Source organism: Abramis brama (assembly GCF_963993115.1).
Source record: "Abramis brama genome assembly, chromosome: 4".
Taxonomy (NCBI): domain Eukaryota; kingdom Metazoa; phylum Chordata; class Actinopteri; order Cypriniformes; family Leuciscidae; genus Abramis; species Abramis brama.
In genome coordinates this window covers 4,683,968-4,756,056 of record NC_139966.1, presented here as the reverse complement: position 1 = coordinate 4,756,056, position 72,089 = coordinate 4,683,968, and the positions used below count along the sequence as shown (strand labels likewise).

The window sequence follows — 72,089 nt, the reverse complement described above, 5'->3', positions numbered from 1 at the left end:
TGTGTGTGTGTGTGTGTGTGTGTGTGTGTGTGTGTATATATGTGTGTCTATGAGTGTGTATGTCTCTGATTGTGTGTGAGTGTCTATGCGTGTCTCTGAGTGTGTATAGGAGGTGGTGACAAGCTGGTCTTTATCCGGGCTTGGGACCGGCACTGACATTACACTGCTTTGTGTAATGTCAGAGGCTGGGTTAAAAATATATATTTTTCTTTTTTTGTAATTTAGTTTTTTTTTGTTTTTTTTGCATGATCGAACAGTTGCGTTAGAAAAAAGGAAAAATTAAGTAAAATACTTTCAAAAAACAACAAAAAAATCTTGACCAGCATGATCGAACAGTTGCGTTAGAAAAAAGGAAAAATTAAGTAAAATACTTTCAAAAAACAACAAAAAAAATCTTCACTTTGAAGAAGATGTTTCCTCCAAAACAGGAAAAGTACAATCATTTAAAAAACATAACAAAAAACTTCACTTTGAAGTAGAAAAACTCTGTTGCAAAAACTGAACCATTTGCAACATGAAAAAAAAAGATGTGTCTGAATCAAACATCTTGCATCAGACGCAGCCGTTTCCTTTTTAAGTGCACTGAAGGTGCGTACAGCAACTGAATTTTCTTTGCATCACCTCTTGTATTCTTCATATGCTATGTTGTGGCTCATATCATGGCTCACATTTATGTAGGCAGTCTCGAGGTCTGTCCATCTCACATTTGTGCTGGCAGGAACTGCTGAAGGCTGGATCCTGTCAATCAACTCTTCGTCTGGTTCCTCCTCAAACTCAAAGTCAGCCACTTCAACTCTTTGTTCCTGGGCTACAGGAGGACGTGGATGGGCCGGTCTGGGTGTCACAACTGGAGGCAGGACCAGCTTCGTAGGAACTGACTCATGAAATCGCCAGATTGCAGGAGACTGCACTAAAAGGAGTTGTGAAAGGATGCGCAGCTCTTTCATGTGTCTTTGTGTTACAGGAAGCTGCCGCTCCAACTCACCAAGTTTCTGGAATGAAACAAAGTCCCCATTGTGAATCATTCCAAATGACCCAAGGAAGGCCAGCCCCGTCATGAGGTGATCTTTGGGCAAGCATTTAGGTAGCCTCTCGATACAGGTCTCTAACCAGGGCATCCCATGCTCCCGATACTTATTTAGGTTCCTGGAGTAGGAAAGATCCATCGCTTTTATCTTGGCGCACACGTCTCCAAGGCAAGCTGCTGCTCGCGATGCAGCAGATGGAACTTGAGTTGGATGGTACACTTCAACAAAATACTTGAAGTTCCACCGCACCATCTTGTTTCCATTTTGATCCCAGTACTTGACTTTGGGGAAGAACTTCAGCTTTGCCAAACCCAACTCCAAGCAACGGACTGGATCTAGGCTGAATGACGTCACCATCTGTATGGCCCGTCCAAACGTGTGTGGATAGCCAAATGCGTTGCTCTCGCAGACCTCCCTCGACAATTCTCTAACCACCCGGCAGTCGGTCAAACGGCCGATTGGACGCTCAGGCCCTTTCCACGAGTCCATGGGAATCCGATCATTCCTCTCATATAAGTCAGAAAGAAGGATCCTAACCAGCTCCTCACCCACTACTTGAGGGCCGGCCAGAAGACAATTGGACAATGGAAAGAGGCGCTGAACTCTTAGCCTCTGGAGTTCCTCCTTAATCCAAGAATCCAGGGGAGGAGGACCTTCACCCACACTGGCGGATCCGATTGGACTGAGGCCGAGAACTCCCCTCATGCGGGACAAACTGTTTTAATTAGTTGAACACACACAAAGGGGTGAGGCATACTTCCTTGATTTGACAAAGGGGCCGTCCAAAAAAAAAACATTAAAGGGCAAGTTCCAGCTGGAATGCCTTCCATGAACTTTCAAATCCCCCGAGCCCCTTCTCGTTTTGGAGGAGATCAAAAAGTGTGCCACTGAGGTATGTAGCAATTCGCATTACCACATACCTCAACCCTAATCCATCTTCGTTAACCTTGAAAGGTATCAGCATCGGCATTGTCTCAAACAGATTGTCGAGCATCATCTGGTCAAAAAAACTGTAGGCATCCACGACCTCAGGAAAGCCAGGATACACAAGAAAAACACCCTCCATCCTCGCAAAGGTCCTTGCATTCGTTTTGATGGTCAGATCATCCATGTGGTCAACATACAATTTGGCATCCTTGAGAAGCATCCGCCGATGCTTCTCGATATGTAGATCACATATAGTGATCACCCTACTTACAGGGTGCACAGCGCGGGTGGCCTGGTGACAATGTGGTGTGACTGCGTACAGTTGCAGGAAATTTAGTTTGCAGCTGTCATGCCACACAACCTGCTCCAGAACTTGACTGAGATCACATTGCATGCGGTCGAGGTTCGACTGAAAATTGGCACATACAGTCATGGAGTAGACTGGGAAGAGTGATCCACGGTTTCCAACTACCTCCTGGAGACCACACATGGACCACAAGAGGTCAACAGTGCGTACTGTGAGAAAATGTTGCAGGCAACATATGACACGTTGGTGATGCTATTTTGATGTACCAGTTTGCTAAGATCGAAGCCTCGATCATCCTTCTGACCAAATTTTGTTATGGTCAAAATTATTGCCATATCTATGTCTTCATTGACTGACAATAGAGACTGGTGAAAGAGCCGGAGGATGAATTTCTGGTCGTCATGTAGAATGTTCATCCTGTCCAAGTTTGTGATGTTATTCTTCTGTATTGTGGGTCGCTGCAGATCTTCTGGAGGAAGACTTCTCAGTCTCAATGAAAAGTTACTGAAGAGGGCATTAATAAGGCCAATGGCATGGGCCTTCACGACCAACCCACTCCGGTACAAAGGGTGAGCACTATTTGGGTAAGTGGGTACACAGGTCAGATTAAGGAAGTATCCCCCATCAACAAAGGCCAAGACAGTCCCCACACTTTTTCTTAAAGCACTGACCCCGTCAGCACTGTACTTTTGAAGGTCCAGATGCTTTTTTATCAGGTGCCAGTGGTTGGAGACTTAGGTCCCATCGACTTTACCGACTGTCAAGTAATGAAGTCCAGCTGTTATGTAGCTAACATCAGCTAGCTGAACCACAATGCCATCAATGTCATATGAGTGCAGTGACTCAGAAGCATCATCGACTATGGACGCAAAAATTGGAACCTGGACTGATTCATCCCTTAGAAATTGTTCAGTGTTTCTGAAGCTGAAGTATGATGTCATCAATCCTTTGGTGTTTTCCTTTCTAGCCACATCAAAGGGCTCATTTTCGTCGCTAAAGGACAAATTAAACATGAATTAACAACTAATGTTGTTACACTACACCAGTGATTCTCAACTGGTGGGTCGCGACCCAAAAGTGGGTCGCAGACCTATTTTGGGTGGGTCTCGGTAAGCTGGTCAAAAATAAATAAATAATATTTAATGTGCGTCTCATGTTTGACTGGTCTTTTATTTTGAAAAAAGGTTTATTTTGACAGGCATTCGTCAGAGACGTGCGGTAGTTTACTATGGTAGCCATGGTAACCATCCTGTAATTTACGTTGTTTTGACATTCAGATTCGAGATGGCGAAGCGCAAATATGACCCAGACTATTTAAAAAATGGATTTTCGAACATTGAGGATAAAAAGGGACAGAAACCCCAGTGTGTGCTTTGTAGTGAAGTGCTTGCCAATGAGAGCATGAAACCGTCCAAACTGAAGCGCCATTTAGAAACCAAACATCAAATATCCCACATGGCTGCCATGCTCTGTCTCTGAGTTCTCCAGCTCTCTACAATCTAATACAAATCATTGTAATCACATATTGGACCATTACTTTAAGGTCAGCATTTGGTCAATATATGCATTTAGTCTTCACATTTTGAATATTGGACTTGTGCGGCGAGTGAATTGGACTGTTTTCATCGCTTCAACTGTTTGAGAGGCTTCTGGGCTTGGTGGGCCTGCCTCTTCTATCTCAGTACATCTTGGTAAGATTGTGGAATCATGCCTCCCAAATGTAGTAAACAACCATCAGAGGATGATACAGTTGTAACTATGAGTGTGTTGACCCACATGATGGATCAGAAGAGAGAATTTTACAAGGAAATGTTACAACAACAACAGGAAAACTTCAAGAGCTTCATTCAAATCATTATGGATGGAAATGCGAAAAGGCTGGATGGTGTGATTTAGAGAGGTACAAGAACTAAAAACTAGTCTGCAGTTCACACAAGGTATCATGGATGAGATGAAAGCTAAGAAGAATGACATTGACATAAAAATTTGATCATTTGAGAGCAGCATTTCAAAATCAAAGCAGGAATTGGAGGATCTGTTTGAGAAGCTGGATCATATTGAAAATCAGTTAAGGAGATCTAATCTACTGATTGATGGGATCGCAGAGGAAAAAGGCGAAACAATCAGTGGATTAGAAATGAAGATTCAACAAATGCTGTCTAATAATTTGGGTCTGGATAGTTCTACAATTGAGATGGAAAGGGTCCACCGGATTGGCCAATTCCATGAGGGAAGAAAGCCAAGAAAAATTGTTGTTAAGCTTCTTAGACTTAAAGACCGACAGCGCATCCTTTCCTCCACCAAGAAATTAAAGGGTACAAACATTTATATCAATGAAGACTTTTCTGATTTGGTGCAGCAGAGAAGACGTGTACTGCTGCCAAAACTGAAAGAGGAAAGAGAGAAAGGTGAAAGAGCCAGCTTAAGGTATGATAAGCTTATAATTTGGCCGGCAAATGGACAAAAGCAAGCATCTGAATAAATGCTCTTGAACTTTATTTAGATTTTTATCCTGATGTTTTTTGTTTTGATGTTTAAATCTTTTAATATGACAAATTTACTTTCAAACTTGCCTAAGAAAGGTTTAATTTTAGCTCATTTGAACATTTGTAGTCTCAGAAATAAGGTTCATGAAATTATAAACATCTGTTCCAATGGGATTCATGTATTGGCCTTATCAGAAACACACTTAGACCGCAGTTTTGATAATTGACCCTTCACTAAGCCCCGCCCTCCTTAGTTACTGTTGCTACGCCTGTCAAGCTTTTGCGTCTGGCAGGTCTATTACAGTATGTATGCACTGGTTTCAGACATTCTTAAGGAGATAATTAGTCATTTTTGGCGAACAGGTGAAAATATGAGAGAGCAAGACTGCAGTATGCATTCGAGGGCTATATCCACGACATAATATGCAAACGATTAGAGAATAATTGTATCAAATTTGAAGCTAAAGCCTATAACGTTAGGTCCCAGAGCAAGCAGCAGCAGCCGCGTAACGTTACGCTGACCATTCAAATGGGAAACACACAAATTGAGGAACAGCTATGTGCATGCACAGCAGGGGAAGTGAAATTTGAAAATATTCTAATATTTATAAATCAAACAGCTTATCCATAAGTATTGAGGAATAAACACAAGACATTAGCCTGACCACTTTGCAATGATAACATTCTCCTGCTTATATTTTTAGTGCGCCAGGCTAACGTTACTGCTCACACGTCGTGGGTCATATAAGTGACTAACTTACTGTCATGAACTGATTAAGTTTGCATACCAACCTTTTCCTTGGAGATCTCCGGCAAGCCCCCTGATGTTCCCTCCTTTTACTAACTACCTTTTACTTTTACTAAACACCGGGAGAGTCGCGATCGGATTGGGGTAACGTTAGTTTGGCCGTCGATTAACAAAATGCTGAAATATATTTTTAAGTAACGTTAAAGGTCCCATGACATGAAATTTTCACTTTCTGAGGTTTTTTAACATTAATATGAGTTCCCCTAGCCTGTATATGGTCCCCAAGTTTCTAGAAATTTCAATCGGTGTAAATCAAGCTTTTGCCATCTTTCTCTGCCTTTGAGAAAATGGAGGCTCATACGCGCTGATCTTGAATCTCCTCTTTATGACGTCATAAGGAGGAAATGTTACCTCCTCTGTCTGTGCTTTGCCCGCCCAGAGAATATTTTCCGCCCATGAGAAAATGCGATAGATCTTAGTTTGTCCACGAGAGATATCATGGCTTTTGAGCGAGCGAAGCATAACAATTGCTCAATAATTGGATGTACAAATGAACACCGAAGGGTCAATACAGAGCTGGGCTTGCTGAACGTCTGAAACTAAAGTCTGGATCACTCTCTTTGGCTCAGCTATACACCTCGGACAAGTAAGTCAACTAATGATATATAAGTGTGTTGCTTTACTGTTTATGGTTACCTAGATTGTTACACGTATAATTTGGCTGTAACATTAGCAATGCAGCTATGCAGTTTATGTGTGTGAATACACACACTGTAACACGAGTGTTGTACACTTCTTTGTTATTTTCTCCTGTTGGTTAATATGGCGCGCGCGATATCCGCATTTCAAGATCGCAGAGCTTGATGTAATTTTAATAAGATAAATACAGATGTTACAGATCTCTCATGAAAAGGCAACAGTATGTTAGCGTTAGCTACATGATAATAACTGTAAACCATCCGAATAAAGTACCGTATCCAGACATAATATTTTAAACTAACCATTCGGAAACGTCCTGCTGGAGCCGCTGAGTTGCAACTTCTTCATCCGTTGCTTCTCCATCCGGATCAGATTCTGGGTCAAACTGAAATGCTTGAAAGACTGCACGTCTTTGTGCCATTGCTATATCCAACGTAAACATGCACGCCACGGTACCGTTGCGCAAGATGGTCAAGGCCACACCCACCCTCCACCTTGCGCCGCCTTTCTCCTCCTTATTAGTATTTAAGGCTACAGACACCGAAACGGCCCGTCTGAAGGAAGCTCATTCTGGGACTGGCTTGTAGGGGCTATAATTCTGGACCGAGGCTGAATTTTTGGAAAGAGATTTCAGATACAGTTCTAGGGACCACTAAGGCCTATATCAGTGTTACTCATTGCGCGGCTCGCGAGCCTCATGCGGCTCGCCAAGCTTTAATTTGTGGCTCGCATGGCGGTAAATATAATAGGTTGATATGATAATGCATTCACTAGAGATATTTCATAAAACCATTAATAACAAGTAGGGCTTTAACATAACCCTTTAAAAACTAAAAGTGTCAGCTCTATTACAAATAATTTCGATCGGATTGAAAGGGGTGGTTTATCGAGAGAACGTGAAAAAACTTGATCGACTGAAAACCAAAACTGAAAGGACGACGTATATATGACGCGCCGAACGAGCTGTTCTCCTGATGAATAAAGTGTCACATAAATGAGTGTCCTGTCATTCTATAATTCTCCTTTCACTCAGCATCTGTGAAGTGAAGCAGGACAACGGCTCACCAGTCCTTGTTTCAGATTATCATACAGACGACTGGTTTTGGGCATTTTTACTGCGTGATAAATACAAACAGCACGGCACAACGGTTCATATTCCGATTTGAATCTTTTGACTTATAAACACGCACATCAACCCGATCATGTATCACATCACGATGTTTAGCGTTCATGTAAACTACAATACATTCAGATTCATCAATCGGAATGAATTCAGTCCGACTGAAACAAAAGTTGTGCATGTAAATATCCAGTCTCTGCAGAGATGCCAGTTATATGGCGGTCTTTCCAGCTCTTAATGCTGCATGTGCTCTTGGTTGGTTAGATAGGCCTACAAGATGGGCTAATGTAGAAAAAAAATAATAACTTAAGGTCATTCTGGGATGAATATTTTCTGGAAATCCCTTTTTTTTTCTTTTTTTTCTTTTTTTTTTTCATTAAAGGAAATCATCTTGTCTCAGTTACAAATTTGACTGATAAATCATAAATAATGTTTTTTTTCCACCCTTTTGTATTTATTGCATTGCATATTGTATTGTTCAGGGGTGACAGATTGATAGGCAGACATGGTATTTATGACTGGATGTAACTTTTTATACTTTGCCGTAAAATGGCTCTCCTACTGACTTTGTCCTATCAGTGCGGCTCGCATGAAAAATATAGTGAAGACCACTGGCCTATATTAAAGCCTACAAAAAGTAGCATGTCATGGGACCTTTAAGTTATGTCCGTGAGCCTCCGTCTTGCCTTTAATCACACTGCTTGAACCACGAGCTGGACAATAACTTTATTCTAGAGCTGCTATAAAGCCAGAACACTTCACTTTTAATTTCCTATTATCACTGTAAAGCTGCTTTGGAACAATCTACATTGTTAAAAGCGCTATATAAATGAAGATGACGCCCGGCATTTCTCCCCTTTGGTTTTAGGTTTCGGGAAGGGAATAAAATCCACCACCCCGTCCAAACTTTTAGGATACCGGGCATCAGATTTGCACAATCCTTGTGCACAATGCTTCGGCATGTTTCCCTCGTTCGAAAGCTTGCCAGACCTTCCGCGCCTAGTTACGGTTGCTAAGCCACGATTGGCCTGTGGCGGTTTTCGGGCGTGGCTTAGCGAAGGGTCAATTCACAGCTAGCTGTTGAGGGGTATAGACTATTTAGAAAAGATAGAAATCAAAATGGTGGGGGTGTTGCATTTTATATTAGCGAAAATATTGCAGTCACTCCAAGGGAAGATTTGATGGGCAGCGATATTGAAATGATATGGTTACAGTTAAATATTCAGTTTAACAAACCCATTTTAGTGGGCTGCTGTTACCGACCTCCTAGTTCAAATGTAGATTACTTGGAAAAGATATGTGATAACATTGAGAAGGCATCTGCTCAAACCAAAGATATCTTTCTTTTTGGGGATTTCAACATTGATTGGTTTTCAAAGAAGTGTTATTTACGTAGAAAGATGATTACTATAACTAATGCTTCTAACCTTAAGCAGATTGTTACACAACCCACAAGAATTTCTTTGAATGGTAAATTTAAATCAACATGCATTGACCACATTTTTACAAATGTGAATGAGTTGTGTTCACATGTCATCTCAGTTGGAGTAGGATGCAGTGATCATAATTTAATCATCACAACAAAGAAAACTAAATTGCCTAAATCTGGTGCAAGGATTGTCTATCAAAGGTCTTATAAAACGTTCGATCCTAATGCGTTTGTGGAAGATGTTGATTGGTCCACTTGGTCGGCGGTTTGTGACGAGGAGGATGTTAATGCTTCTTTACGTATTTTTATGGATAGGTTTGTGAAAATAGTTGACAAACATGCACCGATTAGAAAAAGGTTGATAAAAGGCAATAATGCTCCTTGGTTAGATGCCGAGTTAAAATCTATAATGAGGGAAAGGGATAATGCCAAATCTGAAACTCTAAAATCTAAAAGTGATATGAATGAAAGGTATTATTGTAAGTTAAGAAATAAAGTGACAAAGTTAAATAAATTAAAAAAGAAAATATATTTTAGCCAGAAGATTAGTAACTCATCAAATAATAGTAAGCAATTGTGAAAAGTTATAAATGAAATATTGTGTAAAAAAACCAAAGTGTTCTAATATGTACTTGGAAACAGCAGCAGAAATAATTACTAAACCTTTGGATATAGCAAATCATTTGAATGACTTTTTTATAAAGAAAACTGCAAATTTAAGATCTAGTATGTTATCATACCCTAAAGATTCACCTTGTAGTAATGTGAAGAACATTATGTGGAATAAATCTTGTTCATTGACATTTGGTACAGTTAAAGAGGAAATTGTTGAAAAGATGTTGCTCTCTCTCCCAGAGGAAAAAACTGCAGGTATAGAACATTTGGATGGCAAAATTTTTAAAACTGTTGCTAATATCTTGTGCAAGCCTATCAGTCACATTTTTAATAGATCTGTGCTAAGTGGGGTGTTTCCAGAAATTTGGAAGCAGTCTAAAATTATACCTTTAGTGAAAGATGATAGATTAGGTCTCACCGAATCAAATTGTAGACCAATTAACATTCTTCCTATATTGAGCAAAATATTTGAAAAGTTACTTTTTAATCAAATGATGCAGTATTTTGTATCAAATAATTTGCTCTCCAATTCACAGCATGCTTATAAGCCAGGACACTCCACTAACACTGCATTGGTACAAATGGTAGACCAGTGGCTAACTTTTATGGATGACAAAAAGCTTTTTGGTGCTGGATTTCACAGCAGCTTTTGATATTATTGACCATGACATTTTACTGTCTAAGCTTAAGTGCTATGGGTTTTCACATCAGTCCGTGTCCTTGATATGCAGTTATCTCTCTGGTAGAAGTCAGCAGGTATTTTTTAATGGGAGCTTTTCTGATTGTAAACAGTTGTCATGTGGTATTCCTCAGGGCAGCTGTTTGGGTCCATTGTTGTTTTCTGTGTTTGTTAATGACTTGTCACATGCTGTTTCAAGAGCAGATGTTGTACTTTATGCAGGTGATGCTACAATGTTTTATGCATCACCTACAATAACTGACATAAGTTGCACCTTGCAGAATGAACTTAATGCCATTACAAATTGGGTGAAACTTAATAAATTAGCTTTCAATATATCTAAAACTAAATGTATAGTCTTTGGTACTAAACGTATGCTTGCCAAGCCTTGTAACTTAAATCTAATTATTGATACATCTGTGTTAGAGCAGGTGAGTCAGACTAAACTCTTGGGTGTGAAGCTGGATAGTCAGCTCTCTTGGGCTGATCAGATTGACCACATTGTGTCTAAAATGGCCAAAGGCATTGCTTTTACCCGGAGATGTTCAGTATATTGTCCACCCTTAGTTATGAAAACAGTTGTCCAGTCTTTAGTTCTGTCACATCTGGGGTACTGCCCAGTAATTTGGTCCAGTGCTGCAAAGGGACATCTGAAAAAAATTACAAATCGTTCAGAACAGAGCCGCAAAAGTAGCCCTTGGTTGCTCTTTTCGCTCCAGTGTGGATAAAATGCATACCTGTTTGGGCTGGCTAAAGGTGGAGGACAAACTTAATATAAGTCTTCTCTGTTATATGCACAATGCTCTATTTAAAAACAATCCAAAATCTTTTGTAGATAAATTGGTTTTTAGTGGGTATTGTCACGGACATGTTACGCGTCAGGTGAGCTCAGGTGTGTTAGTGGTTCCATCTGCAAGGTCCAATTGTATGACAAGAACAGTTTGTTAGATCGTCATCTGCTTGGAATAAATTGGACTTAAGAACAAGGCATATATCCAACATATGTAATTTTAAAAAGACTCTAAAACAGATGACAATTAATAGTATTACACCAGTTAATTTGTGACTGTTATAGGTATTGACATTTTAAATGCTGTATGTACGTGAATGTGTATATGTGGATAAATGTATATGTGTGATTGTTATATGTATATATATTTGTGTATGTTATATTTGTGTATTTTAACTGTACACACGTTTCAGCACTTTTATGGGCCCCAGGAAGACTAGCAACCACATTGTGGAAGCTAATGGGGATCCAAATAAATAAACAAAATAAACATCGAAAGACAAGCCGGTGGAGTTTTTTCAAAGACGTCTCCAGGAGCTGAGGGCATCACAAATGTGTCTGACAGCGTCTTGCTCCAAACAAGAACAAGCTCTTCGGGCATCTTACCTAGTAGCTCACCGCATTGCAAAGGCCAAGAAACCCCACACAGTAGCCGAAGAGCTCATTTTACCTGCTGCAATGGATATGGTAAGAGAGGTGCTGGATCAGTCAGCGGCGGATAAACTGAAAACCATACCACTTTCCAATGATACCATAGCTCGGCGGATTAAAGACATGTCTGGTAACATAAAACAACAGACCACAGCCCGCATCCAGGCAAGCCCTTACTACGCCTTACAGATGGACGAATCGACAGATATCGCTAACCATGCCATTTTATTGGTTTATGTGAGGCATGTGTGGGACGGTGATTTGCAAGAACAATTTCTCTGCAGCAGAGACCTCCCTACCACTTCAAAAGCAGAGGACATTTTTAACAACCTGGACTTGTATTTGAGCTCACTGGGCCTCAGTTGGGAATATTGTGTGGGAATCACCACTGATGGAGCTGCCTCTATGACCGGGAAACATTCTGGTGTGGTGAAGCGAATTCTGGAGAGGGCACCTAACACGACGTGGAACCACTGCTTTTTGCACCGAGAAGCGCTGGCGGCTAAGAATATGGTACCTTTACTTGATGAAGCTTTAACAAATGTCATCAAAAGTGGTGAACCACATAAAATGGAGTGCAAAAAGTAGCCGTTGCTTTTCACATCTGTGTAAAGACCTGGGCTCTGAGCACATGCAGGTGCTGTATCACTCAGAAGTCCGCTGGCTGTCGAGGGGCAAGGTGCTGTCACGCTTTTACGAACTTAAAACAGAAATCGCCACATTCCTCTCAGAGACTAACTCCCCGTATGCAGAACGGTTTGACAACGAAATGTGGCTCGCACGAGTTGCATATCTTGCTGATATTTTTGAGCACCTCAACACATTAAATGTCTCGATGCAAGGGAGACGACACAATATATTTGAACAGTCAGACAAAATTGCTGCATTCAAGAAAAAGATCTCACTGTGGCTAAATCATTTATCCAAAGACAGACTGGACATGTTTCCCAACTCTTGCCATGAAGCACAGCAGCTGGACAGTGCGGCCAAAAATCACTTGAAACAAACTTTAAGGGCGCATCTCACTAAACTTCAAGCTCGGTTTGACGACTACTTCCGAGAGAAACAAACAACCATGGACTGGATACGCGACCCCTTCGGTATCAATGTGGAAAACATCACGTTGCCAAGCAACGAAGAGCATCAGCTGGTGGACCTGTCATGTGACCTGACGCTGAAAAAGAGATTTGGCGAGGTAAGCCTTTCCCACTTCTGGTGCAGCGATGTGATGACTGAGCACTAGCGGCGCCAGGGTTTTGATTGTAGGTGGGCCCCAAGAAAACTGGATGGGCCAGTTAAAATAACCCCCCACCCCTCCCTTTGCTTCTTATTTATTAAATCCAGGCAATTGGTTGATAAAAAAAAAATATTAAAATTAAGATACAATTTATACAAAACGAAATTCACTTAAAAAATGCTTTCTACAAAACAAAACTTAAGTGGTCAAAATCATGTCTGACCCACTCCAAGTCTCTTGATATTGCGCATCCTATCTTACTCGTGCGGTTCACTTTTCATAATCAACATAAATTAAAAAATAACATAATATTTTAACAATTATGAAACTAAATGAGCTTATTTAATGGCTACAACAGTATAGTAGGCATACAGACTCTCTATTTGTACAAATTGCTGCACATTCATTTTATTCTGAATTTTGCACACTAAGTTGAAAGGCATTTGTTTGTGCATGCATGTAAAACATATCTGCAACATTTATCAAGTTCACTGATAATTATGCGTGCATTTAATAATTATTATCTTAATGAATAATGTAACAAGGATGAAGCATGTAAACTGCATTGTTTGTTTAGAATGGAAAGGATCGCAAATAGATCCGAATGAAGAAACGTACAAAACCATAGTAGAAAATGGGTGGGCACGGACCTAAAATGGGTGAGCCCAGGCCCACCCGGGCCCAATGGTAGCGCCGTGGCTGTGACTGAGTATCCATCCCTCGCCACTTTAGCAGTCAAAACGATCTTACCATTCAGCACGACCTATTTGTGTGAAAGTGGCTTCTCTACCTTGGTCCAGCTTAAGTCAAAGCAGAGAAACAGGTTGGACACTGAGCATGATATGAGAGTAGCTCTGTCTACTGTCACCCCAGACTTTGAAACTCTAATCAAGAGTAATGCACATCCCCAATTGTCTCATTAACTTCCACAAATGACCTGGTTAGGATCTTGGCGATCCGTTCCTTTCAAAGAGCCGTTCAAAAGAACGGTTCTTTTGGCTCTTTTTAAATATTTAGTCAGTTTTAAGAAGCCAGCTTGGGGGCATCTCAGTTTATCCTGGAAATAATCACTGGGAGGAATGATGAGGCGAGATTTGTAGTCAAATAATTAAAACTCAGATATCACACACCAATATCTGAGTTTGAATTATTCTGAAATATTGATTATTACTTCATTTGTCATGTGTGGACTATATTCCATAGGGTTGCACAACATCCCTCTGCTTAGACAGTGACATCACTATTTTGGATTTACCTTTAGTACAAAGTGTGTGTATGTGTAAAGCTACATTGACTTATGTTATTCATACAATACCTACTCACAAATAAACATCAAAAACAAAGCCGGCTGCAATGAATTTCTGTGCAAAACAGCTTTTACTACAAACACTTCCACACAAGAGCATTATCACACAAGAACATTTTGATAGAAAACATAAAATATTTAAAGTTTTAAATATATACTGTAGATAAAATTAAAATAAAATGGAAATGTCTACAGTCTACTATTACTACTGTAAACTTTGCAAATAGGACATCAGCCCCTTCTAATCATGCTGTTAGGCAGTAGCACCCCTGCGCTGGGTGCGCCCCTCCCCCATAACTGTTCTGTCTCGCGGAGGAGCTAATTTGTGTGCATCTGTGTGAAACACGCATAGGAAAAAAAGAACGACAGAAAGAACGGCTCCCCTCCAGCCGCGACTCGGCTCCCATCGTTCATGTTTATGAGCCGTTCAAAAGAATCGGTTCGTTCGCGAACGTCACAACTCTAATCTCATTTGAAAGCTGACACCTGGCAGTTTATTGTAAATGTAGAATTAATTATTGTCATAATGAAAAAAATTGTTATAAATAGCTTCAAAGTTTTGTAAAGTTATTAGAAAATAATTTTTATGAAACATCCTCATGAAAATAAAATTGAAGTTGGCCCTGTATCAATCTAGAAATGCACTACAGCTAAAGCCACATGTCTAAACATTTTATGTTTAAAATCTTAAGATTATAAGTCCAAAACTCTGTATTTAGTTAAATGTTTTTCAAGACCATGTCAAATTACTTTATTTTGATTTGACTCTAAAATGCAACTGATGTTTATTGTCATCTTCTAACCATCTATCCAGTATATTGTCTCTATTGTTTTGTGGTGCAAACGAGCCCCATTCAGTCTCAGTCTCCCCCTGCACACATTCACACCTCTCCAGACTGGTTATGGCTCTAAATATGCATTTCTTTTGTCTGCATTATAGTTACTAACGACTGGCTATTCACATGCTATTCATAGGGTTTCAATCCCTAATTTCTTTTATCAAAGTTCTCACTTACATTTGAAACTGTATCAACTGACCTTCTGGAATAAAGAATCATTTCAATAAGCATTCCTATTTAGAAAAAAAAAAAAAATATATATATATAATAATAACAGTTAGGTGGCAGGTGCACCCAGGGCTAGCTAGCATGTTAGCTTAGCACACCATCAATACACGACAATATATGAGATTAAAACCATGTTTGTGCTCCAAACTTAATTTATTAACGCAAGTGAGTGTTTTAAATAATCTTCTGTGATCTAATTTGGCTTCAGATAAAAAAAAATCAGACAGAAAATATATTATTTTATTGTATACTGCATGATAAAGTCTATATAGATTAGCATTACATTATAAATATAATCTATTATTATGAAAATACCTGGCATGGCTTGAAGAACACAGGCAAATCAAATATCATTGCAATCATGTTTATTGTCTTCAAAACGTCTTTATCTGCATATTACAGCGAGATTTCTGTTAGCTGTGTGTGTTCGAGGCTTCTTGGAATGTCACATGATTATGGCTCTTCTTCATGTTCCATATATGGACTATTATTGTGCATAATAGCGCCCTCAGGCTATTGGTATGAATTAAAAACACATTAAAGTAGAGTACCAAACGCTCATAAAGATTACATCGACGCATTTAGGTATATTTTCAATAAATATTATTCCTGTCTATAGAAATATGATGTAAATCTATGAGAATCTATCAATATTTCTCCAAATCTTTACATTTTTGAGCTAAAGCCCTGAGGGACGTGGTTTTGTGTATCGCTGTCATGACGACAGCACGGGAGTTTTTTTATGAATGAAAGCGTCTGACGCGCATAATTCATATTAAAGGTATCGACTCATTTTTTCATTTCATAACTCCTGACACAAATTAAGAAATAACTGTCGCTATAAGTTTCTCAGAATACAATAGTGGTCAAATACTGAAACTTGAGTCTTATATCTTTTTAATGATGTATAGTTTGTCAAGGTATAACATTAAATCTGATAGTAACTTTGAACCATATATAAAAAAAACCGCTTCAGTGCGCCCGCGCACTGGCAACGATTAACAGGTTAATGACCATGGGAAAATGTGGGTCCCAGGGTGGGACCAGTTGAGAACCCCTGCACTACACTATTACACATCCAAAATGCAACAAAAAACCCACTAAACATTTAATTTTTAATGTTATTCACCCTTTGAAAAATCGCTGATATGTTTAAAGGTGCATTAAGCAAGTCTCTGAGTTTTTGCAGAACTATGCCCCCTTCTGGCGACACGCGAAACTGCAACCAGAGTTGTGTACGCGGTTACGTGGAGTTTGCGTTGGATTTTGGGATGAACTAGAAGCCGGTCTCTTTGAATCCCTCTTCTACTTTTGCCAAAGTCGCTTGAGTTGTCTTCGCTGATGCGGATAATGGCGGCGAATACACAAACCTGCCAGACATAGCCAGGTGAGCGTGAACGCGCATGACGTCACGCTCAGTCGATTCCATCCCGAATCCCTCTTATTTATTTTACTGTACAGTATTATAGAGGCAATCGCAGAGATCATAGAAGGGCTCATTCAGCCCATCAGGCAATTGTTTAAGCATGTATGGGTTAGAAAAACGGGTATTTTTAACATGAAAAGTTGCTTAATGCACCTTTAATTGTAAATTTGTTTTCAATTTGGGGTTAAATCAACCCAAGCCACACCCTAACAGCTCATTTTCATCCATAAAACGTAAATTAAACACGAATTAACATCTACATTTGTCACACTACACTAATCCTAACCTCAAACTTTTCATTATTGATATTTTTCGTCAAATTCGGCCCTAGAAAGAAAGATTGCAATGTGTACTTTTAGTTTAACTTAAAGTCTGCATGAAACGGAAGTTGAGAATGTAATTTTTTCCTTGTTGTGATGTATATCCGAGTGAAACGGCTTCTGAAATTCGAAAAAAATGTAGGGTGGGGCTTGATTTCGTCCTTCGGGAATTGATTGGATCGTTGGAGGTTGGGTGTTGCAAACAAAATGGAGGCAGATTTGAATCCCAGTTTACATTCAGTTGTGGAGGATTTCTCTCCACCGGACTCCCCACCGTTACCCTCCCATGAAGGATTTTTTATTGAGGAGCCCGGCCACGAGAATGAGGACGAGCAGCTACATTTTCAGGCAGGAATCAGCCCATATTTATATGAGCCTCCCGCGAACCAAGATGAGTCAAGTCAAGTTATCAGTCAAGTTCACCCTCGAGAGCATCTCGACGTGTCCGAATGGTAGGCTATTTATCTTATCTAAATCTAGTTATTGACAGGTTTCTCTGAGAGGCGGTGCAGAAACGAGACAGACACCGATAGCTGCACCCTCATCGGCTCTGGCCACACCCTTTCGCCAAGGCACGTGACCGAGAGAGAAGAGAGGTCGTTTCGAGGGGGGAGGGAAGAAAAAAAATATCGCCGTTAATCTATTCTCAAAGTAGGGTTGGGAGCTGGGTCTATTCTACGGAAGCAGGGTCCGAAATAAACACCCGCCAAGCGCCAAATGCGGGTAGATTTTCCGTTTGGTGAGTAAATCTCAAAAGGCTATCCGCCACACTGGCGGGTGAATGTTCATACCAAAATATGAAATATTAAGCACGCATGCGCTCTTCTGTCTCTTAAACGCTCTCATCTGTTGACGACGCTGAGGAAAAATATGTGAAGCTCCAGCCACTGGAAGAAGCGGTCGCCGCCCATTTGTGTCCTCCCGCTGCTGCCATGCTGGCAGTTGGAGAGCAAATGAGAGCAAAGGCCGCGCACCGCGCAGAACGTCTAAAACACTCGCGGATCAGGCATACTCCGCCGCTGGCCAGGCTGCTTCTGCTTTACACACCATGGCCGTTCTTTTCTCGAAAAAATGAGTTCCTGCTCTAACCCTACCCATAAGAGCCCTTATGGTTACACACCCAGTGGGAAGATAAGTTTAATCTTCGTTTTCCTAGCCCCAGAACTCTAAGTAGGAGCGTGCTCCAAGGAAGAGCCATGGTAAGCCAAGGCACAGGCCGACGCATGTTAGACTATCTAACATGCGTCGGCCCGTGCCTTCCTCAGTCTCCTTTCTTCTCTGGACTTGTGCCAGGGAGGGGGGAGCTGTTGTAATATTTACAAAAAACCTAACCCAGCCAGAGCCATTGGACTTGACGTACCAGGGATGGTCCAAGTATTGGATACTGGAGGCTAGATCTTTTTCATTTTTAGTTTGGAGAGCTATATCGTTCTATTGATTCGGGCTGTTCTGCCTCACGTCGTATTTAGGATGATGGCTCCTAATTATTGGTGTTTGTTTAGGGTAATGTCCTAAGATTAGGTTCACCTTTTCTAAAAAAAATTTGTGTGTGTGTGTGGGGGGTGGTATTACAGAGAGCTCCCTCCGTCTCCTTCCTCGGCTTATGAAGTCGGGGAGGGGGCGGGATGGGAGGACGAATACGGGCCCAGACAGGCCCTTAGGGAGTTGTTCGGCCCAGACCGGTTGAACGGCTCCTGGTTCGTCTCTGTTTGACCTAGATAGAGGGTGGATTTATGAGGGGGTAAGCCCTAGGTAGTAATCGACTCTTTCTTCTTTTCGTAGGCAGATTGAAAGTGAAGGGAGTTAACCTACTCTCAGTACCTACTCTCAGGTTATGGAGAATAGGAAGAAAAGGGAGGAGAGAGAGGATCGAGAATTCAAGGCCCTCATTAGGGTCCTGTTCAGGTATCTTAAAGCGTACCACCATCACCTTGGGATGGTGGAGGCCGGAGATGAGGATGGGCCACCAGCCAAATTGCAGAAGATGGCAATCCAGATCTCGGCGGGGATCCAGCCGGTGTTTCCGAAGGTCAGCACTGAATGGCTGATCTTTGGAAACGCCAAGAATTGGCTGAATACTGGGACAGATATCCTGGTAGAACATCACAAGAAGGCCCTTCAGGAAGCCGGCCGGGCGGTCTCCCATGCCTTCAGGGTGCGCTGGAGGGAGGCGTGGGAGATCGCGGTCAAGTGGGCCCGCCGGGGGCTCAAGAGTCTTAGGGAGTCTACAGTCCGTCGGGCTTTGGTTGAGGTCACCTGTCTGCTGACTCGAGAGGAGGGGGATGACGGGGGAGAGGCCTCGGGATATGTTCCTGTGTCTAGCCCTAGAGAGGCTAGGGCGAGGCAGGAAGAGGCACAGGGAAGTCAGGCGGTGGTGAGGAAGGCAGTAAAAGTCCCTAAGAAAAGTGCCCGCAAGCCGGCAATCAAGTGGCCCCAGCCGACTGTGGAGAGCCAATCGAGCCAATCTTCCATTCCTACGCCAAAGCCGGCCGTGGAAAGTCGACCGGCCCAGGGAGCTCCGGTTCGTGCACCAAAACTGGCCGTGGAAAGCCAGCCGGCCCAAGAGTCCCCAGTGCCTGCATCTAGGGAGGAGAACCCTCCGCAGGGAGCTTGAGGTCTGGGAGAGTCCCCAAGATATAGTCTGGAGGTGGAACAAGGCCAGGTCTGCCTCAGGGTGGAGCCCCCGAGGTCAGGGAAGGCTAAGAAGGGTCTGGGCCCTAGTAGGGGCAGGGCGGCTGGATTTTTTCCTATCTTGCCGTCCTTGACTCCAGTACAGCGTCCGGGGGTGCCGCAGCCAGAGGAACCCATGGAGGTGGGGGACAGTCTGGACTCAGAGTGGCTCCAAGAGGGGAGCCAGGTGGAAGCAGGGGTCCCCCAGGGGTTGGTGCCAGTGGCCTCTGGGGAAGTGATCACTAAGAAGGTGCCGGTGGTTCCTCAGGAGGAGGTGGTCGTCAGGAGGGTACCAGAAGTTGTTAGGAAGGTGCCGGAAGGTCCAGCGACCAGGGAAGCCCCTACGCCAGGAGGGAAAAGCCGCCACTTCAGACACGAGGTGGTGGGCGGAGATAAATATAGCTTGTGGAAGTTGGACCCTGGAAGACCTATTCTCATCATTGGGGACTCTAATTTGAGCTGGTTACCTGAGGCTAATAATGGAGCGGTGTAGGTCCACTGGCGCAGGCCTTCAGCCTCATTAAATACAAGACCCCGGTGTCGGATAAGGTCAGACAGGTGGTGGTGTGTTTTGGTCTAAATGATCGAGGCCGGAGCAATGTCCCGGCTTTGAGAAAGTGTGTTGAGAGGCGGCGGCCGCAACCTTTCCGAACGCGGCTCTCCACATCCCACTTATCAACTACGAACCTACCTTGCCAGAGCAGCAGGTTGGGAATCTGCGGGCCTTGAATGATATCATCTTTAGGACCGGATGTTGTGTTCCCCTCCTGCCGGGTGGTCGTTTCCGAGTGGAGTCAGATAAGATTCTCTGGACGGCGGAGACGGCATGTTGCAGCACTGGCTCATCCATTTAAACTGTTAAAGGGGCCTTTCAATCAGGGTCCCGATGATGTTCTAAACAATATAACGGGCTCTGTCATTAACTTGTCGCAGTGTTTTCATTTCACATCGGCATAGGTTAGTTTACTGGATAGGGGTTTATCATTTATCCCTTCTCATTTAGTGAAAAAGGTTGACAGAAGCCCGTTGCTAGCAGACCTGGGTCAATTTCATGACAAGGTAAAAAGGGCGGTTTATTTTGGTCCAAACACCGATAGTGACGCCCAAGGCCTTCCATTTTGTGAGAGTTCGGGGTGGGTGCCACCACCCCAGAGACTTCCTGGGGAGGTATGGGATTTTTTCAAGAGGAACTTGGAAGGTGTCCAGGTAGCTTTATTGGGAGCACAGGCTCCGATATCCAACCTGCCCCCGGAAGAGATAAAAGCGTTGGAAGATTTAACTCGCAGAAGTGACATTGTGATTAAACCTGCAGATAAGGGAAGTGCGGTGGTAATTATGGATAGGGCACGCTATGTGCAGGAAGGGCTGAGACAATTAACGGACCAGTCCTTTTATTCTAAGTTAGAGGCTCCCATTTTTATGGAGTCATTACCCCGCATTGAAAGAGTAGTAAACACCTTGCTGAGAACAGGTTTTATCTGTAAGATACAGGCGAATTATTTTTTGGGGGAAGTGAGGCCTAGGCCCAGGCGGTTTTACTTACTTCCTAAGGTCCACAAGCCTCGGGATAAATGGTCCAATCCCTTCATGCCTCCGGGTCGTCCGATTGTCTCGGATAGTGGGAGTGAGAGCCATAGAGTGGCAGAGTTTATTGACTTTTATCTTAATCCCTTATCCACTAAGCACTTTAGTTACATCAGGGATACTTATGACTTTATGGAGAAGGCCAAGAGTCTGAAAGTGCCGCCAGATGCGTTCCTGTTTTCACTAGACGTGGAAAGTCTTTATACTAATATTGAAACTCCTTTGGGATTAAGGGCAGTACGGGATTGTTTTGCCAGGTTTCCCGATGCCTCTCGACCAGATGAGGCGATTTTGGAACTTTTAGAGCTAAGTCTGATTCGTAATGATTTCGAGTTCGAAGGTGACTTCTATTTACAGATTAAAGGGACGGCTATGGTAAAAAGGTTTGCGCCAATTCACGGTTTGTGAAAATCATCCTGCCTAATCATTCACATAACACAATACATTGATTTGAATTTTGCAAAGCACTTTCTGTTTGGAAAGGCAATATTCGAGTGGGTGTCAACGATCATGCATATTTAGTGGTTCACACCTGAGGAGACAATGGGGCCTGCATACGTAATTAGCCAATCATTCAGGTGAGTCACTGAGCCACAAGAATGCAAGAGCAACAGTTGGAAGCATCTCAATGCTTTTTTATTTTTCCACATATTGTGCTTGCAATTTGGCCTATAATATCCAAGGAAAACATGTCTAGTAATTGTGCAGTTAATTCTCATACTGTATTTTCAGTTTTGGAATATTTATCCTCTCCCCAAATTTGTCACTAATAAAACCCAATAAAAATTATTTAAGGAAAAGGCTTATATTTACCTTTTAATAGTTTGTTTACATCTACCTTTACATCTGCCTCAAGGGTCAGTGTTGGGGCCAAAATTATTTATTTTATATATTAATGATATATGTGATGTATCGACAGTGTTCAAACCGGTCCTTTTTGCTGACGATACTAGTTTATTTTCTTCTGGGGATAACATAGAAATGCTATTATCTATGATGAAACATGAAATAAATAAATTAGTTACTTGGTTTAATGAAAACAAATTATCCTTGAACTTAAGTAAAACAAAATTAATGTTATTTGGGTGCCGTGGGGATAATGAACATATACAGATAGAAGTTCAGGGGGTTGTTATTGAACGGGTGGGAGAAAACAAGTTTTTAGGGGTAATTATAGACGACAAACTCAACTGGAAGCCTCACATAAGATATGTACACTCTAAAGTATCAAGAAGTGTGGGTGTATTGAGCAAGGCAAAATATTTAGTAGATTATGATTCAATGAAAATTTTATATTTTGCATTGGTCTTGCCATATTTAAGTTATTGCTCTGAGATATGGGGAAATAATTACAAAAGTTCAATACATTCACTATTCCTATTACAAAAGAGGGCAATACGAATAATTCATAAAGTAGGGTTTAGGGAGCACACAAACACACTTTTCTGTAGATCTAAAATAATGAAACACAAAGAGTTAATTGATTTTCAGACCGCGCAGATATTATTTAAAGCGAAAAACAAATTACTTCCAAGAAACATACAACAGTTGTTTAATATAAAAGAAGATGTGTACAGTTTAAGACAGAAATTTGAATTCAGACCCGCTTGTGCCCGAACTACACGGAAAAGTTATTGTGTCTCTGTATGTGGTGTAAAATTGTGGAATAGTCTACCGAGGTTTATTAAGGAATCATCACAATTGGTACAATTTTAAAAAATGTTTAAAGAGTTTTTGTTCATGAGATATAACGTGGTTGAAGTGTTTATTTAATATTTATTTAATGTATACTTAATTTTATCATTTAATTTCTTCTTTTTTTTTCTTTTTCTGTTTTTTCTCTAGGATAGGCAAAAAATAAGCCTTTGGCTTCAGCCTATGCCTTTTTGGTCACAAAATACATTGTGTGAATTGTGTAGATTGTGTTTATTTGTTGATATGACTTGTGGGTATGTGACCAAATAAAATCATTCATTCATTCATACCTTGTAAATATATTTTTTTTATTAAAAAGGTTACAATTACAACAACAATTCAAGTGTAATCTTTCTTTGTAAAAACTAAAGTATACATTTTATCATACATATTTCAAAGTTAAGGATTTGATTGATTATTTGATTACTTTATTTTTGACAAAACATACTATATTTAACATGAGCAAAAATTGGCAAAAAAAAGCTTATTTGAGGTGGCAGATATTTTACAGTAAAAATGTATAATCTATCCAAAACTAATCAACGAAATGTTGTCTTTCATATGTCTGTAACATAGGTCTTTCATTTTTATAATAAGAAATATAAATGTTAATTTGCAGTTTAATACGTTGCTTATACAAATACATTTTATTTCAACATATTTCAGTCGATTTTTACTCTGTATAGCAATACAGTTTGCTAAAACCGAAACATTCATTCACAAACAGAAACGCCTGACTGTAACGTTGTTTTTATGAAATATTAGGGCATATAAATGTTAATTTTCAGTTTAATACGTTGCTTATACAAATAGCCTACATTTTATTTCAACATATTTCTGTCGATTTTTACTCAACTCAGTATAGCAATACAGTTTGCTAAAACATCATTCATTCACACAGAGACGCAATTTAAATTTAAACTCTCTTTTTGCGAGCTGTGGTAAACAGCACGCATCTCTGCGGCTGCCGTTCATTCATTCACAGAAACGCGATTAACTTGAGAAGGAAAAAAAACTTACTACAGTATTCGGATCCTCTCTCCTCGCAATACCCGCACTCTGAGGTAGATTTGCCATTATTATTATTCCTCACAGCGCTGCCAGATGGTGTAAACAACATATGATTAAACTTGTGTTTTCTCGAGCTGATATGGGGGGCGTTCACAGGTTTGCCTCAGTAATTTGCGTTTGAATAGCACGCGCTCTCCGTGGGCGGAGTCACATTACATTTGAATTAGCTCTAATGAGCTCGACTGGAATCGCTCTCTTTTAATACAGATTTCACAAGATGAGAATATTTGTTTTTTATATAAATTACCTCATTTAAAAGAAGATCATTCAAGCTTCATGCCTGTGTGTCTGTATGCCTGTTTGACTGTATGCCTGTTTGACTGTATGCCTGTTTGACTGAGTATTCGCTGAGCTACAGTTCATTTTCAGACGCGTTTCAGAATGGTCTTCACTGACAGAGAGAAGGCAGAACTCGCATCACGTTTATTTTTCTTTATTTGGCAAAAAGCACAACACTCTGTTTTTATTGTGAGTATACACAAAAATAATACACATTTAACAGAATCGATTGATGTATGAAACTTGCTTGGAATATCAAAGTCCACAGAGCAAAATTAATTTCTTTTGAACTGAACTGAAAAAAAGCGAGCCTATCGCGCCGGCGCGATTGTCGACCCCAGGGGGTTAAGACAGAGCCAATTGTTTTAGTTTATAGTAGTAGTAATTGTAGATAAAGGGTCAAAGTTTCACTTGAACAGATACTTCTTTACATTACTGATCCCTTTACTGAACAGGACTCTTGAATCATAGGATGATCCTTTTTCTCTTGTTGCAGGTTTGTATGTTTTCCAGTCTTCTGGAAGCACTCCTCCAGTGGACACCTTACTGATGATCTCTGCCCTCTTCCTGACGTCCATTAAAGCCTTAATGCGATCTTGAAATCCAGGCTTGGCTTCTTGTTTCTCAGACTGGATCATCAGATCAATGTAGTCAGAGACAGAAAGAGGATTGGGCTTGAGGGCGATTTCCTCCAGACACTCAAAAGACTTTTGAGAACTATCAATTAGTTCGGTCACAATATCCTGGACAACCTCAAACTCCTTTTCAAGCTCTTCAAAGCTCTTTTCTTTTGGCATGAACTGTCCATGTGCATCCTCATATCGCTTTCTTAAATCCCAATAGGTTTCCTTTCTCTTTTCTGGGACATAAGCCCATTTGCATTTCTGATGAAAATGCACATTCCAGGCACACTTTCCTGGACACACCGTACACACTCCATCTTTCATGACACTGCACCCATGTCTTTCACTGTCATGACATGTGAAGTGACACTTCTGGCAGTTCATTGAGTAGTGGCCAGATTTGTTTTCGATCTGTTTTGGGACAGTTATTTCTAATTCATATTCATAATCCGTATTCGCATCCATTTCCGCCTTGTGTTGCTCCAGAGCTGCTCTTGTCTTCTTGAGTTCATCCAGTTTCGTCAGACCAGCATTGATTTGGGGCTGAAGGCCTTCCACAAGCACTTCTAGATGCTGACGCTCTTTCAGGACTTCCCGTGTCAGAGACAAGCTCTGGGTTTGCATCATTCTAAGGGATGTGAAGAACAATCTCATGCTAGAAAATCCCAGCTTCCAGAACATCTGATCAAAATCAGACTCCTCATCGTCTGCAGAAGTGTTATTGGTAGTAAACAGAGCAGAGTTGTTGAACTTGAAGTGAAGTGGCTCTCCAGACTCATTGGTAGAACAGGGAACCGCAGACTCTTTGATGGCCTCGAGAACAGGAGGTTTTTTCCCATCTGCAAAGGTTACCATCATAAGGATGTTTTCAGCAATATCTTTCCCAAATATGGAAAGAATGGAGTCAAAGATGTATTTCTGTGTGTGCCTCAGACGGGCAAGTGAAGCCTGTACTACAAAACACACAGCATCAATGCGGTCGATCCCTCCTGGATTAGAAAAGAACTCCTGAAACTGCTTTGTGATTTTCTGGTCATGTGAAATTCCTCTGTTATCACTGAAGCCTGGTGTGTCCACAATGGTCAGAGAATATGGGACCCGGAAACCATCCATGTGATTGATTTGATACGCCGTGATCTCTGAAGTCTGACTTTCAGCCTGGGATTTCTGCTTCCCTTCATCTATCAGCACAAACCGGAAGCCATCTTTCCATTGCACTCCCAGGATGTAGTTGATCATGCTGTTAATTAGAGTGGATTTTCCTGAACCCGTGGCTCCGATCATCATGATGGTCTTGTTCTCTTTTCTGACGTTTTTCCCAAACGATCTTCTTCTGCAGAATCCATCACGGTTCTGCCACGCTTCAGACAGGTGGAGTTTAAACTTGGGCAGGTTTTCATTGCTCCCATCGGCTATTTTTCTGCTCCAGCTGTTCTTGATATCATGTGCAACCCTTAAACTCTTTCCATCGCTGTGGTCTTTTCCCATGGCGCTGCTGCTTGTGTTTTCTCTTGATGTCTTAAGTGTGTCATTAACAGTAGACTGGCTCAGTCTATTTGTCTTCTCCTGATCTGTTTCCACTCGTGCTGCTTACAGAGAAACAATACAATAGTGTGAACATCCAGTCATCAATACAGTATAATTACTCAGTGTTCACACTGTGTAAGGCTGTCCTGTAAAATCTGATGTCTTGTGTGAACAGCCTAATCTTTACACATGCTGTCATGACATGTTTCAAATGGATGTTACACAGTTTGGATATTTAGCTGTTTTCCAAAAAATGCCAGACATTTCTAATTTCGAGATAATCTAAATCTTGAAAAGAAAATAAACAGATAATGATAAATAATAATAAAGCTAGTAGATGATTTTCTGGCTCCTTACAGACATTGATAATCCTATTACAATACAACTACAAACGTCCCAAGGAAATCCTACAGGAACACCTGAGTTTTATGGAGATGGTCCTGGCTGAAGGGACACACTGCCCAGATACTGTTCACAGGGTTCGTACAGATTCTGTCAAATGAAATTGCAGGACTTTAAGCACTACTTTTTAGGATTTCAAGGATTTCAATCAGCACTTATCAAACAATGTCTTTATTTTATTTTATTTTTTTACTCAAATTACATAAATATGATATCTAATTTTTCACGTCATAGAGATCAATCCATTGACCAGCGCTGTCAGACATGGGAAATCCCCTTAACCATTGAAAGGATATTGAAACAGATTTTTTTCCTATGAATATATGATTGACCTGAAGAATAAAAGTTGTATTATATACTTATCGTATACTTAGTATCAAGCTCATAGCCATGCGAAATAGCTCTATATCTGAGACGGGCTGCAGCGTTAATTTAGCGTGAAACGATTGTAATTTTTCAACAACAACATTTTTTTAATTAGGGATGCACCGATACCACTTTTTGCAGAACAAGTCCGTTCCCATACTTTAATTTTTGGTACTCACGATAACTCGTACGTAACCGATCCCTGAATTGTCACTGCATTTGTCATTTTTAAATGTATTAGTAGATAAACCAAAAGAATATAAATCATATTAGTTGGCTCAATCAATTATATATTTCTTTCAGTTATTTTCATGCTTAATTAAGCCTGCTAAAATGCATTGTCTGAGCTTCTGTTACTGTCACTGTTCATTGCTCTATCATATTTTATCTGTCATTTAATAGTGCATGTTTATAGCAGCTCCAGCAGGGCTCAGTGCTCAGGATCGGGTCAGCAGTTCAGATGTTGAGATACCAGTGAAATATCAATTATTTAATCCAATTTTGATCCAACAAAAACTACCAGCCTAATTAATGTGAATTTTTTCTCACAGTGGCCGTTTCTCAATATGCGTTCTTGTCTGTACTTGCGTTCTTGTGGACTTGTGAAACGTCATCAGTCGCTGCCCAAGTACCGTCCCAATACACAAGTTTGCATTTTGGCAAGAACGGTTAAAAATCCCGGAAGTGTTCTTGACACGCCCATTTTACCGAGGATGCATAGGTTGGTAACTTGTGTGAACTTGACGGCAGAAATATCCCAGCATTCATTTCGGCATTCGATGAACGAGAGGTCAATACAGCAAGTCGTTTTTTTACAATTTCGGACGCTATTTCATCACTAAATTCATTTCTGAGAACATTTGATGCGAGAAATCAACTGTGTAGATTTCAAATATTGGCATTTTTCGAAAATGCGCTCAAACGTTTTCGGAAGTTAGAATCTCCAGCGTAGGTATAGCTTTATTGTTATGAATATACATTACATAGTGTATAGTTGTAGAGTAATCCCTTGAGCTGAGGGGTGGGCGATAAAGCCTGGCTGTTATCGTCAATAATTCTCGTTATGTTTGGGCACTGCAGACGGCGTCTGTGCGGGGGTATTATTGCGCAATACCAGCAAGAACACATCGTCTCAAACTGTCAGCGGCGTTCTTGTGTGCTCGTCACCTTGTGAGTTCATTCTTCCAAGAACAACTAGCAAGAGCGTTCTCCCCAAGAACACAAGTCCGTTCTTTGCATTCTTGGTTTTGAGAAACACCCAGTAACTGCCATGCAGGCTAGAATTGCGAAACATTATTGGATAATTCTTATAATTGACATTTCTCTGGGCCAATCGGAATCTTAGCACTTTTTCTCTTGGCCAATTGGAATCTTAGCACTTGCGTCAGAATCTTGAAGCACACAGCGTCAACTGAACTGAGGCTGAGCTCGCCATTTGATGAGACGCCTGACTACCGTGCGAGTCTAATGGAAACTCACGCATGAATTTTCCTGCATTGAACTTGTTTTAGCGCCCACCAAAGTGAATTTTTGTCCCGCCAAAGTCTTATTTGATCGGTGAGTAATGTAGATGAACGGCTGCGTTTGTGACAGGGCGTATGTTTAACTGAAAGAACGAGCAGAGAGAGAGAGAGACGGTCGCGCGCGCACTCTCTGTGTAAACGACTTCATCGTCTCCAAACTAGGCGCTGTGTTGCTCTCTCTCCCTCGCACGCACATATTAATCAAAATAAATCGACACAGTGGTAAAAGGTCGAAATACCAAAGTTTCATGTGGAGCATTCGGAGATTTTTTTTTTTTTTCTGAATTACTGCTGGGTGTGAATTGTGCTAAATAAGTTTCTTTATCTTCTCTGAAAAGCGTTCCGGACAGTCAGCTGACATAAACAACACTTTAATTAAACGAAATAAAACTATACAGTGATGAAATGTTTTCTATGTTGACACAAATCTTGGATGTCCATGTCCTAACTGCGGGGATAATCACACAACGTGCATGACACGTCCAATTCGCGAACTAATGACTCCTTTGAACCGATTCATTTTAATGAATGGTTTTAAACAACTGATCTTTCCAACAGTGAACTCAGGTGAATCGGTGTAACTAATCAGTAACACTTTACAATAAGGTTCTATTTATTACATAAATTATATATAAAAAAGTACAGTTTGCTAACAGTTTGCTTAAACTTTAAAATAAATAAAACCACTTAAAAAAAAACAAAAAAAAAACATATGACTACATTTTTCCACACAGTGCTATCAAGAATCGATAAGAGAATCGGATCGATAATCAGAATCATCAGTGGCATTATTATTGATAAAATCTTATCAATTCCCATCCCTATGTGAAGACAGTAAAATTATAATCAAACATTAAAGAACATACATGTTTTTTAATAGTTTTTTTTTTTAAGAGTTAAACGATGAAAACATTTTGCTATGAGGTCTTATTGTGTCACTGTCAGTCTTTTTACATCAGTGCAAAACTAGGGTATGCAGATTAATTATTATTATTATACATTTATTCATCAGCATGCATTGAGTAATCCCAGGGCATGTAGCAAAAAAAACATGCCATGACCCGGATCCCTCCGGTGGTGGAGAGGAAGCGGTACAGGAGCCTGCTCCGTTACAATAAGTTATACATTTTAACAATTGATGCTTTTCTTACGCAGTATTTTAGCCTTGCTTCCAGTCCAAATATCTAAAAATAATTAAATCAAGAAGCATTTACTAGATGTGTAAAATGACATAAGAAATTATATCTTGTTTTCTGTCAGTCTAAATTAAGTGAGTTTTTTGCTTAAATCGAGCTAAATTATCTGCCAATGGGGTAGGGAAAAAACTGAATTCAAATGGAAAATAAGAAAAATGATCTTAATTCAAACAGAAAACAAGATTATTTTTGCAAGTGCGTCACACCCTCCCTTTAAAAACATCTGGCGTTTTCAAATGTAAATATTTTTGTGAGCAATATATAATCAGAAGAAACTTCTATGTCTGGCTTGTTCAGACGGTGATAAGCCAATGGTCTGACCCCGGATTTCCACCAACTGCGGATCGGCTGCGGATCGGCTCCGCTGCGTGTCGGCTCCGTGCTCTGTCGTCCTTCAATACCCACCAGGTCCGGATTTGTTGCGGAACGGCTGCATCCATGACTGATAGCTGAAGTCACGAGGACCCACGAGATCTCGCTAATTCACGTATGATCGCGCGATATATAGTTTCTATAAACAGAACATTATGAGGAATGGTATATTATGACGTTTTCAAGGTGTAGTGTAGGGAAATATGATCCGCCATTATCACGGTGTATTTTATTTAGAAAATTAACCGGATCTTTTATTTTGGTTTGTTCTGTTTTTTTGCTCGACTTCCTGTCCTGCGCACTCTCCCCTGTAGTGCTGCGGAGCTCTCCGGCATCCGGCAAAAATAGAAGCTCTGCGTATCTGCTCCGGAGGGCTGCGGATCGCCGGAGTCGGAACGCAGCCGTTCCGCAGTCAGTGAAAATACACACATTGACTTTAATGGAAACCTATTGACTCCGCCGCCGTTCCGGAGCGGATCCGCAGCCGTTCCGCAGTTGGTGGAAATTGGGGGTGAAGCAGAAAGATTCAGTGGAATTGGCTTTCGGTGCCACTTTACAAAGGAAGAGTGCCAACAGCTATTCATGCACTTGAACGCCATAGAAATGGCCTTTTTTCCCTTTATGCTGAACCACTGTTTTAACCTGTTACCTTGCTTGTGTTTGTTCTCTAACTGTTCAGCCACATGGTTCTGGTTCATCTTCCTCAGGATCTCCACCATGACCTTCACAGCTTCTTCTGGTCCAAAACGCTTCTTCATCAGATCCACTGTGTCAAGAGGGTCTGCGTTTTCCAGAGCAGCACTTGGAACACGGTAATGATCATTTAAATGCCATCTAAACCTCTTCAGTTCCTCTGTGCTTAGATCATCCAGAACACCCAGAAGCAGTTCTGGAACAGACGCCATCATCCTTCACTGATTCACTTCTGCAGGACAAGAAGATACACAAAGTCATCTGTTTTGTGTTTAACAGCTATTATTACTTTTAAAATATTAAATCATTGCCTTTTAGTTTTATTAAAGGGTAATTAAACCCTAAAACAACTTTTTTTAGTTAAAGATCTGTAAGAATGGGGCTTTATTAATGCTGTTCATTGATTCAAGTACATTTTTTTGACATTTGGGTATAAAGTGTTTTAATTCTACAATATATGGTGTAAAAAGTGCTGCCCTCTTCAGGTTGAACGGTGGCTACTGCAGTTGAACTCTCCTATTGGACGTCATGGTGGCCTGTGACGTCAGAGGGAACCAGCTCACCACGCCCTTGCCTACAGAGAGACGCGTCTCAGGTGCACATGCGTCTAAACGTGAGGCACAAAACAGTGAGTCGCGATCCCCCTCATCAAGACTGGGGACCGGCTCGTAGCGCTCAGCAGCCTCAAAAAAAACAAAACCTCAGGACCATTATCTCCAAAAAGAAAAAGTCTTGATGGTCTTCTGCCCAGCCTCGGGACGGGGTGCGTAAATCTACCCGCCTCTGTACCATCCCCACCGCCTCTGGTTTTCTGATGTCCCAGGACTGCTCTTCAGACAAACTTATACCTGCCGTTGCACCTGTGGCACATCTAATTATAACCTGCATGCGCACTCCAATGACGTCACTGCCCGAGGCTATAAAAGTTCAAATTCAACTTCATTGACATGTTGCACACATATATTCACAGCTGGTCACGCACAAAAGCATTCCCATAGTCCCAAATCCAGATCACTGAGTTGAGATTCTTTTGACCACAATACTGGACAGCACGAAACGGTCAGTGATCACCGAAATCAAACTGAGTGGCTTCTCATCTTCCATCCAGAAAAGAGTATTCAGGTTGTTGGAAACTTCTTTTCCTTCATCAAAGCAAGACCAGGAGATGTTGGGATCACGTTCAAACAGAAGTTATTCTTTATTGAGGACTTCGCTGAGCGTGGCTGCAGTCATCCAACAAAAATCTAAATCTAATACGGGTGTGTTCCTACTTCATTTGCATGCTTTTTTCCGGTCTCTACTTCTTAAACGCCAGAGGAGAACTGGCCCCCGACTGAGCCTGGGTTCTCCCAAGGTTTTTTTTTTTCTCCATTAGGTCACCTGATGGAGTTTTTCGGTTCCTTGCCACTGTTGCCTTTGGCTTGCTCAGTTGGGGTTACTTAATTTAATTAATCAATCAACAATACTATTGATCAGCATTATCAAACATGGATGTTTTACACTAGAAACAAACACTGATGTACTATTTTATTTAATACTGTGAAGCTGCTTTGATACAATCTGTATTGTGAAAAGTGCTATATAAATAAAGTTGACTTGACTTGACTTGACTTTGTTCAGAGTCTCCGCCTCTATGTAATCCCTCCCCCTTGGAATGTATATAACTACAATGCATACTCTGAGATCGCTACCAGTCCAATTGAATCAGCGTAACTATTTAAATGCTGATACTGGCCAGGAACTCCGGTTCCAAGAGCCATCCCAGAGCCATTAAAGACAAAAGGTGAAAGTCTCCCCAACAGCTAATCCAATCAACCTAACGATTCACCGTCTCGGCCAGAAAGTCATTTGGGCTCCGAAAGGTGACTCATTTAAAACACAATAGAGAAAACAGGACTGGCCGGAGTCTCTAGCCAGAAACTGACCTTAAAATCAAAGTCTTAACTTTTAATGTTAAACTAAATTAAACATTTAATAAATTTGTAATACAACAAGGTGTAACGAATGGACTTAATCAAAATGCTCTAGGCATCATAAAACCTCCCCTCTCTCCCCTTATGTCATCAGCCCTCAGTTCTCTTCAAAGGCCGTTATCACCTCTGCTCTCCTGAATGATCTCAGCAAGAGACTGTGTCTGCCACCCTCAAAGAGAGTCCCGACGGCACAAGCCATTTGGTCAAACACTATAGAGACAAACTTCCAATACACAAGGACACTTACTCCATTCTTACCCACAAAAGTTCCCAAATGTTTATAGTATTTCTCCTGTGTTTTATGCATTTCCCTGTTTTATTAGCCTAGTTATGATTCTTTAGTTATGTTAGAGTGACTTCAAATGTTGATATCCAAAGATGATGTATCACTGCAGTAACATCTTCAAATCCCCTCATTCTTGGTATCAAAAGAATCCTCTTGATTTTATAGTCAATGGTGTACAACATGTTATGATTAATGGCTATTTTGGCTATTTTTTAGCCTATTTTTTAACGTGCGTGAATAAACACCCTGTGACAGATTTAAGTTTCACTTTCAATCCGTGATCGACAGAGGAGCGTCTTGGCGGCAAGGATTTAAATCTTTAACAATGTCTGGGATAAGAAAATCTAAAGTGCGAATGTACACCATCAGAAAGGATATTCTCCAAGGCTGGATTTAGCATCAGGAAAACCACAATATGAATGCAATGCATTCCTCCTATAGTAAAGCGTTTTCTTTACATAATTTGATAAGTCGTTAAACGTTTTTCACGTTAAGTGTTTTAGAATGTATTTTATCCGCGCGCACAAAAGACTCCAACGGACACAGACAGAGTGAAAGGCTGGATTTTTTCTCTCGATCAGGTAGGGTCCAAGTGATTTCGAAACTTTTCAGCCGGTTCTAATGTGATTTTTGGATGCTGTGAACATTTTTAGCTAAAAAGACTGCCTCTCCAGTTTAGCATTTATTGTTGTTTCTGCAGTTAAAAAGACAAAGTTGAAAATTCTGGCTACTATCGTTATTTTAATCATTTCTTTATTTTTATTTTATTTATTGATCTGTCAGGGTTATCTAATCTAACTATTTGTGGCTTGTGTTTTGAATATATGTTCCCCTGCACTTAAGGCATTTTGCACACATTTGCTCCTCTTGTGACTTGATTCTGATTTATATTTTTATTTATTAGAAAGGTATATTCTGTTCTAATTTAATTTAGTAAATTAATTGTTAATTTTTTCGGTGCATCGATGTTGTGCTGTACTTAGAGCCTGCTCGCACAGGTAATTTAGCCGATTTAATTTGATGTGCATGTGAAATGCAAATCCTGTCTGCAGTCTGGCCTTTCTGGAGTTATTTATGTTATTTCTTATATTTATTGATCCAAAATGTTTTTATACATTTTCTTCTATATCTTTGTGTGATTTTCTGTACATCGCGGCTTTGAAATGTTAAAGCCTTACCTCAAAGTTAATCCAATTAACTGACCCAAACATTAATAATTAATCATAATTGGTAATTATGTATTATTATTAATATTTCCCCTTTGAGCTAATATATTATTACACCTGAAACAGTCTTCTAAAGTGAAAATATAAGGAACCCATTAGTAATGAATAAAGAATTACCACATAATTCTGACTGAAATCAAACTTACTGTAAAAAAAAACACTATTAACGTAATCATCTCAACCTTTGTAAAATACACAACAATGACTCGTTTAGGCTACATGATATCTTTATTTCAGGTGAGAACATTTCTTAATACAGCATATATTTAATTTTGTTTTAACATGTACAATACTGCCTACATTTAAACTCGTTAAACAAACATTTTAGAATCAAAAGTTAAACCTTTAAAAGCAATTCAAGTGTGATCATCCGGTCTCTGTTCTCCCGTTTCCAAAGTAGTGCTGCTGGATCTCTTGCTGGAGCTGGGCTCTACTTTTTAAGTTCTTTTACTAAGGTAATTTTGAAAATGAATAGGCCTCATTATAATTTTACTGGAGTAATGTTTTATTGGGGTATTTGTACTTTTACTCAAGTACTTGATTTGTGTACTAAATCGGATTATATTAGTTAACAGTAGTGACTTAGGTGTTAATAAATAATTACCTATTAGTTCCTCAGTAATTCCTTATTAGTTATGCAGGAAGTAAGAAACAGTGAAGTGTTACCCAATACTTTTACAACGGTACTAATACCTGAACCGATACTTTAAAAAAGAAAGCCTCAAAACGAGGGTGAATGACATTAAAGAACGTCTTTTTTATTGAAAAAATCAAACAAAACATTCTTAAAATTTAATGTATTCAAATGTTAAAGTAAACATACAAATATAAGTAGTCTAAATACAAAACAACACATTTACATGACAAATTCACAATAAAACCTAAGCCACCTAACCCAAATACAGTAATAACACTGTAATAACAGCATCTGAGTTCTCGCTATCATCGAAATCATTTTGCTTAGTGTTTCACCCAGAAATGTAAATTCTGTCATCATGTACTCACCCTCATGTCGTTTCATACTAATAAGACTTTTGTTCAACTTCCAAACACAATGAAGATATTTCAGGGGAAAAGAAAATAATCGGGAAGAAGAGAACGGAGCGACTGACGTCCCATTAAAACACCACGTGTGTGTTATTCTCTATCAGTCTGAACATGAGGGGAATTATACAGATCATTCAGACGAACTGATGGATTATTTGTAGCGCAAACTCATGATTTGTTTCAGTTTCTGTGAGTGGAACTTCCCCAAACCAGAAGTGCCTCCCCTGATCTAACACGGAGTCGACTCATTAGGAAACAGCGTGGATATAATCTCATCTAATGCCGACACAACATCACGAAAATACATTACAACTTCATGGAAGTTATTAAGAGAAGGACATCACTGAACTTATCATTTATGATGGAACTGCTTTGGTTTACGGTAGTCTTATCTAAAAATGAACGCAAGCTTTCAGTTTCGATTTCTTCTTCTTCTCTTGTTTATTGACGGCTGGGAAACCAGCTTTAGGCGCATTAGCGCCACCACAACTCAAGTGGACGAGAACGGAACTGTGAGGTTGCGAGCCTCGAGGCTGGTCTTCTAAATGGTTTAAGTGATGATTTAAGCCTCCTTTAAATTCTTAACAAGCTGTTATATCTAGTGCATGTATATTGTACAACATGACTCACCTATTAAGAGTGCTGATGCTTGTTTTCTTCTCCTCTTCTTCTTCTTTTATTGAAGAAACATCAAAACAATGTATATCAAATGTCAAATAGTGTCTGCTCTACTGAACCTCCTGTGAAGTGTCATGTATGATAGTGATGGACTGAAATCAGACTGGTGTTAATGGTTCAGGTGGAGTCTAGGCTGGATCTCAGACTGGTGTTATTCAGTACCTATAGTGTCCGCTTTACTGAACCTCCTGTGAAGTGTCATGTGTGATAGTGATTGGCTGAAATCAGACTGGTGTCAGTGGTTCAGGTGGAGTCTAGGCTGATCTCAGACTGGTGTTATTCAGTACCTATAGTGTCTGCTCTACTGAACCTCCTGTGAAGTGTCATGTATGATAGTGATGGACTGAAATCAGACTGGTGTTAATGGTTCAGGTGGAGTCTAGACTGGATCTCAGACTGGTGTTATTCAGTACCTATAGTGTCTGCTCTACTGAACCTCCTGTGAAGTGTCATGTGTGATAGTGATTGGCTGAAATCAGACATGTGACAGTGATGTGCTATCACAAGTGATACGGCATCAAATTTGGTACTGTATGACACGTGATTCTATCAACTCGGACATTATGCCAAAATTCACCGGGGCCCCAAAATAATATAAATATAAATTAATTTACAAAAACTCAGCAGCTCTATAAAGAAATTAAACCATTTTCAGGGTTAATCAGCTCTATAGAGAGAACTGTTTTCAACATTGATAATAATAATAATGAATGTTTCTTGAGCATCAAATCATCATATTAGAGTGATTTCTGAAGGACCATGTGACACTGAAGACTGGAGTAATGATGCTGAACATTCAGCTTTGATCACAGGAATAAATGACACTTTACTGTATATTCACATAGAGAACAGAGGATTTACATTGGAATAATTAACACAATATTACTGTTTTTTTTTTTTTTAATCAAATAAATGCAGCCTTGGTGAGCAGAAGATAATTCTTTTAAAAACATTAAAAATCTTACTGACCCCAAACTTAAAGTAAGATTTCTTTCTTTTCTTTATTGTAACTCTAAATAATGTAATTTTTGGTATAGTTAGTCACACTTATGCAAATTTACACTTACAAACTGATCCTTGATGAGCAGGATAATGGCCGAATTTGCATGCCTATCATTACACAATACAGTCATCTATTAAGTACAGATCACTGTTGGTTTACAGATTAGACATGCTGTTACATTAGTTGCTGGATGATCTCTGAGGTATTCATTTGCTGTGATACTATAGGGCTCTGGGGGAGTGGGGAAAAAACTTTGAAAAGTATTTGTGTGTGTGTGTGTGTGTCTGTGTGTGTGTGTGCGCTTGGGTCTGACTTTGCTGCTATGGTAGTGTGGCCAAAGCTTATTGGCTCTGCTCCAGTGACCTTTTAGAAAAGCTGATCAGCGCATAGTTCACTGTGTGATTTGCAAAACGCCACAAGAGAACCTACCTGTCCATCTTGCCAGAAAGTGCCTAAAGAACAGCACGCACCAAGACATACTATTGGAGGTTCAGAGTGCAAAAGATTCAACCAAGAAATGGACTTCAAGAAGTAGGACATGGGACTATGACCGCATTAGTGCCCTCTTGCCAGACCCACACTCTAAACAGAACCTAGTTAAAGAGCTGCTCAGCCTTGGGTTCTTTGTGAACAACCTGCCCCAGGAGTCCGGCGTGGACATAGGAGCTTCGGTAGAGGAGGCTGACAACCTGTCTGGTCTTGATATAAAGTAAGTGTGCTCTGACTGTCGTGCATCATAGTGAAAGAAAAAAAAGGAAAAATTTTATATACAGTATTTATATATAAAGTACCATATATATATACAGTGAGGAAAATAAGTATTTGAACACCCTGCTATTTTGCAAGTTCTCCCACTTGGAAATCATGGAGGGGTCTGAAATTGTCATCGTAGGTGCATGTCCACTGTGAGAGACATAATCTAAAAAAAAAAATCCAGAAATCACAATATATGATTTTTTAACTATTTATTTGTATGATACAGCTGCAAATAAGTATTTGAACACCTGTCTATCAGCTAGAATTCTGACCCTCAAAGACCTGTTAGTCTGCCTTTAAAATGTCCACCTCCACTCCATTTATTATCCTAAATTAGATGCACCTGTTTGAGGTCGTTAGCTGCATAAAGACACCTGTCCACCCCATACAATCAGTAAGAATCCAACTACTAACATGGCCAAGACCAAAGAGCTGTCCAAAGACACTAGAGACAAAATTGTACACCTCCACAAGGCTGGAAAGGGCTACGGGGAAATTGCCAAGCAGTTTGGTGAAAAAAGGTCCACTGTTGGAGCAATCATTAGAAAATGGAAGAAGCTAAACATGACTGTCAATCTCCCTCGGACTGGGGCTCCATGCAAGATCTCACCTCGTGGGGTCTCAATGATCCTAAGAAAGGTGAGAAATCAGCCCAGAACTACACGGGAGGAGCTGGTCAATGACCTGAAAAGAGCTGGGACCACCGTTTCCAAGGTTACTGTTGGTAATACACTAAGACGTCATGGTTTGAAATCATGCATGGCACGGAAGGTTCCCCTACTTAAACCAGCAAATGTCAAGGCCCGTCTTAAGTTTGCCAATGACCATTTGGATGATCCAGAGGAGTCATGGGAGAAAGTCATGTGGTCAGATGAGACCAAAATAGAACTTTTTGGTCATAATTCCACTAAACGTGTTTGGAGGAAGAAGAATGATGAGTACCATCCCAAGAACACCATCCCTACTGTGAAGCATGGGGGTGGTAGCATCATGCTTTGGGGGTGTTTTTCTGCACATGGGACAGGGCGACTGCACTGTATTAAGGAGAGGATGACCTGGGCCATGTATTGCGAGATTTTGGGGAACAACCTCCTTCCCTCAGTTAGAGCATTGAAGATGGGTCGAGGCTGGGTCTTCCAACATGACAATGACCCGAAGCACACAGCCAGGATAACCAAGGAGTGGCTCTGTAAGAAGCATATCAAGGTTCTGGCGTGGCCTAGCCAGTCTCCAGACCTAAACCCAATAGAGAATCTTTGGAGGGAGCTCAAACTCCGTGTTTCTCAGCGACAGCCCAGAAACCTGACTGATCTAGAGAATATCTGTGTGGAGGAGTGGGCCAAAATCCCTCCTGCAGTGTGTGCAAACCTGGTGAAAAACTACAGGAAACGTTTGACCTCTGTAATTGCAAACAAAGGCTACTGTACCAAATATTAACATTGATTTTCTCAGGTGTTCAAATACTTATTTGCAGCTGTATCATACAAATAAATAGTTAAAAAATCATACATTGTGATTTCTGGATTTTTTTTTTTGATTATGTCTCTCACAGTGGACATGCACCTACGATGAATTTCAGACCCCTCCATGATTTCCAAGTGGGAGAACTTGCAAAATAGCAGGGTGTTCAAATACTTATTTTCCTCACTGTATATATTATGTAAGAGATCATGTATAGTGAGCCGGTTGTTATAGTGAATAACAACCCCGACAGGCTGAACGGGATCCCGACGCGAAGCGGAGGGATCTTGAATCAGCCTGAAGGGGTTGTTATTCACTATAACAACCGGCTCACTATACATTATCCCACTTATTACATGGCTACCTACAAAATAAATAAATAATTTGACACAAATTATTTATTTAAAAAGGGGTTTATTGATTTAAAAACGATTGTATTGCTTCCGCTAAAGAAAATAGTCCGTTCCGCGTCCATAGCAATGCGCTGTTTTTCATGGCAACGGTCTGTTATACTTCGCAGCGGTCTGTTATCAAGAAATAACAGACCGCATTCTACATTGGAATTCAGCCAAGCCATGTAATAATGACTATTATTAATTGTACAGCAGAACATTTAATATACTCAAGTTGATGATTTTCACATTCAGTTTGCATTGTATTTTTTTTGTTTTAGTTTCAATAATGTAACGATGCACGTGCATGCATCTTGCCCCACATGATCACAAGGTGACTCGTCTTGTTTGCCATGTTTTTAATCCAAACACAGACCATCCGCTGATGACCATCCCAGCATTCAAGGTCTGTTGTATAGGACTAGATGTTGATATCCCTCGATAAGTACTTGGGGCACCGATGGAACTCTGTGGGATGGTCAAATGAGTGAGGGCACCCTTTGGGTTATCAAGTGGGCGCCCTCCTTCATCAGTGTTTCGCTGATATACCCACGACACCTCCAGAGGGTTCAGCAGTGAATCCCAGCGTCCCAGGTTCACTCCCTAAGTGCCATCTACTCACTTGAAGGCCCAGGTGGAGTCCTTTCTCTTAATCCACAGCCACTGGCTCCCCTTTTCAGCAGCCCTGGAGAGGTCTTTGACTGCCTGCCGATGGGCCTTTCCTCGCACTCCCATCTCCCTGAGTAGCCTGGATGTTGAGGTGGCTACGAACCCTCTGCAACCTACTTCCACTGGGCGTATGTTCACTTTCCAGCCTTGTTCTTGGGCATCGGCTGCAAGTTCAGCGTACCTCATCCTTTTCCGTTCATAAGCCTCCTCCACTGCACCTTCCCAGGGCACGGTGAGCTCGATGATGTAAACAAGCTTGAGTGTGGCTGACCACAAAACAAGGTCTGGTCGCTGGTTTGTAGTTGTGACCTCAGCTGGGAAGACGAGTTTCTTGTCCAAGTCTGCCAGCAGCTTCCAGTCCCGTGCTCTGCCCAGCTGGCCAGTGTCTGGTCTTGTGGTGGTGAAGCTGGCTTGACCCTCGCCTTCCCGAACAAATGGTGTCGGCTGCCACCGGGATGACGGGAGAGGAAGGGCATTCACACTTGTCCGTCGACTTTCTAGTACTGCTGCAAGACTCTTTAACACCTGGTTGTGCCGCCAGGTATAACAGCCTTGGGTGAGGCTGGTCTTGCATCCCACTAAGATGTGCTTCAGTGTTGCTAGACTTGGGCATAGAGGGCACGTGGGGTCTTCGGCATACCACTGGGTAAGGTTTGCGGGGGAAGGCAGGACATCGTAGGCAGCCCTGATGGTAAAACTTGCCCTGAATGCCTCCATCTCCCACAACTCGTTCCAGGAGATCTTCCTCTTCTCCACTCCTTTCCATGCCATCCACTGTCCTTGCTTTGCCTGCGCCACAGCTTGGGCGCACCTTCCTGCTTCCTCCTCCCGACGTATCTCCTGGACCACCAGCTTGCGCCTCTGAGGTGTAGAGGCCTTGCTCCACGCTGGTGTACTCGCCCCAAGGCCAAGACCACTCCTCCCCTCCTGCACTCGGCCCACGATGTCCTTATGTCTGAGTGCTGCCTTTGCCTGCTCAGTAGCAGCCAATGGGGTCCACTTCCTCCCGGTGGCCAGGATGGGGGCAGTTTGGGCTACGAATGGATCGCACGAATCCAGCAGCATCATCTCCAGTCTGACTTTGGCACACTTGTACTCCTCTGTCAAACTGGAAATGGGCAGGTGTAACATGCCTTTGCCGTAGAGCCCGATCCTGCTGAGGCACCTGGGAAGGCCAAGCCACTTCCTTATGTATGAGCTGACCAGTCTCTCCAGCTTCTCCACCTTTGAGAGTGGGACTTCGTAGAGGGTTAGCGGCCACATGAGACGTGGAAGTAGTCCATACTGCATGCACCAGAGCTTCAGCTTGCCAGGAAGCATAGTTTTGTCGATGTTCTCCAGGCCGCTGGGTACCTCCCTCCTGAGCTGCTCTACTTGCTCTTTGTCTTTGAGTGAGGCATCATACCAACGACCTAGGCTCTTCACTGGCTTCTTGGAAACCGTTGGAATGGGTTCCTCGCCAATGTGAAAACGGTGGTCTGACAGCTTCCCCTTAATAATGGAGATGCTTCTAGACTTGCTCGGCTTGATCTTCATGCGAGCCCGCTCAATGTTTTCCTGGAGCTTTCTTAGTAGCCGCACGGTGCAAACCTTAGTCGTGGTGAGAGTTGTGAGGTCATCCATGTAGGCTCTGAGCGGTGGCAGCCTCAGCCCTGGTCTTATACGCTGTCCGCCAACTGTCCATCATGAGGCCCTGATGATGATCTCCATGGCCAGGGTGAAGGCCAGTGGGGAGATGGTGCAGCCGGCCATGATACCCACTTCCAGGTGTTGCCATGCTGTTGTGTACTCTCAAGACTGCCAGCAGGTACTGAGAGTGGCAAGGCCGGACTTTGTCAAGATGTAAAGTGACTTCGTTTCCTCGAAGCATACGTACCTAAAGACCACATGATACAGTTATTTGCAGTCAAAACGCAATGAACGTTTCATATTACCTTTTTCTCCTGCAGGTACCAACTGTCCCCTTTCACGAGCCAGGATGTGCGGGCGGTGGTTTTAAGGATGGCCGCCAAGAAGCTGACAGCGCAACAACAGGAGGCCATAAGGCAATACATGCATCCTCTCGTGTTTCTGCCTCAGGATGTGGTGGAAGCGGCTACGCTGCTGGAATCCTTGGCCAGGTGTGTCTGTTCATCTAAAGGAAAAAGAAAATAAAGGACAAAAAACAACACACCACAAGCAGCTTGTACATCAGATTAGCAAGTTGTGCTCATTTTTGTCATACCTCGTGTTCTTTCCCCTTCTTTAACAGCCCTCCTTTGGAAGATGACACTTCCCCAGCCCAGGTCAACACACCCAAGAGGTCGTGGAGCAATGGAAACCAGCGGCCAAGCTCACCATTGAAACGGACCCGCTTTTCATTCGTTGTGTTTCTGAGCAGTCCTGGTCGGGCCTGGCAGTCAAAGACTTTGGTCCGGAGCAAGGTCTAGGTGAGAGCACCTTTAATTTGGCTTGTAAGGCCATAAAAAGAAGAAAACATTACACTTCAGCAGCCGCCTCAAACTAAAATGAATTCCCTCAAATATCCTTGATGCCAACAAATTTCTAAAATAAATTAACTGCACCACAAAACTAAAATTCCTAAAAATGTCCTCATTTCCATAAAATTTCCTTAATGTCTAATAAAATTTCTAAAAGTTTTCAATAAGTTATTTGTTGCAACTATCACTGAGTAATTAACAGTTGTAATGTTGTCTTGGTCATAGGAGTGGTTGCAACACGGACCTTTGCAAAAGGAGACATTGTGTGCGACTATCACAGGAAAATAATTACAGCTGCAGAGGGAAGGGCCATGATAGAGGAGCTTCATGGGGAGCCTGGGTACATGTTTTTCTTCAAGACTGGAAACAGGGAAATGTGTGTCGACGCTCAGACCTTCCCCTGCGAACGTCACCCGGAGGCAGACACGGTGGGCCGAAGAATTAACCACTCTTCCAAGAGCGCCAACATCAAGCCATTCCACTGTGCCATGTCTGTCGACGGTCAGGAAAAGGACGTCATCATATTCAGGGCGATGACAGACATCAAGGTCGACATTCAACTTAAATTTGACTACGGAGTCAAGAGGACCTCTTTCTATGAGAAGGCCTGGACCTGGCCTGGCTGGACGATTAGGCTTGGCTGACCCGGACCTGCAACTTTTTGGGCCTCACAGGCTGAGCATCTGCCTTAAAGAACTGATGGAGCAACAACATATTACCAGAGCCCGTCTACGGAGAGCCTTGGCACTTCCTATTAGCCCCATTGTATCGATCTTGGTTGCAGTTCCATTAGAATTCCACTGGAGGTGATCGCGGGCGAGTGCAGACTGAATGGGAGTCTATGGGGCTAGACGGCTAAATGTGTCTCTTTCACCCGATTGCTGTTGAGAAATCTCAGATTTTATTGTAGGTTTTGCAAGTTCAACATGGGTTATAGGTCGAAAGTTGAATGAACGAGTACTTATTTCTTTTCGATTTCTTACAGGTTGAGTTGTTGTTGCCCATAACACGCTAGCATTCTGACGTCACTGACATTTTAAAAGACTTTTTAAAGCAAATAAGTGACAATAAAAAATCTAACACCCAGAGGATTTTGAGGGTTTTTCGCCATAGACCTCCATTAATTCTGCACTCGCCTGCGAGCGCCCCCGCATGGACAGAGACGTGTTACTGCAGCCAGTCCAGAAACCGGAAGTAAGCAGAGAGTGCCAATTCTCTTCCTATTAGACATTCTCTGCTATTACTTTCTTTCAGTGGAACCACATCAGGTAGTGCTAAAAAGCATGTTCAATTCATTTTATTCTTCACTTATCAGCATTTGTTTCAATGTCCATATGATATGACACTTGTCTCTTTATCTCTCACAGTGTGAAGGACTGCTGCCCATAAGAGAAAGAAAACCTGCCTGGACACATCAAAAATGCTCAAAGTATGTATTCATCGAACTACATTTCTCTCTTGATCTCATTCTTTTTTGTACGTGTTTGTGCTCACACTCTATTTATCTCTCGCAGCCGGTTTCCGGAGATATGGAGCATTTCTTTGTGGGAGGAAGAAACTTTTTTTTTTTTTACCATCTATTTGTGTACATTGGCATATTTATGAAAATATTAAAAATGTGGAAAAAGTACCTCCGTTTGTCACTCCATTGTCTCAGGGTGTTTGTGAGTGAGTGAGTGAGTGAGTGAGTGAGTGTGTGTGTGTGTGTGTGTGTGTGTGTGTGTGTGTGTGTGTGTGTGTGTTGTGAGTGAGAGAGCGTGGTGGGTGTGGTGTTGGGTTGGGTTTTGTGGGGGACGGACACGTTGAGCACATGTTTGCACAGGACAGCTCCTAGGTGCTAATAGCGGAAACAAGTGCAGTGACTTACATTTTCCACAGGGTGGCGCCGGTACTCATCAAACCCTGAAGCACACAGAAGAAAAACTTTATGCCAAACCTCACTTACTGAAGTGAACAGGGGTTAAAGTGAAAAAAAATCCTGAGCCTGAAAATTTTTTGTGTGTTGGGGGGGGGCATTGGCACCATTTATTTTCAAGCATGTTAATGGCATATTTTTATGAATGAAGTCAAGACCAGTATCACTGATATAGCTAAGCTACTTGTGTCTCAATGAAAATGTATTTTGCCAAAATTTGAAACATTTATTAGGCTTAAAAAAACATAACTTTTAATTTAAGTGAACTTAAAAACAATCATCACTTTGTGAAAACCCATAATAAATGTCATATTTACCTGTACCTTACCTGTCTAACCAATGTGAATTATATAGAAATTGAATACGTTTATAAAACAGTCCGCACTGCATAAATTATAAATGAAAAATAGATTAAAGGGATAGTTCACTTTGAAATTAAATTTTGGTATGTTTTAGCTTACCTGAAGGGCATCCAAGATGTAGGTGTCTTTTTTTCCGCAGTAGTTTCAAATTTGATATTTTTAGGTCAAACCGTTCTTGTCTGTCAGTCATATAATGCAGGTCTATGGTCACTGTCTCAAAGAGCATGCACAATTCCAAATTAAAACAATTCCCCACCATCCAAATTAAACAATTCCCCATCGTAAGTACACTTTGATGGCCTAAGACACGAAACGAGCGGTTTGTGTGAGAAAACGAACCGTATTTATATAGTTTTTGCCTCTTGAACAAAGCCGCGTCCAACTGATCTGACGGCGCGGGCGGGTATAGATATATACACTGACGTCGCCTTGGCTAATGAACTGCAATAGCGAAGGCGACATCTAGTGCTAGTGTTTCTATACCCGCACGCGGGCGGATATAGATATAGAAACACTAGATGTCGCCTTCGCTATTGCAGTTCATTAGCCAAGGCGACATCAGTGTATATATCTATACCCGCCCGCGCCGTCAGATCAGTTGGACGCGGCTTTGTTCAAGAGGCAAAAACTATATAAATACGGTTCGTTTTCTCACACAAACCGCTCGTTTCGTGTCTTAGGCCATCAAAGTGTACTTACGATGGGGAATTGTTTAATTTGGATGGTGGGGAATTGTTTTAATTTGGACTTGTGCATGCTGTTTTGAGACAGTGACCGCAGACCTGCATTATATGACTGACAGACAAGAACGGTTTGACCTAAAATATCAAAATTGAAACTACTGAGGAAAAAAAGACACCTACATCTTGGATGCCCTTCAGGTAAGCTAAAACATACCAAAATTTAATTTCAAAGTGAACTATCCCTTTAATCCTTAAGCGTTGAGCAGTTGTTAATTTTCTCTGTTCCCATTGTTCTTTGGTTAACTTTACTAACAGAGAGAATTGCTGTCACTTTAATAGCTGCCGTTGCTGACAGGATCTCACGCATCTCATTCTCTACTCTTTACTTCCATTTAAGATTGTATTTAACTCATTAACTCATTTGACTGTTCTTGTGAAGATACTCGATAAAACTGACATTTTTTGGCATAAATGTGTGTGTGTTATGGTTCGTTCAAGCGCGAAAGAGAACATGGCGTGCTGTCGACTGCGATACTGGCGTGCGTCTTTCTGTGCGTGCGTGCGTGTGTGTGTGTGTGTTTCAGGAGGTATTCACTGACAGCGCGTTCTCTTTTGTCTTCTCGCGCATTGATAGTTTAAAACATTTGCGTGAAGGAGAGCATGATCATATAACCCAAAGGATGACAGAAAGAACGGACGCTGCGATAAATATTTTAACACGTTAAAGCTGGACAAACATTAATCGCATGCACAGCACTAACGTTAGGCTACTTGTCATACATTGCTGACAGAAAATGCTGCGATTTAAAGTGGACTCGTTTTCATGGTAGGCCTACACAGAATGTTTTTTTTTTAAACTACACAGAATATTTAATTAAATATTAAAATTAAATATTTAGCCAAGTCTGAAGTTACCAAGCAGCAGTGTATGTTAACGTTAGCTCAGTTATCAACAGGTGTAACTTAGACAGTGATTATCCTGACCTGAGCTAATTTAATGAATCAACCAACTCACATCTCCTTTCTTTCTTTTCATCCATGATGACATTAAAGTCACCTGTTGTTGTTTCTGGCGTTTCATCGCTGGCTGTGCCGCAACCGCTACTTGCTCATTAGAACATTCAGTGAGCTATTTTACACAGGCTCGGTCCTGCTCCTCCGTGGCAATGGCAATGACGGCGTGCGGTTAAACATCATAACAAACGAATTTGAGTGCGGGTGGGGGGGACAACGGGATTTTGAAAGTGTCCCCATAGGAAATTACGCCCGTGGTTAGGACATCATCCCCAAGCTTCATGAACTAGCGCTCCTTCCACCGACAACGCTAACATGACGTATAAATCTCAATCACACTGTGTTGCCAGGCCCCGCCCTGCTCTGCTTCTGATAGGCTTGTAACGTTAGTAAGAGCTGCGTTACTTTCATATGATTGGTAGGTGAAATCAATTGACTCGAAAATATTAAACCGCATGCAAGTTCCAATTTTTTTTTTTCTTCCTCACGGCCGCACGCCGGAGATCCGGCACGGTGCCGGAATACTTTAAGCCCTGCAGTGAAGCACACGATGAGGCTCTGGTAATCAAAAAAAAAAAATAATAATAATACCACTGAAATAACATTCTCACATTTCCATTACTTTACACACCATTTAAAACGGGTGCTATATTCACTCTCACTTGCAACATGAATTAAAAACTAATAATAAAGTTAAACTAGTTCTAGTGAATTACAACATTAATCAATGGGAAATAACAATATTACTATGTGTCTGAATAATAAGATGAATGAATGTACATTTGAATAGTTTATTAATATTTAATGTTTATTAACCATCACAATTAATTAAATAAATAAATATTAAAAAATATTATAAATGACCTGACATGATAAATAAATAAAATTAATAAATTAATAAATATTGTACATCAACCTCTGGCTCATTCTTCTGTGGATGGCACATGGTTTGACATTTTTTGACCTAAATTTAACAGGGCCCCACGCCCAAACCGAACGTACAATATCAATACTTTATCAATCTTAAGTCATGATTTGTTTTTCTGCTAAAATACCTTTCTTTTATTCTCCTAGGACAGTCAAAGTGAGGGCCTCATTACCTTGGCCCTACTTCCTGTAGAGCCATAGCCCCTGGCACCGACCAGCAGCAGCAGTCAGCCAACAAACATCCAGTCTATGTGTCCTACACCTGTCACCCAGGTCTCTAGATGTCCCTCAATGGGGAAAAGGAGGAGAAGTGCAGAGCCAGACCTCTCTGAATTCCAGAAGAGCATTCTAAGTAACCTGAGTAAACCTCAAGACTATCACGGACTGCAATTCCTACCAGATCTGGACTAATAATTGATGCTGTCCAAGTTACAGACAGCCTTTTACTATATTTATCAGGAGAAGAAAATATCAAAGTCCTACACTGACCTTGTAGAATTTATATATGTATATATCTATATATATATCTTTATGCATACATATGTATATATCTTTATGCATATATATATATATATGGTATTGATTGAAACATTCATTGTTTATTGTGCTAGCTCTAAGCATCTTACAAAAACAGCAGTATGGGTTTCTGAAATTAATTATGATACCTTTTCTTTGAATCTAATATACAGGACAGTGAGGTGGAAGACAGTAAGACAGGAAGACAGAACCTACTCCCCTCAGGCAGGGGCAGATCCTCTATGGGTAGGAGTAGAGGCAGGCAGGTTGGCCAGCAGAGAGGACGGGGAAGAGCAGCCAGAAGTGGTAGTGGAGCTGGTCGTGGTAGAGACCTTATAAAATATCATGAAAATGTATTCAATCTCAGTATTCTTCAGCAGACTATTTTTTTCTGTTTAGACACTGATAGGGGCCATGTCTTTTGAGGAGGCACAAGAGCTCCTAAATGCCATTGTGGTTAGAGCACCCAGTATCATTTTTGATGTTTTGAATATACCTAATTCAAATATGACACCGGACTCTCAGATGGGACCAGTACCAGAAATTCCTTGGTGCTCATGTGGCAGATGAAGGGAGATGCCGAATGATGTCGAAAGGACATGTTGTAGGCAGGTCCCAGAAAGGTGTGTCAGTATGCTTCCACACATGGACCAATACATTATAGAAGAGGGTGTATCGCGGCTTGCTAGAATGGCCTGGAATGATGTTTTTGCTCTCTCTGACACACAAGGCCCAGGTGATGACAACAAAGTCAGTTTACAATGTGGCAATATGGTTCATTGGGAAATAGAAATAGGGTTGTTATACCAAGTTGTTGTGTGTGGCGCATCCGTGACAAGTACCCAGATCCACAAGGACATTATGTTGGATTTCTCCCACATGGGCTATAGCTAATGTATAAACAAACATTGTATTCAAATTGTCTCTCCTGTAATTTTGTAATATCATTTTCAGCACAAGATTTTCCATTTCTCACTGTCAATGAACAACAACTGTGTAAATACAGTTTGAATTGTCTATAAAAATCTACAGCCTTTGATGGCAATTCTGCAAATTATTTTCATTTGTACTTCACTGATTTTTTTTATATGCTATACAAGTGTTTGAAAATAAAGGTAAAATATGCAAATATTTGATAAAATTGGTGTATTTGTCTTATTCTTTACAAGGCATATGTACAGAGTCAATCTTGAATCATTGTTAGTCAATGTTTGGAAATTTGTTAGCGGTTGGTAGTGATTGATTTTCTTCTAGGCTTCCAAGTCTCTCAGCATTCAACCTTGGCACTGTGAGATTATACGGTCTCTGAAATACACACAAAAAACAACACAGATTAATCCATAAATGTATTGATCAGGACCCCTAAGCAATAAAAGCACGTGGGACACTAATGGACAATATGTCAAATGGATAAAGTTTTCAAGGATGGCTTGTCTGTCTTCCCTCCCCACACACCTCATTTATGCATATCCTAGGGCAGTGGAATTATAGTGAAATATAGTGGAATTGGCCAATTTTGTATTAAAACCCTCTAATCCAGCATTAATTTAGACCTGGGACACCAGGTGGGTGCAACTAATGAGGTTGAACAGAAAACCACCAGGTTCTAGCCCACATAGGGCATGATTTGAGTATCCTGCCCTAGGGTGATGATAACATAGAACATAAGTGAGAAACAGTACCCCGTCCCCTGCTGACTTGAGTCTGCACCAACTGTTGGATTGAAGGAGGCGGAACATCAGTTAGATTTCCGAGCCTTCGTGGGTCTTCAGGGCGATGGCTGGCGGTTCTCTTCAACCCTGTTCCTGAGGAAAGCCTTCTCTCCAAGATTTTTCGCTGGAGGTCAGGAATGTAGTCGTATGTCTTCTCCTTCTTCACAGCATACACACTCCAGCTCCTTGACTTCTTCTTGTAGAGTCTTCTGTACCTGTTGTATGGGTGTTCGTATTTCTTTACTGTATTATCGGTTTCATTTTCTATCATCACCCAGACTAAGAATAACCTATAATAACAAAAGTTATCTAAAGTGCTAATGTTATCCTTGTCCCCTGCATCTTTTAAGAATTTTAGAAATAAAAAGGATGTCTTTAATGAAATAAAAATTAGAAGTGCACTTACATCTTTGTGCCATCTGTACGTTCTTTGACTGGCCGATCTCTGTGGTGGTTGTAATCTAAAGCTGCCAGAATGGTCCTCGCCTCATACACAGGGGGTGAGAATGCAAATCTCTTTCCAGCATACATTAGGAACTTGTTTTGAAAGGACTCCAGATCTGATGTTGATCTAGAATTTTGAAAGAATAAAAAAAAAATGTGCAAAAACAACAAGGTAGGTTCTGACAAGCCAGCACAAAGTAATGTATAGTTGGTCCTTGAACCATTTGCTTTACGCTGCCTCCAGATTACATTTTTGTACTTGCCATGTCATCATACCTTTATTTTTTTAACTATGGCCTGGTTTACTTACCTGAAGTTTAGATACTTGGGAATATCCTTCAGCCACCGCTTACTGTAAATGATGTCTGACAGGGCACTGTGAGCTGAGGACCGCTGTTCTATCCAGGCTTTGGACCGTCCTTCCCAAAGGCAGTCGTGTTGGCATCTCCTCAAGGCCCAAACATGTTCGTTGGAGACATGGAGTATTCCACACCATAGTTCCTGAAAGATATTAAAAGAGTAGCACCCTAACACACTACTTTCTCTACCTCCCCAAATGTGTTCTCAATCGATTTACCTGGTTAAAATAAGGATGAAATAAAAAAGGAGTACATATCTAAACATTTCAAAGTCACAACAGAACAGAAATAAAATGGACAGAATGACCTGTCTTTCACACTTACCAGGAACTGCCTATGTGTTTCAGCTTGCTAACAGCACCACCAGAAGTGATTCACAATGTCTTTGGACCAGAGTAGTAGAATGCCATGTCCAGGTTGTTGGCCAGCCTGAAAGACAGTAAATTGATTAATATAATTTTTTTTTTTACATTGTTTGCAATGTAAGGGGTTTACTTTATATCAAATACTAGTTTCATCAATCTGATTTTTTACAGTACAACATACAGCATTGATTCTCTTGGCCAATCCTTTGGCTCCATGCCACATGTCTAGAGTGTGGCGAATCCCTGTGTCCTTGTATTTTCCTCGATCTTGGTCTTCAAAAAATATATACATATATAGCAGACATACACACACAAATACAAATGCACGTTATAAGACCACATACTCATCAGTGCGGAAATCTGCACATGTGCATCTATGCAAATCTCTTTTAGGTTCACTTCTGTCAGGAGTTGGTCAACAGTGCGTATGAAGGCTTCTTTCTCCATTATCACTGAATTCCTCATAGTTTCTCTCTTGTCCACAGTGACGATTGAAATGATCTCTTTGATGTCATTATCCATTGTGGTATATGTGCAGTATTGTGCACAATGACCCGGGCTGTCCATCCTACCATCAGCTGTGAATTTTACAAAAACAAAATAGCTTAGTCTGAGAAATAAATTAGATAAGTGATTAAGGAAGTTGGTTAGTGTATGATACATGGACAAAGCAATCAATAATTAATAAACTGGGTCTCACCAAGGGCAACTACCCCATCCTTGGAACTCAGTCGCTGGATTATTTTTGCTCTTTTCTCTTGCCAAAACTGTTTGATGCTGTCAATGCAGTAATGTTCGTGAATCCTAAAAAAGGTGCCCAAGGCAACCATGCCCATATTCATGTATTTAAACAAAAGAGAAATTTTGACATAGTTGTTCCCCGAGAGCAAAATGTTCACAGCTAACATAAAGGCTCCGGCCTGCATGCCAAACTTAAATTTTGGTTGTGAGTTCCACTGCCATACTGTATGGCCAGTTGGACAAACCTGTAAATAATAATTCAGAATAAATATTTATAGTCAAAACATCCAAGGATTGATGCTTTGGCTCTTAAGACGTTAGCAACTCACCGACTCAATGATGCATGCTGTGCCTCTTCGATTGACCTTGATGTCAAAAGGGGGAAGGGCCCTACACTCCTTAGATGTCTGTGCGTTCCAATGGAGGCACCTGTCTACTGGTAGAGTCATGAAGGTGGCAAGGCTCTTTAGGCAGTCTTCCTAGGCAATGTAACCACGATGGCCAATTAGATCATCATCACAGAGTACCTCACATCGGTCAGGCATGTCATCTGTTTCTGGTTCCTCGTCCGGGCAGTCATGGACAGTCTCATCAATTCCAATGATTGGCAGTTTTTCAATATTTTGATTGGTGGGAATAGTTCCTCCCATTCTACTTAGCCATAATGGAAAATGTAAAAAGCAGTGTCATCCATGATATAAAAACTATTACCAATTCACATATTATACAGGACTTGACAGAAAGTCAATTAAACTCCATATGAACTTTTGGAAACCAACCTCAAACAAATATTGGGAACATAATCTTCATCAGAGTCATCTTGACCTTCTACCTCAGATTCTGGATCCTTTTCAACAATATCTGGTGGAGTTCCATTTGCCCAATCAATTCTAGAAACAAGAAAGACTAATTACATTAAATATTCGCAGATTTTTTTTTATACCAAGAACAAGAAAAAAAAAAAGTCACTTACACACTGTTGATTAAATCATTGAACTGGTCCTCATTCACATTGGGTTCATCTTCCACCAGGCTCATGGATGTCAAACTACAGGAACAAAATATTTATGATAAACAATGATAGTAAATCAAATCAAATCAAATCAAGTATATTTGTATAGCGCTTTTTACAATACAGATTGTATCAAAGCAGCTTCACAGTATTAAAATAAAATAATACAACAAAGTTTGTTTCTAGTGGAATTTATTGATTGATAGAATAAAATTAAATATCCCCAAATATCCCCAACTGAGCAAGCCAAAGGCAACAGTGGCAAGGAACCGAAAAACTCCATCAAGTGACCTAATGGTGTCCTAAAACTCCATCAGGTGACCTAATGGAGAAAAAAAAAACCTTGGGAGAACCCAGGCTCAGTCGGGGGCCAGTTCTCCTCTGGCATTTATGAACTAGAGGCCGGATTGTAGTTTGAAACTGTGAGATTAACAATATTATATGAATGCCTGGCTGAAAAGATGCGTCTTTAATCTAGTTTTAAACTGGGAGAGTGAGTCCGAGTAACGAACAGTATCAGGAAGGCTATTCCAGAGTTTTGGAGCCAAATGTGAAAATGCTCTCCCTCCTTTGGTTGATCTGGATATCCTAGGTATGACCAAAAGCCTCGAATTTATTGATCTTAAAGAGCGCGATGGATTATAGGGTGATAGAAGATCCGTTAAATAGACTGGAGCTAAGCCGTTTAGGGCTTTATAAGTCAGTAGCAATACCTTATAATTAATACGGAACTTTATAGGTAGCCAATGTAGTGATGATAAAATCGGTGTTATATGATCATATTTTCTTGATCTAGTAAGAACTCTAGCGGCTGCATTTTGGACTAACTGTAGCTTGTTTATTGAGGATGCAGGACAACCGGCTAATAAAGCATTACAGTAATCTAGTCTCGAGGTCATGAATGCATGAACTAACTTTTCTGCATCAGAAACTGATAGCATATTACGTAGCTTAGCAATGTTTCTAAGGTGGAAAAAGGCAGTTTTTGTAACATACGAAATATGATTTTCAAAAGACAGGTTACAATCGAGTATAACACCCAGGTCTTTTACTGTAGAGGATAAAGTAACAGGACATCCTACAATGTCAAAGTTGTATTGTGAGAGGTTCTGTGGGCGGTTTTTTGAACCGATAAGTATTACCTCTGTCTTGTCTGGATTTAATAAAAGAAAATTACGCGTCATCCAATCTTTTATATCTTTAACACACTCTGTCAATTTGGATAAATTAGCGTTTTCATCCGGCCGTGATGAAATATATATTTGAGTGTCATCAGCATAACAATGGAAACTAATTCCATGTTTCCTTATAATATTTCCAAGTGGCATCATATATATTGAGAATAACAGAGGGCCTAACACAGATCCCTGCGGCACTCCATAGTTTACTGGAGTTATGATCGATTTTTCTCCATTTAAATAGACAAAATGGTAGCGGTCAGATAAGTATGATCTAAACCAGCTTAATGCTTGTCCTTGAACACCAGTATAATTTTGAAGTCGATCTAAGAGTATTGTATGATCTATAGTATCGAACGCAGCACTTAGATCAAGTAAAACTAGTATTGAGATACAGCCTTGGTCAGAAGCTAAGAGTAAATCATTTGTGATTTTAACGAGCGCAGTTTCAGTGCTATGATGCGGCCTGAATCCAGACTGAAACTTTTCATAGATATCATTTTCTTGCAAGAAAGAGCCCAGTTGAGCGGACACAACTTTTTCTAGTATTTTAGACATAAAAGGTAGATTTGAAATGGGTCTATAATTTGCTGGATTATTATGATCTAATTGTGGTTTCTTAATGAGAGGTTTTATAACTGCCAGTTTAAATGTTCTTGGAACATGACCTAAAGATAAAGACGAGTTAATAATATTGAGGAGACCACCTTCCACTACAGGTAACACTTCCTTCAGTAGTTTAGTTGGTATAGGATCTAATAAACATGTTGTTGTTTTAGATGAAGTGATAAGTTTATTTAACTCTTTTTGTTCTATAGTTGTAAAGCACTGTAATTGTTCTTGCGGGGGGGAAATTGAGGCTGAATTATAAGGCGCGATTGAGGATTGAACATTTACAATTGTGGTTCTGATGTTTTCTATTTTCTCAGTGAAGAAGTTCATGAAATCATTACTACTAAACTGTAACGGGATATTTTGTTCGGGTGACGTCTGTTTATTTGTTAGTCTAGCCACGGTGTTAAATAAAAACCTAGGATTGTTTTGGTTGTTTTCTATTAGTTTGCGGAGATGCTCAGCCCTGGCCGCTTTTAGGGCCTTTTTATAACGTGACATACTGTCTTTCCACGCGATTCTAAAGACCTCTAAATTAGTTTGTTTCCATTTACGCTCTAAATTACGGGTTTCTCTCTTTAGAACATGCGTAGTATTATTGTACCATGGTGCTTTAATTTTCTCTGTAACCTTTTTTAATCTAACGGGTGCAACAACATCCAATGTTCTAGAGAGAATGGTGCTCATAGTGCTAGTTAGTTCTTCTAGTTCATCTGTTTGTTTGGGTTCAGGCAGCAGCTGAGACAGATCAGACAAGCAACTCGAGAAATTATCTATGGTGGATGGAAGGATTGTTCTGCCTGGTCGAAAACGCGGCGCCGCATGACATATTACAGCAGTACGTAATATGCAAGTTACCAAGTAATGGTCAGTGACATCATCACTTTGTGGAATGATATCTATATCGGTTGGATCGGTTCCATATGATATAATTAAATCGAGTGTGTGATTAAGACGATGAGTTGGTCCGATGACGTTTTGCTTGACCCCAAAGGAATTTAATAAATCTATAAACGCAGCCCCTAACGCATCATTTGGATTATCTACGTGTATGTTAAAATCTCCAACAATTAATGCTTTATCTACATTGACCAATAGATCTGAGAGAAAATCTGCAAACTCTTTTAGGAAATTAGCGTAAGGCCCAGGCGGTCTATATACAGTAGCCAAGGCTAGAGATAATATGGATTTTTTTCTAACATCTAAGAGCGTAACATTTAGTACAAGTATTTCAAACGAAATAAACTTATAACCCGTTTTCTGAGTAACATTGAGAATATCTCTATAGACCGCTGCAACACCGCCGCCACGACCAATCAGACGGGGTTCGTGCTTATAGGAGTATCCTAATGGAGTAGACTCATTTAGACCGAAATAATCATTAGGTTTAAGCCAAGTTTCAGTAAGGCAAAGTACATCGAAGCTATTATCCGTGACTATTTCATTTACAATAACTGCCTTAGGTGTGAGTGATCTAATGTTTAGAAGACCTAGCTTTAGAAATTGTTTTTGGTTACTAATAGCAACATTTTCTGGTTTAACCTGTTAACCGTTGCCAGAGCGCGGACGCACTGAAGCGGTTTTATTTATATATAGTTCAAAGTTACTATCAGATTTAATGTTATACCTTGACAAACTATACATCATTAAAAAGATATAAGACTCAAGTTTCAGAATTTGACCACTATTGTATTCTGAGAAACTTATAGCGACAGTTATTTCTTAATTTGTTTCAGGAGTTATGAAATGAAAAAATTAGTCGATACCTTTGATATGAATTATGCGCGTCAGCCGCTTTCATTCATAAAAAAACTCCCGTGCCGTCGTCATGACAGCGATACACAAAACAACGTGCCTCAGGGCTTTAGCTCAAAAATGTGCAGATTTGGAGAAATATTGATATATTCTCATAGGTTTACATCAGATTTCTATAGACAGGAATAATATTTATTGAATTTATACCCAAATGCGTCGATGTAATCATTATGAGCGTTTGCATAACTCTGATACTGTGTTTTCAATTCATACCAATAGCCTGAGGGCGCCCTCGCCGCCCTGTGCACAGTATTAGAACATGAAGAAGTGCCATAATCATGTGACAATCCAGGAAGCCTCGAACACACACATAGCTAACGAGATCGCGCTGTAACTATGGCTGTAACATGCAGTTTTGAAGACAATAAACATGTTTGCTATGATATTTGAGTTACCTGTGTTTTTCAATCCATGCCAGGTATTTCCATAATAATAGATTATATTTATAATGTAATGCTAATCTATATAGAATCGTTGTGCAGAACACTATCCAATAGTATATTTTCTGTCTGATTTTTTATCTGAAGCCAAATTAGATCACAAAAAATTATTTAAAATACTCGATTTGCTTTATAAAGTAAGTTTATAAGCACAAACATGGTTTTAATCTCATAAATTGTCGTGTATTGATGGTGTGCTAAGCTAACATGCTAGCTAGCCCTAGGTGCACCTGCCACCTAGAAGTTATATTTTTATTATTTTTTGAATGCTTACTGAAATGTTTCTTTATTCAAGAAATGCATTTGATACAGTTTAAAATGTAAGGGTGAACTTTAAGAAAAGAAATTAGTGACTGAAACCCTATGAATAGCCTGTGAATAGCCAGTCGTTAGTAACTATAATGCAGACAAAAGAAATGCATATTTAGAGCCATAACTAGGCTGGAGAGGTGTGAATGTGTGCAGGGGGAGACTGAGACTGAATGGGGCTCGTTTGCACCACAAAACAATAAAGACAATATACTGGATAGATGGTTAGAAGATGACAATAAACATCAGTAGCATTTTAGCGTCAAATCAAAATAAAGTCACATGACATGGTCTTGAAAAACATTTCACTAAATACAGAGTTTTGGACTTATTATCTTAAGATTTTAAACATAAAATGTTTAGACATGTGGCATTAGCTGTAGTGCATTTCTAGATTGCTCCAGTGCCAACTTCAATTTTTTTTTCATGAGGATGTTTCATAAAAAATAATTTCTAATAACTTTACAAAACTTTGAAGCTATTTATAACAATTTTTGTCATTATGACAATAATTAATTCTACATTTACAATAAACTGCCAGGTGTCAGCTTTCAAATGAGATCATACTTGTGCTTTTAGTACAAAGGGTTCATGAACTGTATCTGTTTCAGTTTGGGTATGTCGTTTCTTGGGATTTTTCAAAAGTGGGGTTACAGCTTAACAGGTTAATAACAATTAGATTTTTTCTAGATCCTGCAGTAGATTTATTATTTGATCTCACTAAACGAGGAATAGACACAGTTTCTATGCAATATTCTACACTATTTATATCAGTTAATTTGGTGCAGCAGAGACTATGATTTGAACTTTTGGTTACTAGTCAAAAGTTATTTAACATTTTAGAGATGTTATCTGACAGAAGATCCGATCCGAATCTGCTTGGGTGTAAGCCATCAGCACGGTAAAGCCTAGGACGCTCCCAAAACAGATTCCAATTATTTACAAAGAGCAGTTTCTGCTCATTGCACCATGATATTAACCATTCATTTAGCGCGAATAATCTACTAAACTTTTCATGACCTAGTCGGTACGTGGGAAGCGGTCCTGACACAATGATCGTTATATCAGGCGATGTGCTGCGTACCGTATCGATCAGATTCCTGAAGTCTTTCTTCAGAACCTCTGTCTGTCGCAGCCTGATGTCGGCCCCTCCCGCGTGCAGGACCACAGTTCCGACGCGCTCGTTCAGAATCTCGGGAACGTGAGCAGCGATTTCAGAAACACGAGCACCAGGAAAGCAGTGACTATGCACCTTACTTTTATTTAACGTAGCTTGTACGTGTCGAACGATGGAATCACCGATGATCACAGCATCGCGTTCTGTTTCGCGAAGAGGGGAGAAGCGGTTTTGTGTGGATATCTCGAAAACCGGGAGGGTCGGAGAGAGTTTTCTTGGTCTAGACCTGACTCGCGTCTTCCGCTGCGGAAATATCCAGGCTTCGTGGTGGCATGTTGGAGCCGGCGTAAACGAGACCATAGCTGATCGCGGCCTCGACGCTCGTGACCGATGCTGAGTAACGCACGGAGTAGACGAGGTCGGAGTTTGTGTTGATTTGTGTTCATCGGCTCGTGATGTTTCAAGAGCTAACCGCCGGTCTATCAGCTCGGCTTTTCTCACTAAAAGGTCGTGGATCTGTTTTTCAACAGCTTCCAGCTCAGACTGCAACGCGTGTAGCTCAAATGTATCCTCACCTGCACCAAAAGGTAGACTACTTACATCTGATATATTCGCCATTTTAACAGATGGACAGTAAGTTAAGTTAGCAACGACGCTACCAGTGATGCTATCAATATTAATACTAATTTATGGCTTAAGTCTTGGATATAATCCGTCTTTTTAGTGGTACGGGTGTGGAGTAGACGCACGATAGGCGAAAAAAAAATGTTTGTTTATAAATGAGTGCGGAGAAGACGCGTTCAGCCGTGATCCACGGACGTAACCTATAAGAGTATCCAGCGTTGGATCACTAGGCTTGAGACACGTCTGCTCAACAGTCCGCGTTGTAACTATGAGGTGAGGAAAAATAGAAAATGTTCGTTGTAAGTGAGTTTAAAGAGAAATCAAGAATTATAAATCAATCGATGGAGCTCCAAAGACAACAACGCGTTCAGACGCGACGCATGCGCATTCGAAACAGGAAATCAACAGGAAACAGCCTAACATGGATAAGAGCAGTAACCTGCAATAGCAGTGACACTCACTCCTGCTTACAGAATGGCACCTCACGAGAACAGGATGAGTATCGTTGCTACACGTATCAGACTTGGTAGTGATATCCGTCAATTAACTAGGCTACTCATCCAAAACTAGTCGTATGTTACACGCGTTTTGGACATGGATAATAATACATCGACTAGATTACTGTGTCAAAACTAGGGTATTTTTCAATGAGCTCTTTGGTCAAATAAACCACCGATAATCATTCCTGTGCCATTCCGTATGTTTTCCGTCCTACCCCGAGCAAGTGTGTAGATAGATAGAAGTATGAATCACTAGGATTTGAAACTCGTTACAAATTAAGAATACTAACCTGTCCGAAGCCGAGCCACCTCCAATAGTTGAGCCTGGTGCAATGAACACCGACATTCGTTTGGATGGGGTAGAAGTAGATGGGCCCTTCTCATAACTATGGAAAACAGAATAAACATAAACAGCTCAACTAATCACGACGTCATCTGGACTATCCAGTACTGTACCAGGCATAGGGGATAAACAATATGCGTCTTTTGACCAACTTGCACAAGGCAAAATATAGCTACAAATTACGTGCAATTTATTACGTTTGGTCGACCAACCTGAACACACAAAGCATATTTTTTACTTTCTCTTTTGCAGAGATCACAATGAATGTTTGCGAACATTAGGTTGTTACAATATTTTCCACATGGAATAAAGGAACGTCTGCTTGGACGTAATTTAGATAGCTAACGTTTGCATAACGTTAGTTCTCATGTTGACCTAACGTTACTCACAGGAAAAAATCCTACTCCTAAATCAATGTTAGAATCGGCTAACAAGAAGAAATAATTTCGATATCTAGCAAAATAACAATCTAGCAGCAGTACATAGCTAGAGCACTCATTGACCAACTAGCTAACTGAGGTATTACATTACTGTAACTTACCTGTCCAATAGAAACGTGGCCAACTCTGCATCGCTCTTCAATCCAAATTCAAACTTCATCTGCCGCCATCTGACAAACGCCAAACCCAGATTTACTCTGGTTTTACTCCGGGCTTTATCCGATGCTCTCTTTGCGTCGCTAGTAGCAGACTGATCTCATGAAATGGCGTATGTATGACACGCCAATTCGTATTTCCATTTTTGGCGTGCTATCAACACGCATAATCGCTTTTCAGCGTGTTTATCAACGCCGTTGACTTAACGTTACATTACTCTATATAAATATATATGACCTGCCCCAACCCCGTCCCTAAACCTACCCGTCACTGGGGTTAATGCCATTTATGAGTCTAACCCTACCATCCTAGTGAAAAAATATCGCTCCCCAGATGTAGATATACATTTTGCTTCGTTTTGCTCGGACATTTAACGGCGTAGATATACACGCGGAATCACTCTGACATTTAACGGCGTAGACATACACGCGGAAGATGACGGCGTGGACATACACGTGGATAGCTCAAAATGCGTATAGATAACACGTCACTTGATTTAAAAGTGGCGTGTATGTTTACGCAAAGTCATGATGTCATGTTGCTAGTAGGGCTTGCGTCCGCCATTACTTCAACAAAATATTGGGCGTGTTTGTAACTGTCAGTGTACCTGCCCTCAAAGCCTGTCATTGGCTATCACCTCACACACACCCTTACAAATGTACACTCCCCAAAACGTCCCGACTCCAATATATGTTGGCTGCCAAGGCAGTGGGGGGAATGTCAGTTCTGACACTCTGCCAGATACTATGTTTTAACGTTAGCGGATGACATATAAGGGTTATTGGATATTTTATTATGGAACAAGTTGCATAAGGCACCTTTAAGTTCAATTTCCAAAAGATGATTTTTTTATTCCTCTTTTTAGTCAACTTTAGCATGGGTGTCTAAACTTATGCATAGCACTGTATATATATAATTTTATTTGTTTTTTTTTTTTTTTTACACTGTGGCTCTTTTGGAAAAATGCATTATTCAAAAATGAAAAAATGGTTCTTTGGTCAAAAAAGGTTCCCGACCCCTGATCTAGCTAGTCGGAAAAAAAAAACAACGAAAGTGAAACAATCAACACAATCAATCCTTTAAAGTTGATTCTTTTAAAGAATGGAAAGGTTAGTGTTTGATTATGTGCAATTTTGAAGAATTTTGAAGAGCTTACTTGTTAGTTCATGTTGTATGTGTGTTGTAATGTCCCAAATGACTCGTTTTCTTTTATTTTGAATGTTTAATAGTGTAGTTTGAACAACATTGTTGTTGGCATTGTATGTTAGGGACCAAAAGTATTATTATTGTATGTGCAATAGCGTTTTTTAACAACATAGTTGTTAATTAATATTGCAAGCTATTTTTATTGACCAAAATTACTGTTTTTTTGTTTGTTTGTTTTTATAAATGCTTTATAACCACCTGAATTTATTAAATCTACTTACACTTTTTAAGTAATCTTACGAACCATTGACAACTCCCAAATAACTGGTTTTTAAATAGTGCTATACTTCATTTAGAAACTATACATTTATCATAATAATAATGAAAATACAATTATTAAACAAATTATAGATATGCTTATAAATCAATAATAAAGCATGTATAACTGTATTTAAAAACTGCTTATAAATGTCTATTAATGTTGTATAAATAATGAATTAACTGTTTAATAATGCTATCAAATGTAATTTAATCTATTTAATTTGATTATATATTATATCATGGGTTTTTTTTGTCTTGAAGATCTGATGACAAAATGATTGTCCACTGCCTCATGTGCCACAAGCCGCAGGAGGACATCGTCTCTCATCTGGCCACTGTGTGCATGATAGAGAGCACACAGGCTGAAAGAGAGGCTGAGGTCCTCAAAGCCAAGGCTTCAGCCAGTGATTGGGCCAGAAACGCAAGGGCCTGGGATTTCCAGCATCTCTGTGTGCTGCTGCCAGACAGAGGATGTCAGGTGGCGATGCTGAAGGAGCTTCTTCGTCTGGGTTTTTTGGTCCATATCCAGCCCGACATGGACTCCAGCGAAGAAACTCAAACCAGCAGAGGACGGGTAGTCAGATGCTGATGAAGCATACAGAATGTTGTCAGCCCTTCGAATAAGGAAAAGTAAGTGCAGTGTAGTTTGCAAGGATTGTTTGCAGTGCGACTTGATAATCTCAGTATAAAAGTTTGTAATAACACTGTTATCATCCACATTCACCTGTCTTCTCTCACATAATCTTAAAGGTTGTGTTTTAAGTATCCTGTGGTTTTTTTCATGTTTAATTCAAACAGACAGTCTATTGCATATTCTGCTTCGGACATTGCAAAATGTCAGAAGATTTTGAAGATCGCAAAAATGGACATACATAGGATCCAAAAGGACCTGCAGTTGGGCCGGAAATTATCAAATGCAGACCCGACCCTTCACAGTCACTCACTCCTTTTTAATGACACCTTTTTAATGTTTTTCAGGATGCGGAGGGGGTGGGCCGTACTAACCACGGCAGTAGAGTGGTGGTACAGATACACCGTCTGACCATCGCTTTGAGCCAGGCTGAGGAAGCTGTAAGTGTCAGACACAAGACAAACAGTAGATTGCTTACCATTAGTGTTTTACATTTGCAACAGGTTCTTTGTGTCCTCTTCTGGTTCTGCGATGCACAACATCTCCCAGGACATGAACCTCCTACAGTCAATGTACATGCCTACACAGATCAATGTGCATGTGTGTGAATGTATACACTCAGTTACATCTTGTCAGTCAGTCATCCCACAATTAACATTTCCTTTTATATTTGATTTCTACAAAGTGGCCATTTCTACAAGCCAGGTATTAATCTTCTTCGTGTATCTTCTTCATTAATCATCTTCATGTATCAAAGACTTAACACAAACTATTTGAACAGCAGATTAGCAACTTGTCTATAAACTTTATATTCCTCATTTATACAGGACATGTTCAGATGAAGAGCAAGCAGTTGCTGGAACCAGCATCTTTTTCTGATTTTCTGGAAAACTTTCCTGTCACTGGAGGGCCAGCCTCCAACTAAGAGGCAGCGGAGGGACCATGGGTTTGCAGGAGACAAGGCATATTATGATAAGTGGCGCCTCACTCAGTATGGGCAAAGGAAAGAATATCTACTTGGTAAGTCTCCAAATCCATCAATACAGCATTGGCACCCATTAATTTGACAGATTCACAGTGACAAATGACTTGCATGAGTAAAGTCTTGTCATTCTGTCTTTCAGGTTATTTCAATAAGTAGTAGAATTAAATCCTGATTTTTTTGTCTGCATGTAAAGTATGTTCAATAACTCAAAATGTAATGTTTTCCTAATTACAGGAGTGGTGGCAACCCAATATTTTTCCAAAAATGATATAGTCTGTGATTATCATGGCCATATCATAACAGCATCAGAAGGCAGCCTTAGAGATGAGGCATGATACTTGTTTGTTTGTTTTTCAGATCAGGAAATAAAAGCCTCTGTCTGCACAGTGAATAACAATGGCTTTTTTCTTGTTTTTAGGAAAAGGAACGGGCTGGCACCATTAAAAGATCGAAAAGATATGAAATCATTAAAGAACTGTCTACATTACGTCAGAGAAACCCAGAAATACCTGTGCAATCTACCCTGGACCTTCACTCAGATAGTGAAGGCCAGGAGAGTGCACATGATGAGGGTTTGCCAGTTGCAGCAACAAAAAAATATTGCAGCCAGTGCAAAATATTAGGCAATTAATTAATTAAACAAAAAAACAAAATCAAATCAATTAAAAGAAGAGTAAAACTTTTGGAGGAGCTGCAGGCCACCCGTAAAGAACACCAGTGGGTGGCCTGCCAAAAGCAAACACCCACTCCTGTTTATGGTATGTATAAATTATACATTACCTTGTCTTATTTAACAATAAGAATGGTCTTGCCTACGGCAGCTAAAGTGGCAAGGGTGATTGAACAGGAGGGGTGGACGACCAATTGCCCAAAACCATACGAGATAGCCAAGCTGTGGAGGCCGTTCTCTAAACAGAGGATTGAAACTGACCCTTTCATCCAGCGTTGTGTTGCTGAACAGACCTTGCAATCAAGGACTTTGGTCCACCAAAAGGTTTCGGTAAGAAAACCTTTTACTAATTTTTAAGGGCATTTACTGCACCAAGAAGTAGAATTAAATCCTGATTTTTTTTTTTGTCTGCATGTAAAGTATGTTCAATAACTCAAAATGTAATGTTTTCCTAATTACAGGAGTGGTGGCAACCCAAAATCTTTCCAAAAATGATATAGTGATTATCACGGCCATATCATAACAGCATCTGAAGGGAGGGCAATGATGGAGGGCCTTAGAGATGAGCCAGGCTACTTGTGTTTTTTCAGATCAGGAAATAAAAGCCTCTGTCTGAATGCACAGACCTTTCCGTGCCGCTGTCACCCCATGCTGACACATTTGGGCAACGTACAAACCACTCTAGCAAGATGCCCAATGTGAAACCAATGTGCTGCACAATCAGATTTGATGGGGAAGAGCGGGAAGTTGTCTTTTTCAAGGCATTGAAGGACATCCCCGTTGACGAGGAAATTAAGTTTGATTATGGGGTGAGTAAAAACTCATTCCGCGGTGAAGGCTTAGACCTCGATTGGCTGGACGAGTAGGCCCCAGTCCATTTTTTGTATAAGTAAATATAGTTCTTCTTTTTTTATGGTGGTAGTATGTGTTATGTTTAATTTTTTACCAAATTTTTATTAATTGTTCAAATGGTGAATGAAGATTGCATGTACTAATATGTTTGCCATCCCCCAGCCTCGATCCCCTATACATATGCTAATGACCAAGGTTAATAGGCCATCAGAAGGCCCAGGTAAGGTCATTATAGGACAGATCTCACAGATGCAGCAGCTCCAGGCCCCCCTACATTTGGTTTTTAAATGCAAGTTGAATATTTCATCTTTATATCACAGTTGTGCATGGTTCTTTAAGACATTTTTAATGTAATAACTTAATTGACACATTCATAGATGGAGTTGGAATTCCCCTTGTGCACCTCAAATGTAGCTCATTTGAGGCATCATTTGAGGTCTGCACACAAGATTTCTAACCTGAAGGAGCGTCAGATACTGCTCAAATGGGCCAGAGGACGGGTGAAATTGAGGAATTTGAGCTGTCCTGTGTGTTCCACGAAGATCATCTTCATTGAGAAACACTTAATCAAAAGACACTCAGATCTAACAGTGAGTAATCTCACAACTGTCCCCCTAGCCCAATTCAAAAGCTTGTTTGTTGGTTTAAGAAAGATATTCTAATAGTTGTGTAATGTAAACATTTATTGTAACACATTGTTAATGTGTTACTACTTTATTACACTAATATTACAATGTCCTTACAATGTGTTTGTTTGTTTTTTATACAAAACTGTTTTTTTCTTTAGGTTTCAGTGGTTACACAAATGGTACAAGACCTCACTAGCTTACTAGGCTGAGGGAAACAAATCCTGCAATCCCAGTGGCCAGCACCTTGGGTGTCATTGAAAGTATGACTAGAGCAGACCAAGTGCCAGTTTCACAGCTTCTACAAGATAAGGATTTTAATTGATAGGTAAGTAAGCCAATCTGCAATCTTATTTGAACATGAGTATTTTTTAAAGAATGGAACTTTAAAAAAAATTTTTACAGGTGAACACATAGATCTGCCTGAGAACATTGGCCTAGACAGTGATCACTGGCCAGACGACTTACAGGATGAGTCTTTTATGATGCAGGCTGTTTATAAGCAGCACATACAGTACTGTACTACATGTAAAATACTACACAAAAATGTAAATGTAAAATATTTTATGATAATATTGATCGAGCAATTGATGTAAGTAAGTGAAAATATATGCGCAGAATTGAGAAAATAGTATTTATGGAGATCAGTTGTAGTCTATCACAGGGCAAACATGTGAATGTTCACGGTGCATTTTATGCAAACAACTCTAATCGTAGTTGTAACTCTATATTTACAGTAGGTATAATTGTCATTGCGTATATGCAGCATGAGTCAAATATGATCTTCTGTTATATTATGCACAGTGGTTGAGCTCTAGAAGATTGTGATGTTGTTTGCATGGAATGCACATTTTACTTTTGTGGTAAAGCCTGATTAAAATTAATTGTTGAAATAAATTGTTTTGTGTATCTTTTTTACATAACATTGGCCATTGCTAATGACACACAGTAACTAATCTAGCTACTTTCATTAAATATATCAATTTAAAGGTGCCATAGAATGTGAAATTGAATTTATCTTGGCATAGTTAAATAACAAGAGTTCAGTACATGGACATGACATACAGTGAGTCTCAAACACCATAGTTTTCTCTTTCTTATTTAAATCTCGTTTTTGAAAAACACCCCTGAAAAACGGGCGAATCTCCACATAACACCAACTGTGACGAAACCGATGGGATCATTAATATGTACGCCTCTAAAAATTTGCATATGCCAGCCCATGCTCAGTGCCAGGCGAAACTGCACAGCCGAATCATCAGAAGTTCTGCAGGTGAAGAAACAAGCAGGAGGAGGATCATAGGGAAAATGGCAGATCTATCTATAATCTATCTATCTATAATCGGATACCGCTACAGTTTAATTCGAAGTTGTTTAGTTGCTCTGCCCATTTCACCACGGACTGTTACAACAATATCAAGCAGCCAGGCTTCTCTCGGCGTCTCAAACGGACGAAGGGGGCAATTTCAACTAACGTTATATTCCCGCAAGCGGCAAGTAGGGATTTTATTAACGATAATTTACATTGTGTTATCTAGATCCAGCGCGATATTGTTTTTTCCTCGAGAGACATCATGGCTTGCAAACGAGCGAACGAAGCATGGCAGTTGCTCAGTGTTTGGTTGTACAAATGAACACAAAAATATTTTTTTGCTCCTTCATCCGAGCCTCTGGAGAACCAGTGGGTTATGTGAATTTCTGATGTGTAATTGTTCATATTCAGACAGATAATCTTTCTTTCAAAGTCGTTCAACACTGTTTATGCATCAGTATATCGCGTTGCAGTGATAAGATCTTCATTCACGCGATCAACAGGCTGTCATCTGCTCAGTGCTCATCACTGAAACCTTTTATGTGATGGGAATAGATCTAAATACTTTAAAAAAAACTTCTCATGATTCGTTAATCCCGATAGCTGTAATAGTAAAAACATATAAAAGCTGTAATAGTAAAAGTTTTCCAGATAGCTCTACATGTAATGCCAGATATTTCATATGCAAGCATGTCAGCCAATCACAGCAGTGGGCAACAACACTGAAGTCTCACAGCAGACACGCCCCTTCAAACAGAGTGTTCAAATCAATGGATGAAATCAGGCTAGGAAATATGCCTTTTATTTCTAAATTATAACAAATTTTGATCTAAAAAGCATACTAACATTATAAGGGCACCCCAGGAAACATTATAAAATAATAAAATAATCCATTCTATGGCACCTTTAAGCTAAAATTTAAGTCTATACTGAGCCTGATCTATTTATACCTGAGATTTTCTTAAAATGAAGTTAATACCTTTTAGAAAAATGGGTAAAACTCCCCCTGCTACCCTGATTTGCATTTGTATAGCTCACAGCATTTTCATTTACATGTTAAAGCCTCCCCTAGAATTAGGGGGAGGGGGGACATGGGGGGGGGGGGGGGGGGGCACGGGGGGGGCCACAGGGGGGGGGGGGGGCACAGGGGGGGGCCACGGGGGGGGGGGGGGGGGCGACTGCCAAGTAAGGCCCACGTCAATTTCCGACAATTCACGTCAGTTTTCGGTGTTGCCTGCAAATTGCTGTGACCTAAACTTAACCTAAACTTCCACGACAATCTACAGTACCGCTTACTGACGAAAATCCCACTTTTCATGCAGTGAATTCTGTGACTGTTGGGACAATGAAGCAGAACCACTGTTAGCAAATATTCTGCAAGTTCCCCAAAGGTTTTGTTGTCACATTTCAGTTTGTTGATGATAGCCACGCCATCAACAATTGATGCTGAAACCTGTGGAATTGTTTCAGCTGGGGTGACATTCTTCCAGTTAGGTATGCACCTTAGCACTTAAATTGTTGGTATTTGACAGATTTTTGGAACTCTCTCTCACTCTTTTGGGATTCCCGTGCGTACCCACTGGTACAAAAGTTGTGTGAAAAAGGTGCTGCAAAAGTTGTGAAAAAGGCGAAAAGTGCGTAAAAAAGCTCATTGGGTGATCGAGTGGGGTCACAGGCGTGACATCAGGGGGTCAGAACGCATTCGAGGCCCCCCGAGACCCATCGGTACTGGCTCAAGTACCAGAGTCAAGCTCAGAGAATTGTTGGATGAAATCTTTGTTAAATTTAGGAGGCCTGTAAATCAATGCACATAATACAGGACTCCGTATGTTGATTCTCATTAACTGTACTTCAAAGCTTGAATACACATCCGTTTGCAGTTGATTGTTTTTAAAATGATTTTTAAAAACAGTAGCAACACCCCCACCCTGACCGGAAAGTCTTGGAGTGATAAAAAAGGCACAATCCGGGGGAGAAAGTTCACCAAAAGATGAGAAATCATCCGGTTTCAGTCACAAATAGGAAGTCCAGTGAGTTTGTAGTGAAGTCATTTAAAATGAACGATTTATTATATAATGACCTCGTGTTTATCAAGGCCATCCTCAGTGTCTGAGATTCTAGTTTTTCATCATTTGGAGATGAAATCTTGATAGAACAGAGATTTAGCGGGTTTACTGACCGTAACTTTGCGACTGACTTGGAGGAAGACCGACAGGATGAAATTACTGGAATGACGTCATTGAACAGAGAAGTGAACTGTGCGTCTTTATAGAAACTGCGCCGGGATCCTTAGTGGACATAATCGAGGACGGCACTCAATTTTCAAGTGAGCACAGTAATTATAAATGTCCACAGGAAGATGATATGTTGAGTTCAGTTTATGCAGATCCAGAGATTGAGTAGAAGATAGCCATACTTGTGCAGATATGATAACCAAGAGTCGAAACAGCAGTGTAGAAAAGTACATTAAAACAGCTGTGACATGCCAGAGCAGTGAACAAGAAGGACAGCATCCTCTGTAGCGCCACCATCACCTGGTCTATGTCCTAACACACGTCTGTGAGGCCGCTGTTGTAAGGCCGCTGTGGTAATAGATGGCCGACGAGTAAATCGAGCGGTATCCACAGCTATCCGATCCTCCAGCCGAAAGGCAGTAGCATCCCAGTCCGCAGCAGGGTCTATGTGACTCTTCCGTGACAGGCCGATGGTAAGATAGATGAAGAGTATGCAGGTGGATCAGGAAATCCCGTGATTTACAGCCGATCATCCGGCGGAGGCGGCTGATTCAATATTGCACTCACAAGTCAAACTCTGCAAGCCAATGTTGATGGAGATGAAGTGTTGGCAGGAAGTTCGGGCGATCCCCGCGATTAACAGCTGATCGTCAAGCCGAGAGCTGCAGTTGATCACAACCCGCCGAAGTCCATCCTACACCAGCCAGTAAGTGCCAATCCTCATAGGAGGAAATATAATTTTGGCGGACGACAAGCCTTCAGGTAGAACAGGCGCTCCCTTGAATCCAAAACGGATAGCTCAAAATTATAATAAAGCTGCACGCACGTGAAACTGAGCTGGTAGAGCAGCGGCAGACAGACACGCCAGCGTACGCTCTAACGAGCTTTCCGGTGATATAAGACACAGTTTGATTGCACTTTGTTTTAATGAACAATAAAGAAATTCCTACAGGCAGCTTTAGCAAAATGATTCCCTGGCCTCATGACCTGAAACAGGCTCAACTATAACTCTTCTCTTTCCAGTTATGAAAAAGACACAGTAAAGTCTTTTCCTAGCATATGCTTGTCTCAAAGATTAAAGCAGCACTCAGTAGCTTCGGGATTTCTTCGCTGTATTCTCGCAGGTTTCTCTAGAGCTCCCCCCACAGCTTCGGAATAGATATTTGACAACACTGTTGTAAAAACTCGTTGGTGATTCTCGGACACCAGAGGCTATAGATCAACGACATCAAAGCAGACGGGACATTATTTAAAACGTCTTCTTTCGGGTTCGGACAGCTTGAGGGAGCGCAATAATGACAGCATTTTAGCAGATTTCTTTTGGCCGTAAAGCAATTGTTTACATCGCGAGACCTGATATCACGCGAGACTTCCGGACGCGGCGGCCCGCCAGCTCAAAGTTGCAAGTGCGTATTTTCCGCTCACGGGCACCAGGGGGTGCGAAACGACCACCATTCAACCCGAAATAAGTAATATAACCATTCCAATGACTCCGAAGCTGTTCAGTTAAGGTAAAAAAAGTTACTTAGTTCACCTTTAAGCCATGCAGGTCCAAGTGCACACGGTCAGTACAGTGAAACTGCGAATGGCTCATTAAATCAGTTATGGTTCCTTTGATCGCTCCACCCGCTACTTGGATAACTGTGACAATTCCAGAGCTAATACATGCAAACGAGCGCTGACCCGGCCCCCCTCGTGGGGTCGGGGACGCGTGCATTTATCAGATCCATAACCCATAACTTTGGTGACTATAGATAACCTCGGGCCGATCGCGCGCCCTCCGCGGCGGCGGCGACTCATTCGAATGTCTGCCCTATCAACTTTCAATGGTACATTCGGCGCCTACCATGGTGACCACGGGTAACGGGGAATCAGGGTTCGATTCCGGAGAGGGAGCCTGAGAAACGGCTACCACATCCAAGGAAGGCAGCAGGCGCGCAAATTACCCATTTCCGACATGGAGAGGTAGTGAAGAAAAATAACAATACAGGTCTCTTTCATTTATCAAATACTCACCTTTAATTTAATACAAAACAAATGAAAATAGCTTCAGATTTGACTGATTTACAGAGATTTTGGTGAAAACAATTTCACAACAAAGCTTTGAATGACCTCGACAAGGCCTATTTGACCTCTGTTCTCTCGGGCCCCGAACAATGCACAATAGTGAGCTTTGGCTCATGTGAAACTGCACAACACGAGCTTTCCGGTGATATAAGACACAGTTTGATTGGACGTTGTTTTAATGAACAATAAAGAAATTCCTACAGGCAGCTTTAGCAAAATGATTCCCTGTTATCGTGACCTGAAACAGGCTCAACTATAACTCTTCTCTGTGTGTTGAAACAACACATGTTGTCATAAAGATGCTCTCCTTGTTTGTTATAAAACTGTTTCAAGAGTTGACCTGCAATTGACCTGCAGTGTTAAATTAATTAGTTGGAACGTAAAGGGATTAAATCGAGTGAAAAGTATAAAAATATTTAAATATATTTTTAAAAAGTATAAAAATATAAAATTTATTTAAGTTGAAGGGAGATATATGCTTTTTGCAGGAAACCCACCTTAAGAACTCCAGCCATAAAAGCTTGATGAGGTCATGGGTGGGACAGGTGTTCCACTCTGGATTTAATTGTAAAGCTAGAGGTACAGCCATTTTAATTAACAAGAATACTCCATTTAATCCTTCTAAAGTCATTTCAGACCCCAATGGTAGATATGTGATCGTTTCAGGCACTCTTTATGGTAATCAAGTTGCTTTACCAAGTGTTTATGCCCCTAATTGGGATAATCCAGACTTTTTTTGTAAAACTTTTTTCTAATTTTCCAGACCTGAATCTTTACCAATTGATTATGGGTGGTGACTTAAATTGTGTCGTGAATACTGCATTAGATAGGTCATCCCCCAGACCAGCTACCCT

The 72,089-nt window shown here is 40.6% G+C and overlaps 2 protein-coding genes across 3 annotated transcripts; one reads left to right on the top strand and one right to left on the bottom strand.

Moving 5' to 3' along the window:
• Positions 1-24,228: 24,228 nt before the first annotated feature.
• LOC311081593 (uncharacterized protein) lies at positions 24,229-35,776 on the bottom strand. Of its 2 annotated transcripts, none has more exons than XM_084112141.1 (3): positions 35,327-35,776; positions 30,793-31,068; positions 24,229-26,346 (listed from the first exon to the last, which is right to left on the bottom strand). In XM_084112141.1, the coding sequence occupies exons 2-3, from the start codon at positions 31,049-31,051 to the stop codon at positions 24,542-24,544; spliced, it is 2,064 nt and encodes a 687-aa protein (XP_083968267.1). In that variant the 5' UTR covers positions 31,052-31,068; positions 35,327-35,776; the 3' UTR covers positions 24,229-24,541. The 2 variants fall into 2 exon arrangements, with proteins under 2 accessions (XP_083968267.1, XP_083968268.1); XM_084112142.1 differs by having other exon boundaries at positions 24,229-26,343.
• LOC311081453 (uncharacterized protein) lies at positions 31,365-42,756 on the top strand (the record flags this gene model as incomplete). The annotated part of the gene is made up of 4 exons (XM_084111990.1): positions 31,365-31,464; positions 37,470-37,758; positions 42,277-42,447; positions 42,579-42,756. The coding sequence occupies 4 exons, from the start codon at positions 31,365-31,367 to the stop codon at positions 42,754-42,756; spliced, it is 738 nt and encodes a 245-aa protein (XP_083968116.1).
• Between the last annotated feature and the right edge of the window lie 29,333 nt (positions 42,757-72,089).

Coding starts and splice junctions, on each gene's coding strand:
- LOC311081593 (XM_084112141.1), bottom strand. CDS start 31,051: ATGATGGCGTCTGTTCCAGAACTGCTTCTGGGTGTTCTGGATGATCTA. Junction 26,347..30,792: donor AGAGAACAAACACAAGCAAG/GTAACAGGTTAA, acceptor TTTCTCTGTAAG/CAGCACGAGTGGAAACAGAT.